This window comes from Hibiscus syriacus, unplaced genomic scaffold, assembly GCF_006381635.1.
Source record: "Hibiscus syriacus cultivar Baekdansim isolate YM2019G1 unplaced genomic scaffold, ASM638163v2 tig00111392_pilon, whole genome shotgun sequence".
NCBI classification, from domain to species: Eukaryota; Viridiplantae; Streptophyta; class Magnoliopsida; order Malvales; family Malvaceae; genus Hibiscus; species Hibiscus syriacus.
In genome coordinates this window covers 2,667,812-2,726,881 of record NW_024063078.1, presented here as the reverse complement: position 1 = coordinate 2,726,881, position 59,070 = coordinate 2,667,812, and the positions used below count along the sequence as shown (strand labels likewise).

At 32.9% G+C, this 59,070-nt stretch overlaps 6 protein-coding genes and 1 pseudogene across 6 annotated transcripts in view; 3 read left to right on the top strand and 4 right to left on the bottom strand.

The window, feature by feature from the left end:
* The window catches only part of LOC120160448, a 1,224-nt gene extending 430 nt beyond the window's left edge, over window positions 1–794 (bottom strand). Inside the window, exon 1 of the mRNA XM_039170862.1 lies at window positions 1–794. This exon is cut by the window's left edge and continues 430 nt beyond it. Coding sequence (XP_039026793.1) covers window positions 1–707 — 707 coding nt within the window. The 5' untranslated portion in view covers window positions 708–794.
* Window positions 795–3,035: 2,241 nt separating this feature from the next.
* On the top strand, window positions 3,036–5,075 carry LOC120160202 (sm-like protein LSM8). The gene is made up of 6 exons (XM_039170618.1): window positions 3,036–3,185; window positions 4,012–4,102; window positions 4,301–4,341; window positions 4,456–4,530; window positions 4,698–4,750; window positions 4,864–5,075. Exons 2-6 carry the CDS (start codon window positions 4,066–4,068, stop codon window positions 4,952–4,954), a joined length of 297 nt encoding a protein of 98 aa, XP_039026549.1. The 5' UTR covers window positions 3,036–3,185; window positions 4,012–4,065; the 3' UTR covers window positions 4,955–5,075.
* Window positions 5,076–19,421: 14,346 nt separating this feature from the next.
* On the top strand, window positions 19,422–20,300 carry LOC120160385 (vascular-related unknown protein 4-like). Its single transcript, XM_039170802.1, has 3 exons — window positions 19,422–19,779; window positions 19,880–19,945; window positions 20,090–20,300. Exons 1-3 carry the CDS (start codon window positions 19,477–19,479, stop codon window positions 20,168–20,170), a joined length of 450 nt encoding a protein of 149 aa, XP_039026733.1. The 5' UTR covers window positions 19,422–19,476; the 3' UTR covers window positions 20,171–20,300.
* Window positions 20,301–26,385: 6,085 nt separating this feature from the next.
* Window positions 26,386–29,702, bottom strand: LOC120160639 (electron transfer flavoprotein subunit alpha, mitochondrial-like). The gene is made up of 5 exons (XM_039171003.1): window positions 29,611–29,702; window positions 27,796–27,934; window positions 27,593–27,687; window positions 26,632–26,803; window positions 26,386–26,463 (listed from the first exon to the last, which is right to left on the bottom strand). Exons 1-5 carry the CDS (start codon window positions 29,700–29,702, stop codon window positions 26,386–26,388), a joined length of 576 nt encoding a protein of 191 aa, XP_039026934.1.
* On the top strand, window positions 29,703–32,647 carry LOC120160386 (TBC1 domain family member 15-like). The gene is made up of 12 exons (XM_039170803.1): window positions 29,703–29,855; window positions 30,171–30,266; window positions 30,369–30,472; window positions 30,568–30,695; window positions 30,787–30,876; window positions 30,980–31,102; window positions 31,182–31,270; window positions 31,354–31,459; window positions 31,534–31,631; window positions 31,857–32,111; window positions 32,327–32,410; window positions 32,548–32,647. Exons 1-12 carry the CDS (start codon window positions 29,766–29,768, stop codon window positions 32,563–32,565), a joined length of 1,281 nt encoding a protein of 426 aa, XP_039026734.1. The 5' UTR covers window positions 29,703–29,765; the 3' UTR covers window positions 32,566–32,647.
* A 2,018-nt stretch (window positions 32,648–34,665) lies between these two features.
* On the bottom strand, window positions 34,666–37,325 carry LOC120160384 (annotated as a pseudogene).
* A 3,956-nt stretch (window positions 37,326–41,281) lies between these two features.
* Window positions 41,282–42,851, bottom strand: LOC120160341 (thiamine thiazole synthase, chloroplastic-like). Its single transcript, XM_039170766.1, has 3 exons — window positions 42,378–42,851; window positions 41,788–42,276; window positions 41,282–41,635 (listed from the first exon to the last, which is right to left on the bottom strand). The coding sequence occupies exons 1-3, from the start codon at window positions 42,795–42,797 to the stop codon at window positions 41,474–41,476; spliced, it is 1,071 nt and encodes a 356-aa protein (XP_039026697.1). The 5' UTR covers window positions 42,798–42,851; the 3' UTR covers window positions 41,282–41,473.
* Window positions 42,852–59,070: the final 16,219 nt, after the last annotated feature.

The following is a 59,070-nucleotide window of genomic DNA, read 5'->3' as shown; positions in this document are numbered from 1 at the left end:
GATTCGATTCCATTAGTTTCTGACGTCTCCTCCTCATTCCCTTGAATTGCTGCTGCAGCAGCAGCAGCAGCAGCAGTACCTTCCGGTTCACACGACTCAGGCACGCGTTCAGCGTCATTGGTTGTTTCCTCGAGATTCTCTGACTCCAGAGATTGAATGCAATTATCAGAAGAATCGATAATATGCTGCCTTTGGTCCACAGCCTCGGCATTGCTGGAATTCACGGGCTGATCACCAGAAACAATGGCGTCAACAAGCTGTTGCAACGCAATCGCCTTCTTAATAACGGATTTCCTTAAATCCCTAACACGCGAATCCACTCCACTTACGGAATCCAATTTGAAAAGCAAGCTCATCAGAATCTCGTTCGCTTTCAATTTCTCCTTTGAATCATTCCGAATCAATTCCACTGTCTCTTTCTGGAGAACCCTGCGCTCCATTTCATTAACTTCCTCTCTAATTGCCATGATCTTCTTCACGTTTTTTCGCACCAGAAATCCCCTAAACACCTTCTGGATCTTGATTGCCGAGTCGGATCTGCCGCGTTCCGAACAAACAAAGCGGACGGGGATGGATACCGTGTTGGGCTTCAAAGACTGAACCGACGAGGCTTCGGGCATGACCTGAACCGGGATCCCTCTAAAGCTTCTACCGTGGCGAGGACGAGACGATGCATCCCATGGATATTGGGGAAAAGGGAAGTCCATAAGTCGGCTTTTGATTTAAGTAACAGAAATTTATTGATAAGCTTTCTTGTTTAACTCTGTGATATGAGAAAGTTCAAGGGAATTTTGCACTTGCTGGGCTGAAATTACGAAGGCAGAACGGAAATATATAGGGCAACATGCAGATTTTTTTAGTATCCAGTCCCAGACCTAGAAAGGTGGGGTCTGGAAGTTGCTGGAACATTCTGGGCAGAATGTTTCTATTTCATTTTAGCCATAAACCGGCGAGATATTTTCTTGTTCACCAGTATACGTGGTTTTGGATCCTTCTGGTTAATTATCGATTCTTCTATTCTCGAGCTCAACTTTTGTTTGGATCGGGTTAAAATACTTATTTATCATTCACCTCTCAAAAATTATAAATAATTATTAAATTATTTAATATAAAACTAAGTGTTAAAACTATATATTCAAGTGTTTAATTTTTTATGGTATTTTGAGATTTTAAAATTAAGATTAACTCTGTTATGATTATTTTAAAAATTATTAAATTTTAGTTAATCAATTAATATTCGATATATGATTAAGTTAATTTTTTATTTTTAAATATTTTTTTACAATAGGAGAATTAAAATATATTTTTAGATTTGGTAGAAAGAATTTAATTTGTCATTGTAGAATTGTTTGTATGTATATATAAACACGTTAATTTAATACATTCATGATCAAATGGCAAATGCAAGATCAAATATTTACTACCCAATAACAGCAAGATCAAATGCCACGCCCATTGCTTAAAAAGTAACCTACGACAAAGATTACGCCACGTCATTACCTTTCAAACAGAAATCAACGCGTTCTTATCGAAAAATCACCCTAACAAGTTTTATTTACGTGTTAGATATACTTTCAAAAAATTTCATCGATCTAATACCCTTTGTAAAAAGACACGGATCATCATTTACGTTTTACGCTGACATTACGTCAATTCAAATAAAACGTAAATGATGATCCGCGTATTTCTAGAATAGATGCTAGATTTGTAAAATTTTATGAAACTATATCTGACAGGTAATTAATTTTTACTAGGGTGATATTTATGTAAAAAAACCACAAAATATTAAAGAATTAATTATGTTTTATTTTTTTATAAAAATAAATAAAATTTAATTAAACAATCATTTAAGTTCATATTTTAAAATTAAGTACTATGACCATAAAAAATCACGTGATTTTTACACTTATCATTTTCTTCAAATATTTTTTTTCTTTTTTAATGAAATTTTTCATTAAATCCTCGAAATAAGGTAATAAAATATTTTCTCTTCAATAATAATAATAATAATGAAAAATAATGTTAATAAACTTTGTCTTGTCTCTTATTTTGTCATTATTTAACCAATAAATTAATAATGTTTACCCTAGACAAGACCGACGTTAACTTTAATAATCTAGTTTTTATCATTGATTTTTTAAAAAATTATTTTTTATTATTATATTTTAAATTTATTTTATTTTGATAATTTAGTCATTCATTTGTATTCTTTTTTTATTATTATATTTTAAATTTATTTTATTTTGATAATTTAGTCATTCATTTGTATTCTTTTATTGGCATCACACATTAATAAAAAATTAATGAGTTGATACTAGTGAACCTTTAAATGTGCGTTATCCCCTTAAGCAACATATTCCCTTAAACTAACAGTGATTTATAAGAATTCAGTAATTATCCATTCAATCAGCATATCAGAAACATATTAAAATATAAATTTATAATAATTTTATACTCGATATATATATATATATATATTCTCTCAACGTATCTAATAATAACCTTGAAGCTCAATTAAATTTAAAAATATATTCAACACAAAAAGGTTGGTTAAATAATGACAAAATCAAGAGACGAGACAAAATTTATTGACAGTATTTATTATTATTATTATTATTATTATTGAAGAAAAAAGTATTTTATTATCTTATTTCCAGGATTTAATAAAGATTTCATTAAAAAAATTTAATTATTTGAAGAAAATGATAAGTGTGAAAGGTACGTGATTTTTTTTATGATTATATGATTTAATTTTATAAAAGATAAGAAATAAAAATTATTGTATTAAATTTTATTTTTTTCAAAAAAAAATAAAGTTACTTCCTTAATATTTTATGGCGTTTTTACACAAAAATCACTCTAATAAAAATTAATTACTTGTCAGACATAATTTCAAAAAAATTTATGAATCTAATACTCATCTCACAAAGACGCAAATCATCGTCTGCGTTTCATCCAAGCATCGGCACCTTTCTAGAAATAGTACTAAATCAATAAAATTTTGTTAAAGAGTATCTGACATGTAAATAAAATATGACCAACACTCCAATAAACTATTTTCAAGCTCTCAATTGCTTCATTCTTCTTGTTCCCCTTGTCTCTACCCTAACTCAGCCGGCATAATTTGGAACCGACCCGACTAATATTCGGGTTCCTAACTGACCCCTTAAGCTGCTCCGCGTTAGGTTTGGGCTCCTCTCCTTTAAAATCTCTTTTTTTTTATTAACGCTTATGTAATGATTTCTTATTGGTTCTTAACTGTTACTATAAATTTTATAGTTTTGAGTTGTTAATCTGATCAAATATGGGAATCTGAGACTTGGGTTTGTTAAAATGAGTGATTTTGAAATCTGGGTTGATGCTGAAAGCACTTGATTCCTTTTGTTTTGTTTGTAATTTGTTTGTGTGTGACAGTGGGTCTTTTCTTGTTTAGTATAGTAGGTTGGCTTCTGAATTGGACTCCTTTTAGATAAGACGTTCAAGAGTTGTGAAACTTTCTATCTGAAACAAAAAGGATTACTGGATTGTTCATGGCTCACCAGTTTCATTTTACTTTCAACTTTTTGAGACAACCGATAAAATATTGAGTTGCAGTCATAGTACTCAATTGCGGTCGCTGTTGCATACATTACGGCGTGATTCATTTCCTAAAAATAATTTTTGTACTGCGAATGGGGTTGTGGTGTCGCTGCGACCTTGAAAAATGTTTTGATGCGGCACTATTTAGTACTATCGTTGCAGTTGTATAGGGCTCTAATAATGGATTTGTCTCCATGATACTAAAAGGAATTTTTGAAGAATTACAATGCATTTGAGTCATGAAACATTGGTCCCCGTGTTATTTTCAATGATATTTTTGTATGCTCACCTTTGGTTCTCCAAATGACATTTTGAATCAATAGTACTTTCCATGGATCTTATTCTTGTGTTCTTGTAGTATATCTCGTCTACTTGATATTGTGCATGAATTTGTTGCACTCAGGATCTTATATCTTCCCTTTCCTCGTGCAGAAAATTGTCGTCCCGTCTTGCTAATCACATTTACTGTTGTTTCTAAGCTTCAAAATGGCAACTGGCCCTGGACTTGAGTCTCTTGTAGATCGTAAGCAAACTGAAATAACCCCTCCGTTTCTTGAAATCTTTTAGCATAGCATCTAAAGGAAAAATGAACAGCGGGGCTGAATCCGCATCAACTTTCAAACTGTTTATCTATTTCGTATAATCTTGATTGGCATTTTTGGTCAAAGTTAATTAGGCTCTCTCCATCTCTCTCTCTCTAAATCATTTCCTTTATGTGCAGAGACAATCTCAGTCATTACCAATGATGGGCGCAACATTGTGGTATGTCAAGGCATTCTATACGATCATTTTATTTGCATATTTCTAAACTATTTTTAGTTTCAATTAAATCCTATTTTGCGGCATTTACTCTATTTTTTCTTCCTGAAAACAAAGGGAGTTTTAAAAGGCTTCGACCAGGCCACAAATATCATTCTCGACGAATCTCATGAACGTGTGTATTCCACCAAGGTTTGTGTCCCTATTCAACAAGCTATGTCTTTATTACTATTTATTCATTTTATCTTTGACACTTAGTTTATTGAAGAAGCAAGAGGTTTTTCTTTATCCTAAATATAATATAATTCGACCCTTGGATAATTTCCTTCGTCATTATTATTACGAGTTGAAATTTGCAGGAAGGTGTTCAGCAACTTGTGCTGGGTTTGTACATAATAAGAGGCGACAACATGTATGTCGCTTTTCCTCTTCGTTATTAGGGATTTTCCGTTGTTAGCTTTGTTGACTTATTGTATATGTTTTCTATAAGATGTTCCTTAGCATTTTATCCTTTAATTATTGCAGAAGTGTCGTTGGTGAACTAGATGAAGAGCTCGATTCTGCTCTCGACTTGTCAAATGTTAGAGCACATCCTCTGAAGCCTGTTATCCATTGATTGAAAGGGGAAAGTTTTGTAGAGTTGCTAAGGACGGCATGCTGTATTAAGTTCTTAAGAAAACATGTTAAAGATCATAAATAGGATGATGAGAAACCAAATGCGTATTAATTTTTGGATGCATTTCTATGACATATTTTAGGGGTATTAAGTTTTTTAACTGCGTTCATATTGAGCTTGTATGGAAAGCAAAAAAATGAAATGCAATTTCTATTCAGGACCCCATGTGGTGTTGCCAGTTCAACTGAAAATATATGAATGACATGTTGTAACGATAGATCATCGGAAGAGACTCATTGAGGTTTCCACGGATGAGAAAGCTATAGAATGCATCTGTCGTGTCACCTGCATCGCTTTCCTTCTCCTTTGAAGGAAGAAACCGAGAATCCATTCATGTATGAAAGCCATGTTAGAGCAAGCGACATGAAGCAGGAATGAGAGTGCAGACTTGAATAGTTATTTGGACACTAAAGTTATTGTTTTCTGAAATACATAATATTCGAATATTTAAAATTTCTTTAGATTGTTATATTGACAAGAGTCTGATCAAAGTTCAGAACTAGTCATTGAGAGTTAAAATCAACAATTTTAGTCACGAGATTCCTTGATTCAGTTTGAACTTGTATAATATTTCTCTCATTTTTAATTATTTTTATTTAACATTGAGTCAAGTGAAAAAGGTTAACCCAACAAATGGGTCGTTTCCAAGTCACGTTAGTGGATTCACATGCACTCTGTTTTAGCACCCATACGGCTTGTCATTGTCAACCACTAACCACCCCTTTGAAAGCACAACACTAGTTTGTTACCTTCTTGGCATTTTTGTTTGGATGCTATCAACATGAAATTATAATGTTTCGAAAGAAGCATTACCTATTGTTGTAGGTCGATTAGGCTTGGACGGATCATCATATTGAATATTGTAGATACATTCATTATTATAACAAAAGAACCGACTTTTTCTTGTCTTACTAAGTTCATGACTACATGGATGCTTGTGGTAGGTGGTGGAAGTTTTATAATTGTAGTAGCCATTGCAAAGCTTACATTACAAGCCAACTTCATAGGGTAACGTTGATGATGGATATAGAAAGTGGTCTAATTTAGACGTAATGTAAGCTTTGCAATGGCTACTACGATTCTAAAACTTCCACCACCTACCACAAGCATCTATGTAGTCACGAATTTAGTCAGACAGTAAAAAGTCGGTTCTTTTGTCATAATAATGAATGTATCTACAATATTCAATATGATGATCCGTCCAAGCCTAATCGCTACAACAATAAGTAATGCTTCTTTCGAGACATTCTAATTTCATGTTGATGGCATCAAAACAAAAATCATCTTGAAGGTCGCCTAAAACTTCCTTTTTCTTGAAGGTCGGATTTCAGGAGTATTAAGATTGAGTCCGGCCTCATATTCACTAGCAAACCAACTAGCCGAAAAAATGATCATTCAAAATCAGTTCTCCAACTGCTTAGTCCCTTTCACTAATAAATCCAATGTATCATTTTTCATGGGGTTCAGGGATGCTATCCCCCAACCGTCAAACTATTGCATCAACGGATTTCATTAAACATACCAATGACAACCATTACTACGTCGAGCTGATACATATCAGTGTCAGGTTGCACAAGATGGGGTTCGAGTCAAATCCTGGAATATTCAACCTTAGTGAAGATGGTTCGGGTGGGACAATCGTCGACTCAAGGACTCTTATCACCGTCATTGTTAAAAATATCATAGTGCCGCGTAAATCATATAAGTATAGAATCATTTGAAGCCTATTATGCCAAAAATAGCTTGAAAAAACTTGTGTTTTTTATTTATGTTACTTTATCAAAATTGGCTTTAAGACTTTGTCCCCATGACTCTACATTTCAAAGGTGAGAATTATCTCATAGATGGAAAATACATGCACCGCTTCTGCTAGTATAAAGGGTATTTTTGTGTGGCGATGTTGAATTCATCAAGAACTATACTAAGATCATGGCAGCAACAAAACATGCATGTCATTTATGACATAGACGACATCTGATTCCAATGTGTTACGGGAAAATGTGCTAATGATCATTCTAGTTGAAATGGACATGTCATTTCAATGTGTCATTAACAGCTGACATAACTAAAATTATCACCAACACATTTTTCCTTAATCCATTGGAATCTGAAACTGTACATATTATAAATGACACGCGTCTTATTACTGTCATGCTCCTAATACAGTTCTTAATGATTAATCGCCGTCACACAAAAGCACCATTTATTCTCGCGGAAATGGTGCACACATTTTCTATTTATAAGATAGTCATGGTTACGTGCTAAAAAACACAAGTTTTTAGGGTTTTTTTTGTCAAGTCTTTCTTGTTATAGTAGGTTTTAAACACCGTAAACACTTCATAGTATGCTTTACGCGGCTATATAATGTTCTCATTAATGGTTCTAAGAATATTTTGAATCAACAATTGTAAAATCCGAACCATCTTCCCTAAGATTGAAGATTCACGAATCTGACTCAAGGTTCATCTTGTGTAACCCTACATTGATATCTATCAAACCGACATAATAATGGTCGCCACTAGTATGTTTTATGAAATCTGTTGATGCAGTACTTCTGTTAATAGGGGATTTCGTCCCCGGACCTCAAAAGGGATGCTCACTTGAATTTATCAGCTAAAGCTTTAGCTGAAGGTTGCAACATTCTTGTAATTCTCTGGGCTGTGCTGAGGTTTCCGGGGAACAGCAAGTCCCTTCGGATGAGTTTCATCGTTAGACCAGCAGTAATGGACGCAGCAGAAGAGCCTTGAAACAAGGCCATGAAGCATGAAAACGGTATAGCAGTGGGAAAAACTGAGATTTGAGCCATTTCTAGAGTTGAATATGAGAGTGTGAGTGATACTTTCGGGCCATGCAAATTTATAGCAGTTTGCTTTGCTAGTTGGCTTTCACCAGCAGTTTACTCTATTTACTCTATAATTGAAAAGAATAATTTATTTTAAGCTATTTTGACAGTGATATATTGATATTAAACGTGGTTTAAGCCTGGCTTCATGCTTCATCTGGTCTGCTAACATGCTTTCATGATTCAAGTTTCTTGCTTGAACCCATTTTCAACTTGATAAAATAAGTATGAAAGTTGAATTTGAGCATTTGGCTAACATGTTGATTCATGAATTTCTAAATAAGAGAATTTGTTTTGTTTTTCTGAAAGGATTCTTTATATATAAACAGATTGAAGATGAGTGGAGAGAATCATTCCACTTGCGTTTCAAGCAACTCAAAGGAGATGGGCATTCTGTTATAACAATAAAATAATGGGTAAATTATCTATTTAGTCATCTATTTTTATCATATTTTTGTTTTGACCACTCAACTATTTTTTTTTCAAATTCATACTTCATGTTTTTTTGGGAAGGTAACCAATTCATACTTAATGTTATGTTTCGTTTTTATTTTAATCGCCCACTATTAGTTTGATTAGGGGCGAGTATTCGATCGAGTCGAATTATTCTAATTTATGAGTCTTATTTTATAACTCAAATTATATTTGAAAAGATTTCAAGTTGAGTCAAGTTTATGAAATTCTACTCGAGTTGAGTTGTTCAAGTTATTGTTTAAATTTAAGTGTAAATATTTATAATGTTATGGTACTATTTGATTATAATTTAAACAATTTTCTATAATCATATACGATATACACATATTTTTTCATATGCAATATACATGTAAAATTGAGGGATTTGACATGAATTTAAAAATCAATCTATTAATTACTAAAAGTCAATCCATTAAGTTATTTGAGTTCTATTTTATAACTTAACTAAAATTTAAAATATTTTCGATTTAAGTCGATTTTTTTTTGCATCGAGTCAAGTCGAAAAAATTGATTTTTTCAAGTCGAGTCGAGTTTTACTTACTCCTAAATTTGATCATTGACTTAACGGAAGAAATGGTGACATGGTATTGGTCTAATAATAATTTTAATCCATAAAACTTATTGATTCTATCAAATTGATCCAAATTCAAAATAGTTCAAAAAATTCTTAATACTTAATTTTTCTTATCAATTTGGTTAGATGTCGGACATTAATATGCTCAAGTTCCTCTGTTTCTACATGCATGCATAGTTTCATATGGTTAAATATATCTGCAGTGGGATTTGCTTTCAAATGAAGAAATTGTCCGAGAACTTGCCAAGTAAATATATTTGTATTGGAATTGAGTTATCGCTTTAGCCCCAGTTTGAAAGGAAATTAAAAAAAATGAAAATAAAAAAAGAATTTTTATTAAACAAAAGAAAGAAATTAATAATTTTAATCCATAAAACTTATTGATTCTATCAAATTGATCCAAATTCAAAATAGTTCAAAAAATTCTTAATACTTAATTTTTCTTATCAATTTGGTTAGATGTCGGACATTAATATGCTCAAGTTCCTCTGTTTCTACATGCATGCATAGTTTCATATGGTTAAATATATCTGCAGTGGGATTTGCTTTCAAATGAAGAAATTGTCCGAGAACTTGCCTGCGTGATGAATGGTGAAGATACTCACAATCGAGTTTCCATTATGCAAGTAAATATATTTGTATTGGAATTGAGTTATCGCTTTAGCCCCAGTTTGAAAGGAAATTAAAAAAAAATGAAAATAAAAAAAAGAATTTTTATTAAACAAAAGAAAGAAATAAAAAAGATTATTCTATTAGGTTTACCCCAAATGGTATTTTTAGTCTTCTAAAAACCCTAAAAATAAGTTGAATAATAAAAGATAATTATTTAAATTTAAATCCTAAAAATAAAAAGATAAATCCTAAAAACTTGAATTTTAAATTACTTGAAATGATCCGGCTGCAAATCCATATTTTAGAAGCTACTGACTGGGCCTTTTAGAAGTTATTCACTGGGTGCCATGTCACCTGGCACGTCAGCTACCATGTCATTACCATATCATTTACCACGTCAATGATGACTAGATGTCACGTTCCAAGTCGTGCCCATTAATCTGGTCATGAATCCAAAAAAATAAAAAAAGTACACAATTTCGTTGTTCTTAGCATAATTTCTGGAATTCAATGTCCTGTATTGAAAATGAATGAAAATGCCCAAGTTAACAACTAAAATTATCTAATTAATGAGTAATTAATCATAAAATAATGTATAATTTAAACACTAATAAAGGATGAAAGAGAATAAAAGTTACTCCCTTGACTCTGAAAGCTTTATATCCTTTGTCGACAAACTGTTGTTTTTCAACAATAAGGGAACTATCGATAAATTCCGCCTCAAAAGTGAGATTAGGAGGATGAAGAGAATGAAAAAGGTTGATTCTAACTGTGTTTACCGGTGGATATCTGCTGCAGCTGGGCGAGGTGTTAAACATCTTGATTTAAGCATCTGGCATGACGAGTCTACTACATTTCCATGTGTTGTGTACTTGTGTTTACTTGCAGGACATTGGTAACTTTGAAGCTGGATATCCGTTCTCTTGATTTGGATGTTCCGAAGAGTGTTCATCTTCCAAATCTAAAGATTCTTCATCTCTCGAAAATTTACTTTTCAAATGATGATTCATTTAAATGTCTCTTATCCGGCTGCATTAGTCTTGAAGATATAGTCATACGAAACTGCTTCTTCAATTTCAGTCTCACATCATTTGCTCAAGAGATTGACCATAGACGCGTTTTGTTTTTACAGTTCTAAGATAATGATTGATACCCCAAATCTAGCCTACTTTAAATGCTCCGACCTTAATGGAACCAGGTTATCACTAGAGAACATGCAAACCCTTGTCGAAGCAGATATCGATATAGACCCATATGACGTTCTTCAAGTTGATGCAATGGCAGTTTTTACAGGGATCTCTAATGTTCATTCACTTCTTCTGTCAACTAGATCTCTGAAGGTTTTTTTTTTTTAGCATATCCTTAATCTTATTTCTGTTATCAAAAGTCATCATATCAATGGTTAAAAAAATCATATTATACAATTTCTTGCTTCTTGCAATGGTGGGCCATGACTAGATTTCTCACTATTTTAGGTTCTGTTAATCTGTGAACCGCGTCCTATTTGTTCTAACTTGGTCGAACTGGAGAGAGGTTATTGTCCTGATCATAAGGAATGGTCGATTTCAACGAATAAAGGACTCGAAACACTATTGACAAGTTCACCCGAGCTAGAAAAACTTAGCTTTTATCAGGTATTATTCTAAGTTTAAGCTTTGATTGAAGATGCAAACTCTTTACTGGTTCCTTTTGTATGTTGTGATTATAGGAATTTCTCTGTTCTCTGCCTGGGGAAGTGCCTCCTTGTTTGTTGTTTAAACTCAAAGGCGATGGAAGTTTCAGGGTTTAACAACAATGAAAATTTTACTGAGAAGGCAAAATTTATCCCAAAGAACGGTGGAGCTCTAGAGAAGTTGACAATACGGACATCACCAAACGTTTCTGAAGCAGAAAGATTGAAGATGAAGAAGAAGATGCAATTGCACTTGGAAATTGGATGTGGGGTTATCATAGCATCGTTTATGTTTACATTAAGTCACAGATGAAATTATGTAAATTATTTTTGTCTCTAATTAAAGCCTGAAATCGAATTAGGTGAAAAATGGAATTAATTTAGTTTATGACTACATCATTTAAATTCCATTATGTATTTTTTATTGAATCAAATTGAATATATTTATTTGAATATCTATTTAAAATTTAATATAATTATTTAAGATGTTATGGTATTGTTTGGTTTTAATTTAAACAAGTTTCTCTGTATGTGTTTATAATATTAACTTTGAGATTAAAAATATTGAAAGAGTTAAAGAATCAAGAAATTAATGAAAAGAAAAAATTTAGAAAAATTATGATTGAAGAACCAAATTAAATAAAATACAAAATTGATAGACCAAAATTAAATAAAATATTATAAAAAAATTAAAATTATTTTTGGTGATGAAAAACTTCAATTGAAGGGGAAACAAATAAATTAGAGATAAAATAAAAATAATAAATTGTTTAATTGACTATTAAGACGACTTCAATTTAATTTTTAATTATTTAAAATTTATAAATTTAAATTTAACTGAACCTTAAAATTTAAATTAAAAATTTAATTTGACTCGAACAATTCATATTGAATAACTTAAAATTAAAATAATATTTTTATTTTAGGGAAAAAATTGAAAATAAACGGCGTCGTGGGGAAATTAAGGAAAAATAAAACGCACCGTTTCAAACGCCCTCTCATCGTCGTCTGGAGGGGAAAAAAAGCCATCACGGAAACTTTGCATGCGTAAAACAACATAAGAGAAAAGAAAAGAAAGGAAAATGAACGATGGAGAAAGAGATTGGGATTTCTATCTGCTAACCGTGTCGAACAGCGCAAGAGACTCAACCTTCGCCAACGATCCAGCCTCCGATCCTTCTCTTCTTCACGCTTTGAAGAAACTCTGCGATTTCTGTCGACAAGAAGAGAAATACTGTAACCCCTAGATCCGGTCTATGCGTTTCGACTAAGACTAGTGAATCACATTCATGATTCTTAAAGATATTGTTCTAAAACCATTATTCAAACATAGTAAAATCACATTATAATATAAATGACGTTTATGAAACTATAATAATTTATACTATAAAAATACATCTCATAAATATAATGAAGAAAAACAAATTAATTTAAACATGTCTTAAAAATCCAAATTTACGATAACCCAAATATAAATAGCAAAGGAGAAATCATTATAAAATCTAATACTTTAAAATAAGAGTCATGTTACTAAAATAGTGTCAACTTAAAAGATAAAACATTACAATATGATATACTTCAAGAGATATGTTGATCCTCCAAGTGCTCAATCAGGTGTATCTAACCAACAGTATCTGAAAGGGAAAAACATTTTCGAAAAGTGAGCTAGGCTCAATGTGTCCCAATAGTACAATAAAATCATAGTAGATACAGTAAATGAGTAATAGTTCAGAATTTCATTATCAAATCATAAGGAAGTTTAACCTTTGAAACTCGTAATTTAAAACCCTTCTCCTATACACCATCCACAATTCCCCAGAACTGCGTCCATAGGGCTTACCTTAAGCACTCAACAAAAAGGTAGCCAACCTAAGAATAGGCTTTCAGGCCTGTATCCTTAAGTCCGTAAGTTCGTAGGGCTTACCCTAAACAGACAGCAAAGGAAGTCAACCTAATGAAACATCTTGAGGCCCGTAGGCCTACCAAGAGTCACATTAGGTCCATAAAGTTTACCAGCTTGATCAAAGCTGTACCTCCGTAATGCAATCCAACCCAAAATCAGTATTTCAAAAATACTATTTATGCAGTAAGCATAATTTCCATAATTTCATATTTAATATTATCATATACCAATGAAAACCAATAATCATATATATCAGTCATATTCCATAAACCATGACCAGTAAATAGGTGGATTAATAAAGCATTAAACCATAGCTTTCAATTTACCATATTTCAAAACATATAAAACAATCAAGTAGTACACAGGGAACACACATCGACAATAGGTTCAAATAGTAGATCTAGTGATTGCTGGTCTCGTCATGCCCTGCTACTGTTTTCGAACCTAATCTATAATAACACTATATTACTAATGGGTAACAAAATTAATTTCTGAAATCATAAAATTTACGGGTCTTACGGGTGAATATTGACATACGTGGTTTAACTGATCTAGAAGAGCTGGGTCGAGCTGTCGAACGATCCGGAGAGTCTCTTGTACCTTTAAACAATAATAATTTATTAACTCCAAGACTTATTTAATTGATAAAGGCTAAAATTCTTAAGTATATAAGCATTTTTCGGGTTTAACTATCAATTTGGAGGATTTCGAGTCTGAATTTGACCATACGGATTGCGGAATCGGAATCAGGACGTCGAAAAACATAAAGTATGACTTTTCAAAATTCAAATTCTTGGTCAAAATCAAAGTCAACGGGTTTGACTGATGATTTGGAGGCCTTCGGGTTCGAATTTAGCGAAACGGACTTCGGAAACGGATTCGTCACGTCAAAATATATTAGAATAGGTAAACTCGAACAAAATCAAATGTCGTGGCCGATTAAAGCAGTCAAAGTTTTGGTGATTCTTAAAAGTTCACAGTCAATTATTACGAAAATAACACATTTTTTAAAATAATTTCTAAAATAATATTTTTTCGAAATAATTCTCAAAATATCACTTTTCGAAATAATTCCCAAAATATCACATTTTTTGAAATAATTCCTAAAATATCACATTGTTCGTAATAATTCCCAAAATATCACTTTTCGAAATAATTCCCAAAATATCACCTTTTTCGAAATAATTCTCAAAATATCACCGTCTTCGAAATAATTTCCAAAATATCACCGAGTCGGGTCGGGTTAACGGGTCGAATCGGGTCAAACCAGTTCAAATACGTAGTTAATAATAAACCATTTTTTTCATAAAAATAAATATCATTAAAAAGTATTAAAATCATAAAATTCTTAGTAAAACATTTAATTAACCAAGCATATACGTATAACTCTAATAGAAATTTAGTAAGCATTTTTGTCTATACATATTAATTAAATATAATATATCAACCCAAGAAGCCAACACCATCACATGGCCTCGTCAGTTTAATTTATTGTCTCCATAAACAAATTACTTCGAATGGGGTACCGCCAATTCGTTTATATGACACTGGATTTTAACAATTAACACACGGTCTTGCACTTTTATGACATTAATTTCATAACAATGTTTGCTAGAATTCACGTATGAAATATAGACCATGGATAGAACTTACTAATATCTAAAATTATTTAATGGGATTTTGAGATACTTATCAAGCTCGGTTCAAAATTTTGAACGGCAGAGAGATTGATTCCGAAACGTCAGAAACTTTAAATCAAAATTCACGACGTTCGACAGTGTTTCGCTATAATTGATTTATTGGATTTTGTTCACGGGTCGAAGATGAACACGATGGTTCAATTTGACGATCAGAGAATGGACGGACGTCATAATCGAGTTTGAAAGTAGGGGTGCGGGAGGAGGTATATTTTAGCAAATGGATTTCTTGTTTTGAAATTAGAAATGCAATGTAATTATTTAAGAACATGTTCTGCCGACACTCCTTGGAGGAATTCAAGGTTTGGTCTCTGAATTTTCTTCAATTTCTGAAATGGCTTACAAGTTTTCAAAACTTTTAATTTAGTCACCAAATTACACCAATACACCTATATAATATTTTTTTTCGGGTTCTTACAAATACTCCGAGGATTTGGTCGCTAGGGTTTATCCTCTCATATCAACAAGCTCTTCCAACGAGCCACTGCTTCCAAAACTCAATCTACTTCTCCCAACGGAATTCTCTTGCTGGTTCGATTTTTTTTACTTATATTTCCCTGATTTTTATTTGAATTATAGAAAATTTCAGAACTAGTTGAATATTGTGTGTGGAATTTTTACTAAACTCATTTTAGGTGGAATTAATTTTTTAATCGGCTCTTCTTTACGGTTTTAACCAGGTACTGAATTTCGATCTGTTAGTGATTTAATTTATACCGATGTATGAATTGATTTCCCGTTTGAAGTAAATGGCATAAAGAAAAGTGTTTAATTGATCGAAAATGGGAAAAAATTAAATATTCTCCCTTTCTCTAAGTTAAATTTTCGATGGGGAAGTAAATTGATGAAGTTTGGTTGAAAATGGCTACGGTTTTTAGTGTTTAAGTATTCCAAAAGGACTCTTTTGGTTAGCAAAAGAGACAACAAAACATACACTATTTTGGGATACCATGGCAAAGATGGTATGTCTCAAAATTCAAATATTTCTGTTGTTGATTAGATGGACCCAGTCAAGGTTTTTTATATTACAATATTGTAGTTATTCTATTTTTTTCATGTAGTCTTTAATATTTTTACTAATTATATTAAGTTAGAGTTTTTTATTTTTATTATTTAAATATAAATTAGAGTTTATATTTAAAATTTTAAAAAAATTATATGTTAAAATATTTAAATATTTATTTGTTAATTTTGAGTTAAATTTTGTTAAGAAATGTTTTGATGAGATTATATGAATTAAAATTAAAATTAATTAATTATTAAATATATTTTATAATATATTTATAAAGCATTGTCAAATTCAATTTATTAGGAAAAAAATTGATATAATTCATAGTTGTTGATGTTTACATCGAATGCATTTGAAGAAACTAATTTATATACTTCATTTACAATTGCAAATATGTCAACTGTTTTTAATCTCTATAAATCTCAACATTAACATCTATAGATTAAAAAATATTGATTAACAAGGATCGTATACAAAGTGACATTCTCGCATTTGACAAGTAGCAAAACAAAAAACAAAGTTAACTTTTTCCTTTGTCTGAGGCTTACTACCAAGGTTCTTCAAAACAATGGAGATAGGATTATGGTGTGCAGATTAGTCTAGGAAAAAATATAGAGCAAATAAATATTATTAATTAAACGAGTTTAGTTCATCAACCGATGTAAACATCAACAACTCCGAATTATATCAAAATTTTCTCAATAAACTGAATTTGACGATGCTTTATAAAAATATTATAAAAAATATATATTTATTTAATTAGTTTTAATTTTAATTCAAACATTCTCATCAAAATATTTCTTAACAAAATTTAAATCATAATTAAAAAATAAATATTTAAATATTTTAACATATAAAAATATTTAATTTTACATATAAACTCTAATTTATATTTAATTAATAAAAATAAAAAACTCTAACTTAATAGATTAAATAAAAATATTAAAGACTACATAAGAAAAAAGTAGAACTCTATTTTATTTTTATCCTATGGTCTTAGAAAACATGGCATAACCACTTTACTATGTCTATATAAACTAACATCATTAATTTTTTAACTCATAAAATTAATATGTATTAATTTACATGTTTGTTCTTATAGTTTTATTTTGACTTAAATACATAGTTATCCCCTAAAATATATAATTTTTACTGAGTTATCTCAAGTATTTTTCGGGAAGTTTTACCGCCTAAAGTTTAAACTGTTATTTCGTTTACTACAAACGTTAACTCTGTTAAAAATTATTTTGGGGCCAATCACAACACTCCACGTCACCGTTCAATTTCAAATTTGTTTTATTTGAATAAATAAAAATTAATTATAAAATTAAATAAAAAGTATCCCAATACTGCTCCTCTTCCTCCTCCCTTCCTTCACCGTAACATCACCATACTTTCCCTGACCCAACACCTCTGTTTTCCCCTTCTCTATTCTGCACTCCAATTGTTTTCCATCTCTTGTTATTTTTATCATTTTGGCTTTGGTTTTTTATTGTAGTTTTTTATTTTGATAAAGAGTGTGAGCGATTCTTCAGTATTTTATTGAAGTATTTATCAATGGTTGCTGAAAAATAGTGACGAATCCAAGAAACGTGTTGGTGATGAAACAAAGAAGATGGAGAGCGGGCAAGATTGGGAAATTGATAAGGGAACGAGCTTGATTTTGGGTTCGAAAAAGAAAAACAACAATGCAAACCAGTTTTTGGTGAAGCTTCCATGTCACAAAAGCTTCACAAGAAGATTCATAGCCCTCAACGACGCCAAGTCGCCAAGTACATATTCGATCATTTGCTTCAATGGCAACCAATCATCTTCTAGTTCCTCTTTTCTAATGCTTTTTTTATTGTTTCCTTCTTCGATAAATATTTCTTTGGCATCTTCAAGACAGGTTTTCTCTTCCACTTTCGATGCATCCTAGTAGTCGAATTACTTCCCTCCGGCAATGCTCTACCCGTCACTGCAAAACCAAAAATAAATGATTTCATTTAGTCCTCTGCAGCTGCAACATGGGTTCGTGAATATGTGGAAAAGCTTATGAAGTTACTAATCAGAGATATGGTGATGGAAGCAACGAAATTCAACACCTTTCAGCCCTTGTTTTGGGTTTCTTTGTTGCAAATCGAAACAAATCGGCTGCTGGAAGTGGTGGTGGTGATGAGAATGGTGGTGACAAAGCTTATGAAGTTACTAACAACGGATATGGTGATGGAAGCAACGAAATTCAACACCTTTCAGCCCTTGTTTTGGGTTTCTTTGTTGCAAATCGAAACAAATCGGCTGCTGGAAGTGGTGGTGGTGATGAGAATGGTGGTGACAAAGCTTATGAAGTTACTAACAAGGGATATGGTGATGGAAGCTGTTATTGTCGACGGGTGTTGGTTGGGAAAAGAGGATAGTGCTGACGGTGGTGGGAAAAGAGGGACATTTGTGACATATTCTTTATTTTATTTTTTAATTAATTTTTATTTACTCAAATAAAATAAATTTAAAATTTAAGGTGACGTGATGTATTTTGATTAACTATTAGAATATTTTTTAAACGGAGTTAACCATTTGAGGTAAATAGAGTAATGATTTATACTTTAAGGAACGTGTCTTTCTACTGAGATATTGAGTCAGCAAAAATCCTTAGAAGTTGCGCATCTTGAAACGTACCTTCGATCAATTCGATGAGAAATAGTGTTAGAATAGGAAATATTGGACAATGGGTGTTAGAATGGAAATATTATGTTTTTAAGGGTTTTTTTTTTGGTAAAATCGCCTACGTTACATGATGAACATGTTGTCTAATCCAATTACAATAATAATAATAATTTGTCGGCCAAAGCTAAAGTCATAATGATATATTATAATATATATTTGGTTATTGCCGAAGTCAATATTCTCCAAATAATTTCTCAAATGTACGTTGATATATTCCCTTCCAATGATGGAAGGATGTATGCATTTCAACGAATCAAAAATTAAAATTTAAAATTATTCATACAATAAGTACCCAACAAATCATGATTTTGGTTTGATTTTCGGTCATTACTAGATTTTTAACCATAATTAATCAAAAATAATAATCTTTAGATTATTTAATTGATGGAAAAATAATATAATTATATTATTTTTTAAATATTATGGAGTAATTACAATATTATATATATTTAAAAGTTTTCTTAGTCATTAACAATACGTACAATGCAAACATAAATGTTTGAATTCAAAATTTCTAAAGAAAATATTATTTCCTTCTACTACTGAGATTACTTAAATAATTTAGTTATATCATGTACTTAAAATTAATTATTTAAGCATTTAAAAAGTCTATCCAACAAGGATGAGTTTGTAAGAAGAAAACTTCCATTGATCATTTGGTCTACCTACGTAACTTAAGAGAGAGATTCAACGAATTTATTAGTAGGAAAGGTTCAAGTCCACCCATTAACCAAATACATTTTGGTATAATAAATCTCTGTTGGTGCACACATTCTTCCCCCCTAACACTAATTTCTATTTGGTCCACACATCCCACATAGATCCTAAATTATTCTCAACTCTTCTCTTGTTTCCTCTATCTCTCTATATATTAACATATACACACTATATGTATACTTATTATATAGTTGTGCAGCAAGGGTTTTATCAGGTCTTTCTTTTGTTATATCTAACGTTAAGGAATTCCCAGTTTCCCATGGATTCCATGAGCAGATCAACGCTAGTTCCTCCTTGCTATGACGATGAAACGCCTGAGGAAAGTAGTTGGACTATGTATTTTAAAGAGTTCTCGAATGGCAACGATGATGGTGTTGAGATGAATGGAAACGACAGCTGTTGTTCCTGCGACATCAATCACCAGGCACCATCTCTGGTTTCATTGGAACATAATAAAAGCAGTAAGAAGAAGAGGTTGAGTTTCAAGAAAAGGAAGACTAATGGATCATTTGTTGATGATGATTTGGAAGACACTGCTAGCTCTCCTGTCAATAGCCCCAAGGTCAGTTCTTTCATTTCTTTAATGTAAACATTTATATTTATGGGATTTTAGAAAATAATAATAATTAAAATGTCGACTTTTTTTTTGTGTGTGTTTATAGATGTGTGACATGGAGAACCAATTTGGTAAGAACATGAAGATGAAAGATGTCATGGACATATCAAAGGTAAGTAATCAATTACTCACTATTCATCATCTTCTTCTTCGATATATGATTTGTGATACTTAAGTCCTTGTTTACATTAAGTTCGGGTTTGAACCTAAGACTTCGCTCGAAAAACTGATTTGTGGTAAAATTTTGTTGCTGTAGGAGGACAAAGGAAGTGGATCAACAAGAGAGGAGATGAGTTGGGTTTCATCAATGGTGGAGGAAATGAAGAAACTCAACTAAAGAAAAGGGGTCTTTGTTTAGTTCCTTTGTCAATGGTAGTACAATATCTAAGTTGATTTTCACATTTTATTACATACCCTATGTGTATCTCTTTCTCTACATCAATTCAACCCTACATCAATGCGACCAATAACGTTGCTTTGCATGATCATATATATATATATGTGTGTAATGCTTTTTTTTCCTTACATTTTACCATATGCGAGAGACTAGTGATGATGATAGTATTAAAATTTAAACCGCGTTAGTGTTAACGAGGTATATCTATGTGTATATGTATTAAATAAGTAGTTCTTAGAAGTCCACAAGGAACTATAATATCAGTAATATTATGGGAATAATACATATTTTATTTTTTATCGATTTGGCACTCAAACAATATTATTTAGTAAAATGACATTATTTTGACAATGACACATTATATGAGAAGCGTTTATCAAAAGGTATGATTTGTAGGGCGTATCTTGGCCGACGTGGCAGGTATTTCGAATGGGCTCTCCAACATTGGCGATATCTATGACCAAAATAAAAGAAATGAGAATAATTGGCCTTAAACGTAAAAACTATACAAATTTAATTCAAAAAGAAGTAATGCACGTAGTACGTGTCGATGATATGTACTTGCACAAACACACTAGTATGTTGAACGGTGACAACAACGTGTGTGTATAAACTTTATCTTCAAATATTTAATGAGTGCATCTTTAGAAGTCTATAAACATTTGGAAAAAACTCATAAACATGAGATTTCTCATTATAACAACTTATTGATTTTGAGTTGTCAGAGACAGTTCTTAAACTTGATCAGACTCATATTAGTACGATAATCAAATATAATTTTGGATACTGAGATCCTGAGTATTTGTAACACCACACTCATATACGTCTCGAAATACTAGTTAAAGATGTTATCTTAACTATACACACATGAGTTGAACATAAATACTATAAAATTTATTTCATTATATAATCTTCCTACTACAACTTTAAAACTATTTTATTTATTGCATGAAATTATAAAATAATATTTAATCATTAAAAATAAATTTGATTTTAGGCAGCAATTAAACATTTTAGTATTGTTTCAAAAACGATGGAAATTGTCTCAACACTACTTCATTTGAAAACCTTTTTTATAAAGCATAAATATAATATGCATGCAATAATATGAATATAAATATATAGGCCCAAACTAAATGGTTCAAGTTTACTATTACATACCGTTTAAAGTAAATCGGCAAAACAAACTAACATAAATATACATGTCACTAAAAGTCGAATGTAACATCAGAGATGTCTTACTGATACAGGTAATAAGTATGATTTTCAAAATGATGCTCATGAGGCTCCTCACTACGCGACCTTATCCCCATCAAACCCTATACATGAAAATCATCACATGCTAAGTATAACTTAGTGATACAGTAATAAACTCAGGTAAGATAAACCTAAAATATCATAAATATAGTAAAACATTGAAATAAATGTAAATAAATTATTAAAATTTTCAAACCGACTTAATCAAGTCCATTTCCGCATCATAACCTAAAATCTACTTATTTTGCGATCTTATAAAAATCACAACAAATAATATCAGATAAAATTAAAATATCATATTTCATGCCAACTTGACATGTTCATAACTTCCATATTTCATTATATTTATAGCCCAATGCATATTTGAAAGAATATAAAGTACATGAGTAGAACATAAGGTGTGCACTACGCACAACACGGTGCCGATCATAACTTATTATAAAATTGCACTCCAAGTGCAAATCATAACATATACTCCAACGGTGCATAACATAATGTACACAAATGTACTATAACTTGAATTTACTCAACTTAATGGCATGTCAATGAATCTATAACTCTTAATGCAACATACAATGAGCTTTTAGATCATATCATAATCGTTTAATGATAAACATTTAAAAATCAGAATCATTTTTAATTCATCGTTGCAGGAACGTAAACTTGGACAGTTCATACCCTAAATCTTCATAAAGCTTAATATGAACATTATAGAAATATTCCATAATTAAGATTGAAAGGATACTTTAAAATAATAATATGAAATGTAAATAAATTATTAAATAAATAAATTGCACTTACCTTCGCCTCACTATCGAACCTTTATACGATACTTCTTTACTCGCGTGCTTTATCCTTTCCTTTCGGATCGATCGATTCACTAGGTTTATCGTAATATGACAACGTCATATCATAGTATAAAATATTCAAACTATATATTAGTATCGAACTAACATAATCCAAACTTAATAATATAGAAGTCTAAATAAAAATCGATACTTAATTGATATAAAAATAATTCGTCCTTCCATCATAATTTCAATCTTCTTAAAATACTCATTCAATTCCACCACAAAACTTTATAAAATTTAAACTTTGGGTCTAAATCATTATTTTAACTTAAAATTCAACATTCCACGACTAATATCCAATATTGAATACCCCAATTTACACTTTAATACATCAATATCCCACAATTCTTAGAACTTGCAACATAGCCCTTTCCCTATTCCAAGCTTCCAAATTGATCCAATTCAATATTCAAAGCATTTAGAATACATCTAATATCAATTTTAGACCATAAGAAAATTTTCAACATTTTCCCCTAATTTTCTCCCCTATGGTTGAATGCCCTTAGTACCTTAGGACTTGATTTCCATTTAACTTCAAGCATGGATTCAACCTTCTAATATTAAATTCATGTTATTCCAACCATCACAACATCAAATTGAATCCAAATTCATCTAACCTCAATAAACCCTAATATAGTCAAATTCCATAAATACTTATACACTTGATTTTAATCATAACAAATACTTGAAAATTTAATCCCCGACATAAAAAACATAATAACACTTCATTAAACCTTCAAAATCATTAAATCCTTCGTAAACTCTAATCATGAACTTCATTATTCAAGCATGTTTTCAATGAATTTTTTTTACCAAATGATAGAGAATTTCAAGTAGATTAATTCTCTATCTAATAGCTTAACCCAAAAAAATCAATCAAATAAGCCAAAAAATCAAATTGAAAATTCTTACCTCGTTAGGAATGGTGGTTCACGGTTTTGAAGAAGCTACTGGTTCTTCTCTTTATTTCTTTTTTACACCATTTCACTAATCCACATGTCTTATAATTATTTAAATGAATTTAAAATTTATTTAATATGAAAATCCAACTTTATCCTTTAAAACTCCTAATAATTTTCACCATGCCACCCTAATATCTTCCAACTCAATATTCAAAAACAAATATGAACAAACAAAATTTAACTTCTCACTTTTAACTTGGCAATTTTCAAAAATTTCAATTTAGTCACCAAATTTCATAATTTTGGCTTAACATGGAAAAATCGACCTTAATTCCACTAATTCATGTTAAATTCAATTTTTCTAAGCTATGAAATAATATTTCCAACTTTTATCTAGCATCTTTCAAATTTTTGTGAAATTCTGGTTCGATTCGATTACCCGATTCTACACCGGACTTTACAACTTTATAGCTTTTAACCAAATTCCTATACCAAAAACACTAAAATATAAATTTTCAAAATTATATTTAGTCCCTCAACTTCTTTTACAAAATTATACTTTAGCCATCAAACTTCCCAAAATTTACATTTTAGTCACTAACAAAAATTTTGGGGTATTTCAATATTTCATAATAATACAACAACTGTCTTTGACTACCTTATGAAATACTCGAATCCTAATATCCAAAACTAACTATCAAACTGATATGAGTCTAATTAAGTTTAGGAATTATCTTTGATAGTTTAAACTCAACAAATTTTTATAATGAAATTCTCAAATTTCATATTCTTTATATATAGTTTTTTAAAATATTTAAATATAGACTTCTAAACGTAGATTCATTGAATTATCAAAGATAATGCTTATATACACTTGTGAGGTGTCTAACTCAAAAGGGTGTCATTTTGCCACATAATGTTGTTTGAGTGTCATTTCAATAAATAAATATAAAATATGTATTATTCTCATAAACTAGTCTATAATATCATTGCAAGATTTTTTTAACCGATCAAAAAATTTAGGTTAGATACACATCTGGTACTTGAATTAAACACTTTCTCTTAAGTGGTACTTAAATATTTTTTAGCCCAAATTAGTATTCAAACTTTAATTTCATTCATAGTTTTTGCATTTTTATTAACAATGTGAACTTATGATTTATCACCATAAAATTATATTACGTGTCAATGAAGATATCATCATATATATTATATCAAAATTGAATCATTTACTTAAGTTATTTTTCGAGTTAAATCTTATCTTTTAAGTTCAGATTGGATAAATGTAAACAAATAACTTTTAGTGATTAAATCAAATTAATTTTAATTCTAATTTGAATTAATTATGCCGTATTTTAATATTCAAAGTAAGCAGCACAAAGGAGCCGCCCCGCTGTTCATGTTTTGATCACCCTCCAAAGAAAGATTCCAAAAAGATGTGCTTTCGCATCTCACATATTTTAATCATTTCTTATCTGTTCAACTGTAATGCGAATGCCGGCTGTCCTATTATTATCGAGAGAGTTCTATCATAATACTAATTCCTTCAAACATTATTACTTTTAAATTATAAAATAAATAAAAAATATTTGTTATTTTAATCAATCGATAAGGAGTATGATACCATTAAAACACGTTTTAATGGAGAAGATGGAAAGTGTGGGTGGTTGCAGGGAGGTTACTGTTTTGGTTTTGTGTCAAGCAAGGTGGTACATTCAAGCAAATGAAGTTGGGTTCATGAACCGAACCCATAAAACCATTAACCAACAAAGTAGAAGCCAAACCGTGAGGGACAAGTACCTGCTAAAAGGAGAAACAAGCAAACACATAAAATTAAGTATTGCTGGTATTAGCAACGAGAGGCGAGGCAACAATAGCCTCCGTATTTGTCGTTTCTTGGTCATGAAAGGATGTCAGAAGGGCCAAAAAATGATTTATATAGAAACTGCGCATCCGGAGAACCGAACCCCGGTCAGTACCGTGGGAGGGTACTATGATACCACACACTAGATGTGCTTTAATGATACACGGTGCTGAAAATATTAATTATTTATACTTTTATTTTTCTTTTGCTTTTATTCACTCTTCCGGCAAATATTTGAGATTGAAGTCCAATTATATGGTTATTCTTGTAATCGGTTTTATATAAATCACACGAATAAAAAGCTTTGTTCCTTTGTATAGTTTTGGGTGCTTCACAAACTTAGTTTTAAAAAGCGCACATATGAGAGTATAAAAAAGGTCTCCAACGACAGACAAAGTGAGGAACTAAAAGTCCACTTAAACGCATACTTTTGTAGTTTTTTTAAGAGGCACCTCACTTCTAGGCCTGGAAGATAAATGCTTTCATTTTTTATTTAGTGGTGTGAACATGTTGTTCCACGATAGGTGCAAGGTCTGGCGGTCTGCCATATGTCCATGATCTTTGCTACTTGTCTAGTTGTGCATAAGCAACCAGTTATTGCTTAAAAATCTAAGTTTATACCTGCATTAGTTCTGCATCAGTTTTATACCAACTGGCTCCTACTAGCACCGGACGCATATGGGTAAGCATCAATCACTAGTCAGAGGAAACTCGACTTACATAATCTGATATATAATTGTCTATGCAATAAAGAGTTTCTGGTTTATTGAATAACCAAGCATTTCGATTAACTGACGATGCAGAAAAGGTGAGGTAAGCCAAAACTCTTTGCATATATAATTGTGTTGGATGTCTATTTGACCCTTATGTGATACTAATATATGGTGATGACAAAGTTTTAAAAGTATAGGTCTTGACTCTTGAGGAGGGGATAAGCAATGGTGAAGGAATAGAGTATGAGAAGGAGATTAAGTGCTTCAAGAATGAACCAATAGGTAATGGGTCTCAATATGCTCTAGAATTTATCTACAGTTTTTTTTTTTTTTTTTTGCATATAAATGCGCCTTGCCTACGAAAGGTATGCGCCTTTGCCCTGAGCTTTGTAGTTAGACTCTAAGGACTCTTTGCACCTCGATGACTCTTATATCTTTTAAAACTAGGTTCACAAATGAAGAGTTCTTTAATGTGACAAAATATCACATTCTGTTTTATTGCTATTCAATTGGTATCTTTGTTTAAACAGCATTCAACAATTTTTGCAACTTTGGGAAGTATACGTGACTACTTTTTCTCAGGAAGCTTTTCTAACAACTCCAGTATCACTTCAAAAAGATCGCCCACGACTCCATAATCAGCTACCTGCACCGTATAAGAATACAGAACGGCAGCGAGAATAAATCAGTATCTGACATCTATGAATTTGGGTCATATATGCACCCTATTGTGTATGTATCCATGCATTCACATCTCTCAAGGACATATATGCATCTCTGGATGGGAAATGAAGGTCACATAGAAAATGGGTACATGTGCATCGGCATCTTTGTAAACCGCAACGATAACCTTAGAATCCTTCATGCCAGCTAAGTGTTGAATGGCTCCTGAAACACCGAATGCCATATGTATAGTTCCGGGGCTACAATTTTTCCAGTTTGGCAGTTCCAGCATAAATAGGCCCGTGACAAAGAAAGTAGCACATCTTACATCAAAACCAGTTTAACAAGAGGCATAATGATGATTCATTATTCACATGTAGGATCATGCATAATACAAGATAAGCAATGAGTTGCTTTCCTATGTCCTCCTGTCATCTGACTCAGTTTCTTAATGAACACAAACACAGTAAAAGCAAAAACTAAGCTTTAAAGCTTCTTATCGATCATAAACATACGTGAACCAAGTCAACCATAATGTAAATATGGCCATACAAGTGGCTATATGTATTAGACAACCAAATAATTTCAGTACAATCCAAAATCAAGACCCCATAGCCCTTGACCAGCAACCAACTAGTAGACATGGAACAAACCTCGAAACACCGATGTTGGATAGACCCTTCATTACCCCAGTACTGTCTGATACGTGTTTCTGATATATATATATATGAAAGAACTGAAAATAAATAAGCATACCATTGACAAATACAAATCGTATCTGATCCTAAGCCCCTAAGCCCGTATAACATAGCAAAACATATTTCCTCCTACACTTCAATCTACTTTCCATTCTAGCAGAAGTCGATTGTTTAAAAGCTCAAGTGTACCAGCACAACTCGATTAACTTAATTAACTTGCGCGACAAGCAACAACTATTCACATGCAAATAGTATCCACCACAGTGCATGCCGTTACAATGAACAAACATAAAGTTACCTGATAAATTGATGAGGGCCACTAATTTCAACAACATCGGTAAGTGGAGAAACACCTAAAAGGGAAGCAGCACGAGGTAATGTGTTCTTCCCAAATGAACCTGAAGTAGCAATTACATGAGAGTAGCTTCTTTTAGCTGATCCAATTGGATTAACTTAGCCCACGGCTCAGCCAAAGGACAAGCAAACTTATCAGAAGCAGCCACAAGAACCTACAAATAAAAAATATTTACTTATGAAATAATTTGCTTTCTTTATTAAAATTACTAATATGAAGTATTAAAAAAATGGTATAACGTAAAAATTACAATCAAATTTACCCGAGAAATAGAAGGGCGACACGTGGCAGTCTTCTCGGCCGATTGTTTAAGGGAATCACCCGAGCCAGCCAATAGCAAGGAAACGGAAGTGTCTTGGCAGATGGAGTTGGCGGCCACCACCGCGCCTTGATAGAGCCGCCTTCATGCAGAATTATTGGTCAGAGCAGAATTATTTTAAGTATTATTTTGAGCTATCGTCACTTTTAAATAATTTTCATTTATACTATAATACAAATATATTCAAATTTATTACTAGAATTTATTAGTTATCAATTGAATTTAGAAGTGTATGATCCATTTATCTTTTATAAAACTCATCGTTTCTACTTAAACACGGAATTGTTTGATAAATTTAAATAAACGATTGAGATTAACATTTTACTATTTTTCCATAATTTTTTTAAAAATAATACTAATCAACAAAGTTTTAATCTGAGTCGCTACCTAGAATCATCTCATATATTTCATGTAAAATTAATAAAGTGTGTACATCGTAAATAGATTTTATCTCAATTTCAAATAATTTAATTAAATGATGTGTTTTATTTTCAGATATAAATATATAAAATACAAAAATAATTAAATTATCAATTTTAATTTAAGCTAATATATAATTTTTTTTTTTCATTCACACAAATTTTATCAGAAAATTGGTTTCAAGTCTTCAATTATTTCTTACGTAAATCAAACATCAGTTCAAACATCCTTGGACCGATTGAAAATTATTCTTTATGCAATTAAAAGTGCATTGCAATAAAATTCCTTTTGCATGTCTCCGATATAGCTAACTTGTTAGGAATTTAAAAGTGAAAAGGTAAACAATGTTAGATCAACATACAATAAATTACACATAAGAGACAAGATTTTATGTGGTTTATCCTTACTTATCTCCACATATGAGAAAAACAAATAATCTACTATAAACGTAAAAATAACAAAGAGCATGCATCCATAGAATTATATGTATCTTATATATCCTAAAAACTTAATGTATCTCAAAATACTCTCCATGCATCCTCATAAAATTATCTCTACGATAAAAATCCTAGAAATTATAAATCACAAAAAATATTATCTCTCCCTAATTTTAAACGTTAAGACTTATCTTATATTTATATAAGAAAAAAAAGTTAAATTTGATAGCTGAGAATCTTCATTCTATAACACTCTCAACAATTAAAATAGACGTTAAATGAAAATGACAATTGTATAAAATAAAAGAGAAAATAAACATTTTAATTTCTGAGTTTATAGTAAGGGTATGAAAGAAGAGAGATAAAATAACAAAAAAGAAATTAAATAGAAAGATTAAATGTATTGTTCTATAAATTTTGTAAACTACCATGGGTTAATCATTTATCGAAAAACTGCTGTATAATTGTTAAAAACTCTAATAATTAGTTTATAATTAATGATTAAATTCAAAAATATCCTATATTTGGAGTACTATCCACGTAGTTTAACCTAAAATTAGACATAAAGGCTTAAAATTTTAGTGGTATTTAATTTATAGTACATTGAAAAATGAAAAAATGAAAAATGGCGGATAAGTTTAGATAAAGTACAGAAACACACGAGGGAGACGGTCAAAATTAACGTATACAACGGCCAACTGTTTTTCTAATTTATTTTTAATATCCTTTATGGTTGTGAGATGGCAGCTTTCTTTGCGACATCCATGGCTGCCACCATCTACCTTATAAAGATAATAAACCGAGGTTTTTTTGGGTTCAATTTCGTATCGAAAACAAAAAAGAGCTTTTAGTTTCTTTTCCTTTTTGTTTCTTTGAAGAACTTGACTTGGCTGAGCCCTACATTTCTCGACCTTCCATTGAATTTCTTTTGATTTTTCTTTCTGGGTATTTCTTCTTACAGTCAAAGGTTTCAGCTTTCTGGGTATATCCCATTCTTTGGGTACAAAAAGGAATAAGAAGAAGAAGCTCTTTTTTTTGTAATTTTTTTCTTGATAAATGTGGGGGGCTCATTCAGAACCAGCCGATTCTTATTATCAGGTCAAGCCTGAATGCAATGACGTTCCAGCAACCAGATTTAAGATTAGGGTTTGTTTTTTTTATTAATTGGACAAAACTGAAATTCTATCCATGTTTAAGAATTTATGGAAAGATAGCATATTTGATGTGACGGGGTTGCATTGGTTTTTATTTTTGTTTAGATTTATGGGATAATTTTGTTTTCCTATAATGCTATATTAGTGGCTCTAATTTGATTGGATTTAGCTTTAGTGAACTTATCCATTAGAGGGCACTTGATATGTGAATTTGATGGAATGATCGTTTCAGATTTGGTATTGAATTTATACATTAGTAAGAAGGGTGTTATGATTCAATGAAGATCTTCTTTTTTTGCTTATGCAGCCTGGTAAAACTCTAAGTGTAAGAAAATGGCTAGCTGCATTTTCTCCAAATGGCCAATTGGATATAGGAAAAACTCTACATCGAATCCTTCGTGGGGTAAGTTCATATTCTGGAGTTCAATGCATGTACATAGTTATGCTTTTCTGTTTCGGTCTCTGTCTATCAAGTTTGTTTATTTATTTTTGTTGGTGAACATAGGGGATTCATCCATCGATCAGAGGAGAAGTTTGGGAGTTTCTACTTGGATGTTATGATCCTACGAGCACATTCGATGAAAGGAAGCAGATACGACAGCAACGAAGGTAGTCCACTTATCCTGTTTAATGATTTTGTACAATTCGGATATTGAATCTTGAGGGAATTGTTCCCAAGATGTTTCCTCGCTTCTATATATCAGGGAGCAATATATCAGATGGAAGAAGGAATGTAGTCAAATGTTTCCCATCATTGGAAGTGGCAATTATATTACAGTACCTGTAATCACCAAAGATGGTCGACCCATTCGAGACCCTGCTGTATGTTTAGGTAAGTAACTGGCACTTTACCTGTTTAGATAATTGTTTTCGGAAAACCTTAAGTTAATAAACCAGGTATTGATATGTCATGAATGATTCAGATACTAATGCTAAGAGCACCGAAATGGTAATCAGTAATGGTCCTTTGGACATGAAAGTAACCCAGTGGCTGCTTTCACTGCCTCAAATAGGTCGGTTTGTTGTTGTTTCTTATTTTGAATGCATTTCTCTTTTCGGTTTGGGGCTTTCTTCTCTTAATCATGACCACATTCCTTGTATTTATGTTTCATTCAGGTCTCGATGTCAAACGCACCGACAGGGATTTGGTATTTTATGAGAAGCATGAGAATTTATCAAAACTAATGGATATACTCTCTGTTTATGCCTGGATAGATACAGATGTCGGATATTGTCAAGGTACGTAATTACATGAAGTTTTGTATCTGTATTTTTAGTTGGAATTCTGAAAGCTAGATTCGATTACAATGTTGAGCAGGAATGAGTGATCTATGCTCCCCCATGATTATTCTTTTTGAAGATGAAGCTGATGCATTTTGGTGCTTTGAGCGTCTCATGCGCAGATTGGTAGCTACCATCATTTATTTTATATTTCCTCTTTTTCCTTTACCAGTTTCTAACAATATGGTTTCCTCTTTTAAATCTTAAAGCGAGGAAATTTCAGATGCACTGAGACTTCTGTTGGGGTAGTAACACAACTCAGTAATTTGGCTACGGTGACTCAAGTTATCGATCCGAAACTTCACCAGCACTTTGGTACAAAATGAAGATTTTTTCTTTCATTCTCTATTGTTAGCATTTTGATTTCCTTTTTAAGATTGGTTCTACAGAGACACTTGGTGGAGGTCACTATCTCTTTGCTATTCGAATGCTAATGGTTTTGTTTCGTCGAGAGTTCTCATTTTGCGATTCATTGTACTTATGGGAGGTATGTATGTTCAACTGTTATAATATTTTGATTTTATAGAATCAAATTCAAAATGTATGCTAAACTTTTTTGTTAATTACCTGATAAAATTCATTGGAAATAATATTTTCCTAAGCATAAATGTTCGGTTTTGTGACTAATATGAATCAGTTCCGGACTTATGGAACATATACTTGTGTGTACCGGCACACTTCACACAATTCTGGTTACCTTTACTTTTTACAGATGATGTGGGCTCTAGAATATGATCCGGACTTGTTCCTTATGTATGAAGAACTTGAATTAAATATGGAGAAGTCCGAAGTTTCCAAAGGAAAACCGAAATCAACCCGTCAGTGTGGGAAGTACGAGAGAGACAATATGAAAATTAAAAGCTCCGGTGAGCCCCTCCCCATATCGGTTTTCCTTGTTGCCAGTGTCTTAAAAGATAATAGCTCAGTATTACTGCATAAAGCTCGTGGTCTGGACGATGTAGTTCAGGTAAGATTACATTTTCGTAGACTTTGACTCTTTAGGATTACTAAGGACATTCTGAATCCACAAAACGTTTACAAATGGTTTGGTATTGATGAAGCCTTAAATCGATCCACGCTCGTCTTTTAGAATTTCTGCCTTTTTGTGTGACAGTGGAAATTCCGGCTATATTATGTCATCTGAATGCTTTGGTCTGTCTTGCTTTTATACATTTTTTTCAGATTTTGAACGACATGCCCGGAAACTTGGATGCCAAGAAAGCCTGCACTGGGGCATTGAAACTTCATAAGAAATATTTAAAGAAGGTACTGCTACTTTCATTGCAGCAGCTGGATGATTCATTTGTGGCCATGCTTTTTATTTCTAAAGTTTCTCCATGAAAAATACATCTACCGGAAACTCCTTGACATCGAAACTCTTTCATTTCATGTTGTGAATGCAGGCCAAGAAGATATCGTAAAGTTAAAAACCATGTGACGATTTCTGTCCAGTGAAGAGCTTAGGTGACAATGAACTTCCAGATGAATCCAGGCTTTAGAGATCACAGCATTGGAAGCCATGACTCGATCTCAGAAACGATGACGATGAACTTCCGGATGAATCCAGGCTTCAAGATTCCAGCATTCTGCGCTACTGAAGCAATTGTTGTATTATATATAAGTCTTCCACATTTGTACTGAAACATTGGTTTTCCAATCTATAGGCAGCCATTGTCTTATTTTAAACATATCTTGTGTTTCATCATCATTCAAGAAATGCATGAAAATTCATTCTGCTTCCCATTTTTTAATATTACTTGTTGAACGAGTTAAGAATTCAATTAGACCAAAGTTTTGAAGATTCATTCAAAGAAAAAGACAAATCCAATCAACTCTGCAATACTATTCTCCCATGATGAACATGTCAGAAACAGAATAAAGGGGCGAAAATCTTTGATCTCGAACAGGAAAAATTAATCATTTATTGCGACTCATCTGTGTATATCTTCCACTAAACTCTTAATAGAAAGATAAATATTATTTTTTTAGAAATTTCGAATTTGAACAGCTACATTTGTAGGATTTGTCTGTTATCTCTTGCGAAATCAATTCATGACAACACAAATGAGTAAAAGTAACCCTAAAAATTTCAGAATCACCCCAATAAAGCCTTGGTTTCCTATCATAAAAAAACCTTGTAAAACACTTGTATACAGACTCCCTTATCGATTTTAGTAGTAGAGTCTACAAGATTATTCTTATTTTTGTATTTTCTTTTTATCATAAATTGTCAAATTATTATTTCTTAATTAAAGGAATTTTAAAGTTTTGATTCTATATGTTTATGAGACCAAATTGTTTACATTTCTTTATGTTTTCTTTATTTTTTATTGTTTACATTTCTTTATTTTAATTACAAATATTATAGTTTGTTGAGTATGAGTATCATACTACATTGCTTAAAATATTTGCTCCAACATTTAGAACTTAAATTTAGTTTGTCATAGTTTTTGTAACGAATAACATTAATTGTGTATATTGTAGTGCAATTTGCCATGAGGATTTGTGATTTAATTTAAATAAAGTTTGTTTGTGTTTGTATACTTCAATAAAGATTAATTGCTTAATGTTTGTTGGTGATTATAACTCATCATTAAACATTAAAAATATTTGGGTAAAATACGCAAGTGGTCCATTAACTATAGGATACTATTTTATTGAGTCCTTAAACTATTAAAAGTTACAAAGTTGTCACTCGACTATCCATTATGTTCTAAACTCGTCCTTTTCCGTTAAAAAATTAACGACGGTCTGAACTGGACGTTAACCTGCTGACTGAGATGTGATAAAATATGATCTTATAATGTCAAATGACTATCATATATTGCTTAACATGTTAACGTTCAACTCATACGACTGTTTAATTTTTTAACGAAAAATGATGAGTTTGGAACATAATGAATAATCGAATGACCATTTTATAACCTTTAATACTCGAGGGGCTCAACAAAGCAACTATCTATAATCGATTGATCATTTTATAATTTTTAATAGTTTGAGACTCAACAAAACAATATTACAGTCTAGAGACCACTTACGTGCTTTACCCAAAATATTTTTACATCAACGATTAAACTCATGAATCAAGAAGGGTATTTATCTTTAATTATAATATCATTATATTAAATTTCTATTATTTTACTTGGATCTTTCCTTTATAATCTTAGTTTTGATTTTAATTTTTAATCTAAAATTCTTAATTTGTTTGTTTGAAAAATAAATTATTCTCAATTCATGTGAAAACTACTCTAGGCACTATATATATATATATATATATATACACGGATATGATCTTGTTACACAAAGTAAAACTCTTTTTTCCCAGTAAATATCTTCTCATTTCCTATGGTTAATCTCAACCATCTATTTTCACTCATCCAACAATCCTAAATATATGTAAAACTAAAAGAGTTTTACATTATGTAAGAATATTCTACCCATATATTTATATTTTCCCCAAAGATAAGAAATCAACTCAAATTATGGTCAACAAAAGATCAATGATTTCTATATTTGGGGAAATTATTCAAAAACCAAAGATAACAAACATATAAATATCTCCAAAATCCAATATACTACAAGCCAACAAAAGGGGGGGGGGCACAGAGCCAAATATCATCAATGGAATCGGTTTAGCAAGAAAGTGGTGATGGCTATGAAGATGAAAGTAGTAATGGAAAGACGAGGGGCATGCCCTGAACTCGGGAAGCTACTGGGAAGTGCACATTCTTCGCCATTGAAATACACCTTGGAAGGGAACCCATCGCCTTTTTCAACGTTAATATTGGGTGTGTATTTCTTCGTGAACGAAATCACCGATTGTTGTTTTCCGGGGATTCTCGGATCACTTGCTTTTGACCCATTTTTCTCTTGCATCAAGTACTCCAATCCCTTCAATGCTTGGAAGAAGATTGTGTTCTTAACGTTGTTCAGCTTTTTGGTTCCGTTAAACGAATACACGTCGTCGAAACATTTGTACGCTTTCCTCATTTCGACGGCGACGAACCAGTCGACAAACGGAAGGTCTCCCCAATTGAACAGCGTCATCCTCGCTGTCCATCCGCTCTTGTGATCGGAGTTGAGATGCCAGTTTATGCTGACGCCGCAGTTGTCTGGACAAGGTAACTTACGAGGGACCTCTTTGTGTTTGAGTGTTGCGTATGCTCTAGCTTTCTTCGTCCTGTTTTCCGCCGAACAAGGAGAGCTTCGGGTGGTATAAGCATCGCCTTCTTGTCGGGATTGCATTTACTGGTGTCGATACTGTCACATCCACAAGCACACGTGGGGCAGGGAACGGCGTGGTCGCTGTAATAAGCCATGAAGGAAACGCAACACCTCGATTTCTTCTTCTCCGGTGTCGTAAAATTGCAGACGACTTGCCAACTCGCGATGGCATATGTTTTAGCATTTAGACCGGTCGATTCGGGGAACTCCGTCGGGTCTATTCTAATCGGCGGTCCACATTTGTAACGAGCGTTAAGATAGCCCGTGATGTTCCATTTTTGTGGCGGATACAACACTTTCTGAGAGACATCCGGAGGGATTTTATAGACCCTTAATTGAAACATAGCTCGAGCTTTGCTCGGGTCCATCAATGGCGGCAACAAAGTCCCGTTTTTACAACAATAAGGGACCTTACCGACCTTGGTATCGTTTGCTTTTACGAGTGGCAAATCGGTGATCGTTGGTCTTTTGTCGCAGTTCAAGACTTGAGTGAAATCCAAGTCTTTGAGGTATTTGCCGGCTAAACCGTAAACGCATCCGGAGTAATCCATTTGGGGAAGTGTAGGCTCCTCTCATTGAGTAGATGAACTCGCCTCTCATTCATTCCCATGTCAGGTTCCACCGATCCAGTTTTCCGATCGGACTGTTGTTGTCCATCGTCACTTGTGCCTCGTAGCTACCTTCATATGATTTCAAAACATCGTACGTGAAGGTCAGGTCTCCGTTTTGCTTAGGCATGTACTGGCTATTGATGCTCTTGGCTTTGTATTTCGGATCCCTTTTGCAACATACATGCATGTAGGTTTCTATAGTAAAAAAAAGGTTAAAATAATAAGAAAAAAAACAAAGATATTTAGCCAGGAGAATCCGGGCAAATTACTTGGATATTGCAGGTTCACCAAAAATTATTTTATCATTTATAGCGATTGTTACACTAATCCAAAGGATTTGTCAAGATTTTATAATAATTTTAAGAAAACGTGTTGATTTCATGATCTCATCATACGTGCATGAAGACTTCCTTGCCTCTCTTGTGTGTTCGGATTGCATCACTATCACAACAATTTCAAGAAAATATATTGATTGCAGGATACTTTCATTTGATTTCATGATATCGCAATACGTGCAATCAATTCGCTTTCTTAAAATTACTGCGATAATTATCTTAGATTATGAAATAGTACTACTTATTCAAACAATTTAATTTTTACTATAATATTCAAGCAATTTTGCGGAGAGAATCCTCCCAAGTTTCCCAAAATTTAAATTATAATGAATTTACCCTTAAAAGCATATATATAAATACATATATTATGAAAATGACCATTATTGGATTCATCGAAACGAGATAAACTTACTATATTTAGTGTTCTTGGGGCATTTCCAGCCAATGTTTGTGAGAGAGATGTTCTTGGGCATGGGAGTGGCCTTCTCGCTCAACCCGAACATGGAACCCTTGATCAGAATCTGCACGGCAATCTGAGTATAATCCCCGGCGGTGTCAATGGATGTCTTGAGATCTGTACTGGGGGAACCTGAAATGGTCGTTCCGTTCCCGACCGCCACCGGGAAATCCCCGGTAGCGCCGATGATGACGGCGTTGGTGAGGGACACCAATATCTCTTTATGTTGAAACCCAATGAACATCTTCCATCCTTTTACCTCTTCTGTCCCAGCATTGACAATGGTGGCCATGGAATTAAACGTCCACGGCTGAGCCGATACGTTCTTCAAGAGGGGTACCGCTTTAGTCCTGGAGGTGAAAGAATAGCTCAAGAACACACCGTTACAATTGTCCATCTCCGGCGGGGGTGCCGGAGCCTTTGTCTCCTCATCGGCATAGTCGTCGACGAGCGTAGCGCCATCACATACCTGAATTCTAATGTGGATCAAGATTAATGCAAGAAATAAGAGTTTCACCCCAGACACTTTCATGCCCTGCTTTTCTCTTCTTTTATTTTTTTGGCTGGCCGATGCAGGGGACTTAGAGAACGGCGGAGGAAAAGAAAGGGGGGGAGAAGCTAGCCGCGCGGCCACCACGCGGTGGAGGGAGGAGGGAGAAGAGAAGTGGTGAAAGAATTCTGAGTGAAACCCTGTGAAGTTTAGAGATAAAAGGAGGAACATGAGGTATATGAAGTGTAGCTAAATTCTCTGCCTCTATTTTTGTGCGGCTGCTTCGGACATGGAAAATTAGTTATTTTAGTTTTGTCGATTAACAAATGTTTTTCATGTTTTCTGTTTTTAGATTTGTGGTCAAAGGATTCGTAGTGGTTTGTGTTTTTCAGTGGTTAAATGGCTTTAGATTTCCTTTTTAATCTGTGGATGTTTGTGATGGCAATGAAACTAGACACATGTACATAGTTCTCGTTTGATTTTGTACCGTCATTATCAACGTGTTTCTCAAAACTTAAAGGGTAAATAATCTTCGGTGAATTTAAAGATTAGCATCAATTTTATCACTAAATTTTGAATCAATTAGGTTTTAATATTAAATTTTAATTAAATTATTAAAACATTAATAATTAAATGACGTTATAGTTTGGTGATAATATATGTTACGTAGAAATAAAAAATATTTTATTTCATACTATCATTTTATATTAAAATTTAGATTTTTTTCACCTACTTTTATATTATTGTCAAATACCACTATTTTCAAACACATTTTATCGCAACCTTAAATATTTAAAAATTTATCTCATCATCCTTTATCACTTTATTAATTTAAATTTTCTCAAAACCTTTTTAAAATAAAACCCATAAAGTTAAACATAAAAAAAATCTTTTCGAGGTTTTGAGGAATTTGAATTATTTGTTCAAAAATTTATACGGTGAGAAATATTCTTTTACAAAGACAAACATCATACTTAAAATTAGTCTGATTGGACGACCGTAGAAGGAGATTGAAGAATTAGAACATCATACTTTTAGATGAATTTTTGTTATTTTTTTGTGGATTTTATGGAAAATCAATCCGAGTATAAGAAAGATAAGTGAAATACAAACATTTTGATATTGATCTTGTCATAAATGACGATAAGTTATTGTCGATAAATGAACAACATTGGTAGGAGAAGTTGACAATCTTACGTATAGACCAAATTGATGCAAACTACAGTCTGATGCCCAAAATTAATATGTTATAAAGTTTATTAACTAAATCGATACACAAATTAAAGCTCATGGAACAAAATAATAATGTTATCTCGTGTTAACATTTTAATAACTCGGTGACTTAACTGAACTCAAAACTTAAGTTTAGTGTTAAAATTAAAAACAATTAAAATAAAAAATAATTTTAATCTTAAAGCCGTGAAATGAGGATAATTTTAAATTTCATACCCAAAATAGATAATGAGACATAGATACAAATAAAAATTCTTGATAAAATGAATATGAAAGAAGTATTACATACCAGCCCAGTTCACATCCCTAATAAGAACTTAACCTTTTCTTTTCACCTTGTTCTAGTATTTCGCTTTGATTAATCCGGATCGACTTATATCATACATTTGATTTTGGTGAGTAAATCTCCCAACGAGGATTTTCTGCATGCACAAGTATTCAAACTCAATACCTTATTTAAGTGATATCAAATTATTTATCACTTGAACCAAACAACGTTGATAAGAACCCAACCGATTTTATTTACCACATTAGAAGAACCATATGATGATAAATAAAATATTAAAGAAGCTGGTCAAGAATAGTACGTAGTTAAAAAATTTCTGTTGACATTTTTATTTTCTTTATGTTACTAGTTTAATATCCATTGAAAATAAAATTCTCCTTCCTCTCTCATAGGTAGAATTTTTTTTAAAACATTAAAGAAAGGTAAACTATATTCTTAGTTATTGAACTTTTAAAATACTTTAATTTGATTATAAAAATTAATTTTCTTTTGTTGAAGTCATTGTCATTAAGTGATACTTTCATTTTGAAAATTAGTCCGTATAACTACTAGGGGTGTTTAGTTCACAGAAATTATCATTACTAAGGGGAATAATCTTTTCTGGAATTGTATTTTCACATTTGATTCACGGAAAAAATAATTATCATATTATAACTTATTACTAATAGTAACATTTTTTTGGTTAAAAATGTGTAGGTATTACATAATTCTTACCACTTTGGACAAAAATACCATTGGACTAATAAAATCTTTTCATATGAATCTTTCTCAATTTTTATTTTTCGTGTTTTACTCAAAATTATAGACATAATAATAATATACAAAGAGTTTAATTTAGTAAATATTAATAAATTTGAGTAGTCAAAAATATTTTATATTTTTAATATTTAATATATTAATTATTTATAATTTTAAGGGTGACATGATATTATTGTAAAAAATGTAATTATTTAAAATAATATTAATTTTGAGTTATTAAAAAATGGATCTTATACATTGTAAAACAATATCTTTATCCACTAGAAACCATAATATTTTATCATATTATATTATATATAAGTAAATGTGATACTTATGAACATTATTTAAAAATATTAGTATTGTATACTAATTCTATTAATTATATGTTAAATGTATTTTACTTCATAAGTTAGATTTTATAACGATTGAAATATTTCTATAAATTTTCATTCAAATATTTATAATCTAATATTGAAGTTTAACTTGTTGAAATATATATATAGCAAGGATAATTTGATAAAATATTCATAAAAGTAATCTTATATTCTTCCAACCAAACATTGTAATCTTACCTTCCTGTTGAACAAACCAAACAAGGTAATACAACATTTCCAGAGTAATATTGCATTTCAATAATGTTATTCTCAAATGTAATCTTACATTCCGTGAACCAAACGACCTTTAATAGCAGTCGACTTAACATGATTATATAATGGCGACAATTGAATTAATAGGGATGGATAATACAATGGCGAACTTTAATAGCAATCGTGTTTTAAGAATTTCAAATTATCATATTTTAATTTTTTTATATTTTATATTGATAATATATTTTTATTACTTAAAATTTTATAAATTTGTCGTCCCCTAAAATATTTAGAAATTTTCTCTTATAATAAAATCGTGCACTTATCACTATCAATACTACATTTTATTTTTATAAACATTTTATTTTTTTATAAATTAACATTATCAAATAAAATAGTAATATATATTATAATATGTCATCTTATTAGTAAGAAAATAAAAAATATGAATATTTAGTAAAATTCAAAAATAAAACCCTTATAAAGAGGTATGTAGCTTAACCACTGAGCAAATTAAGAATTTGATATATATTTTTTTAAAATATTATTTAACTTATACCGTAATTAAAATTAATTATATTTATTTATAAAATCTATTTATAAAAAGCATTATAAAAAACAAGAAAAGACACTAAAAAAAGAAAAGACATCTACCATTTAATAATCTTTATTCAATCGAACATAAATCGATATCTCAGGTCCAATCGTAACAACGGAACAAACAACAATAATAATAATAAAAAAAAGACATCTATTACGAGTGGTGGCTATTTTTATTGCCTTCTTTGTATAAAATATAAATGTAAAATTCATATAAAAAATGATTCCTTTCCATTTTAAGAACTGAAAAACAATTTCTTCATTTAACCAAAGAGGGCCCATTTAAGAACTGCTCATATAGTTTGTGCATTTAACCAATAGCTCTGCTTTTACTGTAAAGGTTAAATGCCACGCTTTTACTGTCTGACTGTTTGTTATATACGATCTTGCCTTGCTCAACCTTATTATTTTGCGTGCAGTAAATTAAAAGAATTTAATCTTAAATTTCGAGTTTGTACCGACATTCTACAGTACTTGTGAGAACTCCATGGTATTCTTGCAGCAATGGTGGCTTAACTAGGCAGATTGAGCAATGGTTTATCCACGGAGTTTGTAAATATAGAGAAGACAAAGTAGAGGAGAAAACAAGCATTACTTGATTACATGCTAATATCACGGACTAGAGTTTCACCTAACCATCGGTGAGACTAAGCTTTTGCTATCAAGTTACAGGAGATTATTTCGAATCCTACCAACGACTTTGCACATTATTCAAATTCCTCATATCCATAGCAACTTGGAAACTACCATTGCAGCCATCGACGCTTAGGCATCCGCGGTCTCGGCGGAATCCGCAGCAGCGAAGATCAGCTCCGGGCGAATGCTTCCCGTATATGTTCCATCAAGTGCATTAGGCAACTCTAATGCTTTCAGTGCAAGATGAGCTGCCTTTTGCCCAGATATCATCATTGCTCCAAATGTTGGCCCCTGTATTTGTTAAAAATCGTTAAAAATCACAGTTACGAAAATTTTAAATTTTCTTATATTTTAAATATTTTTTTGTTGATAATCTATTTTTACTGTCTCTAAAATATTATATGTTCGCCGCCAACAATTTAGCAAGTGAAAAGAAATTTTACCATTCTCGGAGATCCATCAATTTCTGCAACTTCCATCCCAGTTACAATCATTCCAGGCACAATTTCCCTAGTCAGCCTCACGATAGCATCCTCGGCCGTATTCATGTCGAGTGCCTTCATCCCCGGCACGCTGTCGATCATCCCGATGCTCTTCAACCTCTTCACCCCGGTGGCACCGAACGGTCCATCGTGACCACACGAGCTCACCACCACCTTGGCCTCCATCACGTTAGGGTCCATGCAGGACTGTGTGTCGTGGTTCATCGACACCAGGGCCCAGTTCGTCACAACGCCGCCGACTCTGCCTTCCTTCACTATCAAATCTTCCGCCGCAACGGCGTTGAATAGCTTCACGTTGGGGCGGGCCAAGAGCTTGCTCATGATTGTGGATGTGAAAAGGGCTGCATGTTTGATCACTACATAGTTGTCTTGTTCATCGTATTCGATGCCGAGTTCATCGAGGAAGCGATGGGCTGGTTTCCTCACAACCTAAAAAAAAAAGACAATTTTAAAGTCTTAAAAATCGAATCTTTGATTTAAGTACTGCAGATTTAAGTTCAAAACAAAAGATTCTTTTTTTTCTGGATTACCATGGCAGAGAAAAGCTGTCCACCGAGCCAGGCGCCGCCACCGGGGCTAACAGATTGCTCGATAATAGCGACCTGAACGGACGGATTCTTACTGAGCTCATATGCACAAGAGAGTCCGGCGGAGCCAGCACCGACGACCACCACGTCGGTATCGGCATAGGTGATCATATCCATCATATACCTACGTGTCATCTCACGAGACACGATGGACTCCTTGATGGGGTCGAACCTGAAATTGTTCAGATCGTACGGCGGAGGCGATGTCGCGGACATTGAAACCGATGCGTTGCATGCGGAAGATTTTGCTTTGGAGTGAAAAGAAACTGGTTTAATGGGAACACCATGGAAGGAAGAGTCGAACCTGGGAAGTTTAGAAGATGAAATTGGGGAAGTGAGAGTTGTAGCAATGGAGGACGCCATTGATAGAGAAAAGGGCACTGGTTCTTTGAAACTCAGGAGAGATCAGATTGCAGAGAAGAAGAGAGGGAGTGACAAAAATATATAAGAGTGGAAGAAGAGGAGTGAAGAAATATTTGAGAGGACACGTGGGAAGAGGATAGGGTTTGAAGGGTCTAGAATCGTTAGGGCTTGAAGCAGTTGAACCAAATCAGTGTGACGCAGGTTTTCAAGCTTGCTGTAAAAGTCAATCAAATTGAATTGAGAGGATGATTTTGTTTTTGTAATATTTTATTTAAATTAATTGATTGAATATTAATAATTATAATTATGTAAAAAATATTTTTTTAGGTGAATTTAACCGTTTACCGTCCTATACTAATGGCACTCTCACCCCCACTTTCTCTTCCACGTCATTGTCAAATGACTCAAGTGGTGGGATTTATATGGAGAGGCTCTTGGTGATATCTTGTCATAAAAAAGCTCAACTTTTGGTATGTCTGCCACCTTGTGACTCTAGCCAATATTTCATCTTTTATTATAAAATATCTTGGATTTTTCATGGAAAATTGTACCTTTTTCCTTTGAATTTAGTGAAATATTTTGGATTTCAAATTATCAAAATGATTTGGCAAGAGGCTGGTGTATATATATAGCTACTGAAGATACTAACTTTTTTACCCTTTTTTATTTATTATTATTATTATAATTATTATTATTATAATTATTATTATAATTATTATTATTATTATTATTAAAAAATAATAGTTACAAGCCCAAATCCCAGGCCCAACCAGAACCGGCCCAAACCCAAAAGGAAACCCTAAATATTTGTGGTTTCAGCTAGGGTTTCTAAACCCTAGCTCTAGCCGCCGCCTCAATCTCAGCCGTTGGATCTCTCAGATCCAACGACCCACACTCCTCCAGATGCAAACCCTAGGGCCACGCGGCCGCCACAGCTGCTCCCACCATCTCCACCGTTGCCACGTCTCTTCGAAGGCTTCCAGAAGAACCACTCCAGCCGTACACGTCTCCCCCAAACGGTGAGTCACCACTGGAAGTCTAGTGACTCACCGAAGAACCCCTTTTGGACCGGTCCAAAGCTATCACCGGTGGTGGCTATAAAAGCCACCGAGCCCCTTGCCAACAAAAGAGAGAGAGGAAGAACGGAGAACAAAAAAAAACCCCAACAGAAAAAGAGCAACCAACAACAAACCCAAAGCAGAGCAAACCCACAACACAGCAACCAAAAACAAAAGAAAAGAAAGGAGAGAAGCTTACCGAGGAAGCCACGACCACTAGACCTCTTCAAACGTCACCAAAACCTTCGAAAATCGAAGGTACTTTCTTAGATTTGCTCCGATCGGGAGCTATTTAAGAGAAAAGAACACCGGAACCGTCATTAGGACGGTCCGATCTACGTTTTAGAATAAAAAAAAATTTCCGGCCACCGGAGGCGGTGGCCGGCGGCGGGGTCAACGCCGGCGAACGGCTGCCGGCCGGTGTGCTTCTCTCTGTTTTAGAGAGAAGCGAGAGAATTTTGAATTCTCTCAGAGAAGAGAGAGAGGGAAGAAAGGAAATGAGAGCTGGCCCTTCGGGCCAGCCGGTTTTGGGCTTTAAATAGCCCTTCCCGAATGACGTCGTTTCGGGGAGGGCTATTTGTGTAATTAACTAAGGGCTAAATCCCATCCACAGTCCTTTAACTTGTAATTCTTACATTTTAGTCACTAAATTAAATTTATAATCCTTTTAATTTGGTCTCTAAATTTTATTTATTTATATTTTAGCCCTTAACCGTAATTATAAATATTTTAGATAAATTTACTGATTTAATCCTTTAATTTTAATAAATAATATTTTAATCCTGAGTATATATTTTTAATTTATTTTAATCTGATATTCGAATTTTATATAATTACATTTTAGTCACCAAATTAATAAATAAGGAAAATGGCATGTTTAATCCCTATAATTTTAAATAATTAATTATGAATTATGAATTAGGTATTTAATTTTAATTTTATTATAATTTAGTCACTAATTTTAAATAGTTTCATTTATTTTACTGCTTTTAAATATATAGTTCTAATTGTATTTTTATTGTTTTAATTTTACTTGTTTATATATTTAAATATTATTTTTATTATTATTATATAGTCATATAAATATATATATAATAAATAATAATTTATATTTTTTTACATAAATTATTTTTATCATATTTTAATATTTATTTTTTAATATCGAAGAAAAGGGCAGTCTTAATACAACTGGATGTCCTATTCTGTTATTTTAAAATTAAATATTATAAAAAATTATAATTTAATTTTATTTAAATTACTATATTAATATTTATTAATATTGAAGAAAAGAGTTGTCTTAAGGCACCTAGAAGTCATTTTCTGATATTTCTAAATAAATAAATATTTTATTTATAAATATATATAAATTATTTTTTCTTTTTTCTCATAATTATAATTTTGAAATAATAGGATTATAAATTAAATATATTTTGAATTTTTAAATTTCTAATAATAGAGACAATTTATAATTAAAAAGTACCAATTTTGGGCGTTGTAGGGGTGCTAATCCTTCCCTAAATGTAACCGACCACGAATCCCTTTTTATCATTAAAAAGAATGATTTTTTGGTTAAAACGCAGATCAGTTTATCTTTTAATTGATGGTTTCTTAAAAAACTCTTTTAAAAGATTTTTTTTTAGGTATTCGACCTACCTGACCCAAAAGGCCGATGGCGACTCCCAAATTATTTTCAAAACCATTTATTCACATCACTTTTCCCGCCAAATAAATATTTCGTGCCCGGACGAAAACCGGTTACGACAGCTTGGCGACTCCGCTGGGGACCGTCAAACTTTTAAAATCAATTATAAATATTCTCTATTAATTATAAATTAAAAATTCATATATTTGATTTATAATTCATTCTTTTCAAATTTTTTATACTTATTATTTTCATAGCATTTATATATTTTCTTATTTATATTTCATTTTATTTACAAGTATTTTATTTCATTATTTATTTTTTCTGTCAGAGGTTTGAACATTTCTCCTCACACACAACACTTGCATTGCATAATATAAAGCTCTATAATTGAGTTTGTCCCTTTTAAGTGGGAGTGAAAGCGACGTCTTCGTGAGAATTTATTCTCCGTGTCAGACCTAGCAAGTAACTTTCGGGGTTCATATGCTCTATGTCTTCGTGAGAATTTATTCTCCGTGTCAGACATAGAGAAGTGTATCCCCTCGAATTGAACTCAATCCACTTTAGTTTGTGATGGACTAGGATTGAGGGTTAACAGCCCAAGGGGGCACTAACAAGGACAATTCGGGTACCTTTATTCTTAGATCTGAAACCCTGCATATAATAAACCCTAGAAACTCTTCCGATATGAAGCCATGCCAAAATTTTGTCCAAAATAGGTGTACACACAAGAGAAATGAATTCTAACTTTCTTTTTAATTTATTTATTTTCTTACTGATTAAATTACATGTGAATTTAAATTATGAAAAAAACATGTTTAAATAAGGATATTTAGGTAGATATTATTATTAAATTTCTTTATTATGTAAACTAATTCATTTCTTTTTGTGTGTTCTTTATTTCTTCTGTTTGCATAGCATCATACAAGATAAAAGGCATTGATCCTCGTGTTAATTGTCTCATTGGAAAGCCTTCATTCATGGATAAAAAGTGTTCAAATCAAATAATTCTAAACTCAGAAGTAAGACAGTGGGATGAGGACTTACAAAGACAAGGAGGAGACAGTCTGCAAGATGACTATGTATCGGACTTGGTCAGTTATGCTCCAGTTTCGCTAAAAAGAAATGACATGCAAGATTTGCGAAGCATATGGGAAAGTTGGGACTCAAACAAAAAATTACAGTTTTATCAGACTTACGGAGACATCCCATATTTGCTCTATGTCGAAGTTGATGATGACTTACTTCGAGCCCTAATTCAATTCTGGAATCCATGGTACAATTGCTTCACTCTCAATAAGGAGGACTTGGTCCCTACTATTGAAGAGTACACAACTTTGCTACATATAGAAGGGGCTTTGGAGAATCGAAATTATTCAAAGTCAATTAAAACTCAACCCTTTCGAGTTAAATTAGCAAAGATTACCGGGGTACGAGAAGAATAGGTGGCATCCCGTACAAAACAAAAGGGCGAAAGCGAAGGCATTGCTTGGACCAACATTAAAGAACTTATTCAGAGTCATCCAGACACTAAAGTACGATTAGATCTATTTGCTCTGGGTATGTATGGTGTGGTCATCTTCCCAAAAGTATTGGGATATATTGAAGCTGCAGTAGTAGATTTGTTTGAGCAGCTACCAAAAAAGATTAATCTTGCTTCTGCAATTCTAGCAGAGACTTTCAGATCGTTAAATGCTTGTAGAAAGCTAGGAGGTGGACGATTCTCAGGGTGTACCCAATTGTTATATGTTTGGATCCGTAGCCATTTCTGGAGGACAGAAAAGGTTTCATACCGACGCTTTAATACGGATTACTCACCATTAAAAGAATTTCTGGAGCAAGAATGGCCGAAAGAAATTAAGAAAGATATGTGGATTAATGCCTTTCGAAATCTGCAAAGCAATGACATTGTTTGACGAGCCCCATGGCAAATCCAAAGAGAATTCTTTTACAAATGTGGTGATTACAATTGGATAATGCTGCTCGGATTGTGGGGAGGAATTGGATATGCACCACTTCTGGTCATAAGACAGTACGAAGGTCGTCAATTTGTACCTGTCACTGCTGGATTACATTCATCTGAGTTCGCATTCCACAGCAAAAATTATAAAATAAATATCATGGAAGCCTTTACAGCTTGGAAAAAAACTTTTTGTATCCGAGCTAAAGCAGCAAAAGAAATGCTAACTCCTGATTATGAGGAATGGAGATCTGTCAGGAAAAATGAAAATATTCCTCTATGAGATCAAAATAAGGATATCTCTATGAAAGATCGCATTAAGGTGGTTCCATCAGAGATTGAAATCCTGAGAGCTGAGTTTGAAGCAGAAAGAGAAGGTTGGTCGAGAGAATTAGAGCAAATGAGACGAGATAAAGCTGTGTTGGGTGTTGACATTGACTTTCATTCATCACAATGTACAATGTTAAGAGAAAACAAAGAAAAAGTTGATGGTGAATTTAGAGCATTAAAGAAAAATTACCAGGAGTTATATAAATCCCGGAAAGCATCAGGACCAAGCCAATCAACAGTACAAATGACCAGAGAATTGAACATCGAGAAAAGTCGAGTTGAAGATCTGAAAGGAAAGAATAGCCGTTTACTCAAAAGCCTTGAGAAAGGAAAGCAAAAAATGGAAGATTTTGAGGTTGACAGAAGAGAGCGAATTATAAAACACAAAGCTGAACGTCGCGAGATCATGAATGAAATGCAAAGAGAAAGGGATCGAGCCAAAGATTTAGAAGAGATGAAGAGTGTTATTCTTGATAAATTTGAGGGTGAGAAAAATATCATGTTCAAGGGATTTGAATCTGAAATGAACCAGCTGATTGTCGAACTTGAAGTCAGAAGCCAAAAGATTGAAGAGTTCAATATTGAAAAAGAAAAATGGGAGCTGGAAAGAAAGAATTTCAACACCAAACTTGAGGTAGAGCAAGAAATGGCTAGCAATTGGATGCAAAGATGCAGAAACAAGAATATTCAAATCCAGAAGCTTAATCAAAGAACGCAAGAAGCACGAACAAAACTTGAAGAAGATCTGGATCAGTCTAGAAACAAAAACTTACATTTTGCAACTTGAAGAGTCATTATTTCAAGAAAATGTTCGTCTAGGACCTAATGATCTCAAAGAAAGTAATGAGGAAAGTGCTTCACTGCGAAGACGCATTAGAGATCTTGAAAAAACTCTGCACAATTGTCAAGTCAGAATCACTGAGTTAGAGCAAACTCTTGAAGGAACTAATGAACAATGGTAAAAGTCAACTGATTTCTATATAGAAAGAAGTGAAGAAAGAAGTAATATGGTATTCGAGGCCATGGTACAAATGAGCGAAGTTGCTAGATATGTTGGGGAACTAGCTGTTGAAGCTAAAATAATTGAGCATCACGTTAATCCAGTTTCTAAGTTTGAAAAGAATGTGTCATGGTTAATGAAAGAAATTATAGAGCTTAATAGGAAAGCTACGCCTTATCTATAGTTATGAACTATTATAAAGAAACTTTTGTATGCCGATGAAAGTTGTTCTATGACAGTTAACTTTTTGGGATCAATACCTTTTTGCATACATACATTTTGCATACATTCATTATTCATTTCATGATTTTCTTTATGTATAATTTTTATTATTAAGATAAAATTCATTAATTAAAATTTGAAAAAAATATAATAATATCATAAGATTTTTCAATCGCAGTTATTCTGGCCAAAAGAAAAATACAACATCACTACGGTACTAGACAAGCTACTAAGAGAATTATGGAGGATAAAATACAACGTATTGAGGAACAACATAATAAAGAACAAGCAGAAATGAGAATGAAGCTAGAGAAAATTGAAGCCAGTATTGCAAATTCACAAGACAGTATGATGCAGAAAATAGAAGACATGTTTAAAAGGCAGGCTATCATTGGAAAAATGCATGAAAATCCTGTATCTTTCGACCAAGAACCTATGTATCCTTTAGGTTTTCCACCAGAACCAATTTATCACTCTGGTACTACACCTATACAAATCAATGCTCGCACATCAGCATTTCAAGAAGCCAAACCACATGAAAATTGACAAGTAGATCCTACATCTTCAAGCAAAAATCCACTTATATCAGATGTGAAAATAGGGGATTTTAATACTGAGCATTTAATCCCAGATTTGAATGAGCTGAATGAAAAAGAAAAAGTAAATGAAGAATTGACCAGACAGATCAAGAGCTTAGAAGAACGAATGAAATCCGTGGAAATAACTGAATCATTCTATGGGTTTGACGCTAGTGAGTTGAGTTTGGTTCCAGACCTAATCCTCCCCATCAAGTTCAAAGCTCTCGAATTTGATAGATATGACGGTACCACATGCCCTTTATCCCACATTACTATGTTTTGTCGCAGAATGGCATGATATGTGAAAGAAGAGAAATTGTTAATTCACTGCTTTCAGGATAGTTTGACAGGACCAGCCTTAAAATGGTATACTCAATTAACCAAAGCCAACATTAGATCTTGGAAAGATCTGGCTAAAGCATTCCTAGAGCAATACCGCCACGTAATAAACATGGTCCCTGATAGATGGACTCTTCAAAATTTGGAGAAAAAGAATAACGAAACGTTCATACAGTATGCTCAAAGATGGCGTGACACGGCAGCCCAGGTTCAACCACCTTTGTCAAAAAAAGAGGCCACAGTAATATTTGTCCATACATTGAAAGCTCCTTATTTAAATCATCTAATGGGGAATGCAACCAGAAATTTTGCAGATTTGGTCATTTCTGGAGAACTCATTGAAAATGTCTTGAAAAGTGGCAAAATTGAATCAAATGAAGGGTCTAGTTCCAAAAGACCTATGTACCGGAAAAAAGAGAATGAAATCAACAATGCAAACTCTTACAACAAGGATTCATCGAAAAGTGTTACAATAACCCAGCCAAGGGTTAAGAAAGAGGAAACAAACACTAATCGAGCAAAGTCCAGAGGATCTCGAAAGGAAAATGAAAGGTTGTCTTTTAGACCTTTACCAGTACCCTATGTAGAGATCTATGATTCGCTAATAAAAGCAGATGTCATACGGCCTTATCCTTTGGTTCCCATGCAACCACCATTCCCTCAATGGTATGATGTAAAGGCACATTGTGTTTACCATGAAGGAATTACGGGTCATTCTATTGAAAACTGTTTGGCATTCAAAAGGGTGGTTCAAAATTTGATCAACACTGGAAAGTTGGAATTCAATTCACCATCTACATCAAATCATCCATTGCCAAATCATGGAGATAAAAACGTGAATGCAATTCAGAAAGAAAACATAAAGAAAGCAAAAACTGACATTTCTGAAATTAAATCTCCTTTTGTTTGGATATTTCAACAACTTTCTTTAGCCGGTATAATTCCACAACAATTCAGGCCAAAGCATAATGAAGGCAAGAATTATTGTGAATATCATCAAGAGAAGGGGCATAAAATTTAACTATGTCCCGAGTTTAGGGATTTGGTGCAAAAATTGATGAATAGCAGAGAGATAGAATTCTTTGAAGAAGAACCAGGAAAAAAAAGAAGATGATGTTTGCTCATCAGAGGATTCTAAACCTAGTCAAAGAACAAATGATCGTGTGATCATTAATGTGAAATCATCTACAGTAATTCATGTACCAACAAAGCCGAAAGTAGTTATCACAACTCCTTTACCATTTCCATACAAGGATACCCGCATGGTACCTTGGAATTATACTACCAATGTTTCAATGGTAGGAGGGTCTGTTTCTCTAGAAAAAACAAAAGAAAAAATACAGAGTCTGGGTTCGACATCTAAAGCAGTGAGTGAAGTCGGATTCTTTACAAGAAGTGGGAGATGTTACTCTCCCGAAACATCCAATGCCTCGGAACAAGTAAAAACAAAAGGAAAAACCATGGTAATACCCCAAAAGGTATTTGATGATGAATCCCCTCCAGCATTCAATGAGCCTGTAACAGAAAAACAAGCGCAAGAATTTTTGAAATTCCTGAAACATAGTGAGTATAGTGTGGTTGAACAACTACACAAACAACAAGTGAGAATTTCTATTCTTGATCTATTGATGAATTCAGAAGCACATAGAAATGCTTTGATGAGAATGCTTAATCAAACATTTATCCCTGAAGATATATCCCTCAATAAACTTGACAGAATTGTGGGACATATAGCTGTTGACAATTACATAACGTTCACGGATGATAAAATACCTGAAGGCGGAATGGGGTCAGTAAAAGCTTTGAATATCACTACACATTGTCATGGTCATGTTTTGCCAGGAGTATTGATTGACAATGGATCTGCTCTCAACTTGATGCCTCTAGTCACACTTCAAAGAATGTCTGTGGATAAATCACACATGAAGAGTTATCAGAATGTAGTACGAGCCTTTGATGGTACTCAAAAAGAGGTGCTTGGGAAAATGGAAATACTGTTGTTAATCGGACCAGTCGTGTACAATATTGACTTTGTGGTGATGGACATCCACCCTACATATAATTGTTTATTAGGGAGGCCATGGATTCATTCAGCAGGAGCCGTTCCTTCTTCATTACATCAGAAATTGAAATTTATTGTTGATGGACAACTAATATGTGTAGGAGCTGAAGAAGAAATCATTGCGTCTATAACAAGTGATGTTCCATATATTGAAACCAATGATGATGCTCTTGAATGCTCTTTTCGAGCTCTTGAATTTGTCAATGCAACCTTTATTGCAGAAGGAAGCAAAATTCCATATCCCAGATTATCTGATTGTACCAAGATGACGGTACGACAAACTTTAGGCATCAGAGCTAAAGCTTGGAAAGGTTTAGGAAAGAATCTTCAAGGGATTTCAGTTCCTGTAAGTATAAAGATGAAGAAAGATCGTTTTGGGCTTGGATTTAAGCCCAACTTTCAGCAAAAGAACAAAGAGATGAAAAGAAGGTGTGAAGACAGAAAGGCAAGGTTGAAAGGAAAAGAAATCCTTTGGGAACACATGTTTTTCCCACAGTTGAAGACCACATTCAGATCAGGAGGAACAATTAATGTAGAACAACAACTTGTTGAGGCCTTTAAAGAAGAAAAGTTGATGAAAGATCAAAGCATAGTTGAAGAAGCTATGAATGGATTATTTATCAACATGATCATGAATGACAACAAGACTGGCAAATACTTGGATAGGATTCGCCCATGTTTTCCTGGAGAAACACTCAACAATTGGACCACTGAAGACCTTCCTATAGTTTTTAATATTAACACAGAGTAATATTCAGAACTAATCTTTATGTTTAGCCCAAAAGTATGAAAACTTTTTGTTATCTTGTAAAGGAAATTATGTTAAGTTCACCTAATATTAAATATAGGAAATTTTCTTTAAAATTTTCAGATGGCAATCATTCTTTACATTTTCTTACATTTTTATATTTATTTATTTCATAAATTTACTATATTCTTTCGGAAATATGTCCGACTTAAATTTGCAGGTGTCACCATGTTAATAGCATGTTTATTCCTAAATTTAATCAAGAGATAAATTTAGAGCAGCCCATATGTCTGGAAGAAATCAATGGGTGTGAGGATGAACTAGAATGTGATGTTCCTACTGAATTATTAAGACTGGTAGAAAAAGAAGATAAACAAATTCTACCTCACAAATAAGAGATTGAAACTGTAAATCTGGGAACATATGAAGAAATGAAAGAGGTGAAAATGGGTACTACTCTGACAATCCAGATAAAACAAGAATTGATAAATCTTCTTCAAGAGTTCAAAGATATCTTCGCCTGGTCTTATCAAGATATGCCTGGTTTGAGTACAGATATAGTAATGCACAAGCTTCCAATTAATCCAGAATATAAACCGGTCCAACAAAAGCTCAGGCGAATGAGGCCAGAAATGTTGTTACAGATCAAAGAGGAAGTAATGAAACAGATTAATGCAGGTTTCCTACAGGCAGCCAAATACCCAGAATGGGTAGCCAACATTGTTCCCGTACCAAAGAAAAATGGGAAAGTTCGAATGTGTGTGGATTACAGAGATCTCAACAAAGCTAGTCCGAAAGATAGCTTTCCATTACCCCACATAGACACCTTGGTAGACAATACTGCAGGACACGCATGGTTTTCATTCATGGATGGCCTTTCAGGATATAATCAGATAAAAATGAATCCTGAAGACATGGAAAAAAACAACATTTGTAACCATGTGGGCACATTCTGCTATAAAGTGATGCCATTTGGATTGAAAAATGCAGGGGTAACGTATCAAAGAGCCATGGTAACTTTGTTTCATGACATGATGCACAAAGAGATTGAAGTATATGTAGATAACATGATTGCCAAATCCCGAACTGAAGAAGAACATATTCAAAATCTGATAAAGCTTTTCCAGAGATTGAGGAAGTATCAATTAAAGCTCAACCCCGCTAAATGCACTTTTGGGGTAACTTCTAGGAAACTTTTGGGATTTGTGGTCAGCAAAAAAGGAATCGAGATTGATCCAGATAAAGTAAAAGCAATTCAAGATCTTCCACCACCCAATACAAAAAAAGAAGTTCGAGGCTTTTTGAGAAGATTAAATTATATATCTCGGTTCATTTCTCAATTAACTGACAAATGTGATCCAGTGTTCAAATTACTTCGAAAGAACAATCCTGAAGTCTGGAATGATGAATGTCAAGAAACTTTGGATATTATTAAGAAATATTTATCCAATGCCCCCATTTTAGTATCACCAATGCCTGATAGACCGTTAATTCTCTACTTGACGGTCTTTGAAAATTCGATGGGATGTGTACTAGGACAGCATGATGAATCTGGAAGAAAAGAAAAAGCTATTTATTATCTGAGCAAGAAATTTACTGATTGTGAAATTCGATATCCACCAATACAAAAATTATGTTGTGCCTTGGTGTGGGCTACTCGAAGACTCAGACAATATATGTTATACCATACTACTTGGTTGATATCCAAACTTGATCCTTTGAAATTATTAATGGAATCACCATCTTTGACAGGCAGAATGGCTAGATGGCAAATGTTATTATCTGAGTTTGATATTGTATATGTCAACCAAAAAGCGATAAAAGGAAGTGTCATAGCTGATTTTCTGGCCAGTCGTGTATCAAATGATTATCAGCCTTTGAGTTTCAATTTTCCAGATGAAGATTTGTTGTGCATATCCATGAATGAAGAAGTCAGAACAAATGATGCATCTGCATCTTGGAAGCTTTACTTTGACGGAGCATCCAACGCCTTGGGACGAGGAATCGGGGCAGTGTTAATTTCTCCAGAAAATATTTATTATCCCTTTACAAGTAGACTGGAGTTCTTTTGCACCAATAACATGGCGGAATACGAAGCTTGTGTCATGGGATTGAAAGCAGCTATAGAAAGAAAAATCAAATGTCTCAAAATATATGGAGATTCATCGTTAGTGGTGTATCAATTACGAGGAGAATGGGAAACAAAAGATCCCAAATTGTTGGAATACCGAAATTTTACTCTCAAATTAGTGAAAGAATTTGAGAAAGTCACCTTCAATTATCTCCCTCGAGAAGAAAATCAAATGGCAGATGCTTTGGCTACATTAGCCGCTATGTTTCAGGCAACTAAGAAAGTTGATATGATGCCAATCAAAATGCAAGTATATGAAATTCCTGCACATTGTTATAATGTGGAGGAAGAGGTAGATGGTAAACCATGGTATCATGATATCCTGCAATATATCAAAAATCAAAGTTATCCACAAAATGCATCTGAAATTGATAAAAGAACCTTGAGAAGAATGGTTGCTGGATATTTTCTTGATGGCGAGATTATGTATAGAAGAAGCAATGATCAAATGCTATTGAGATGTTTAAATACCAGCGAAGCCAGAAGCATCATTGAAGAAGTACACAGTGGAATATGTGGAACACATGCAAATGGTTTTTCCATGGCCAGAAAAATAATGAGATATGGATACTATTGGGCTACCATGCACACAGATTGCATTGATTATGCAAGGAAATGTCATAAATGCCAGATATATGCAGACAAGATTCATGTACCCCCATCTCTTTTACACGTAATGACAGCACCCTGACCATTTTCTATGTGGGGAATAGATGTCATTGGTGCAATCACACCAAAAGCATCGAATGGACATTGCTTCATCCTTGTGGCAATTGATTATTTTACCAAATGGGTTGAAGCTGCTTCATATGCCAATATTAAGAGGTTCACAGTTTAAAAATTCATAAAGAAAGAGATAGTTTGCCGGTATGGCCTACCAGAAAGGATCATTACAGATAATGCTCTGAACCTGAACAACAAAATGATGACCGAACTTTGTGCACAGTTTAAGATCAAACATGCAAACTCAGTGGCATATCGTCCAAATATGAATGGGGCAGTTGAAGCAGCAAATAAGAACATCAAGATAATCATTACAAAGACTACTGAAACTTACAAAGATTGGCATGAGAAGTTACCTTTTGCTTTATATGCATACCGAACTACTGTTCGAACATCTACTGGGGCAACACCTTTTTCATTAGTCTACGGGATGGAAGCAGTCTTACCAATTGAAGTTGAGATTCCATCGCTTCGAATGTTGAGAGGAACAAAATTGGATGAATCCGAATGGATCCAAGCTAGATTTGATCAATTGAACCTTATTGAGGAGAAAAGATTGAAAGCTATTTGCCATGGACAGATATATCAGAAACGGATGATGAAGTCTCATGACAAAAAAGTACATCCACGAGAATTCCAAGAGGGTGATCTAGTACTAAAAAAGATCTTGCCTATACATAAAGATTTCCGTGGGAAATGGATGCCTAATTGGGAAGGGTCATACGTTGTAAAAAAGGCCTTTTCAGGAGGACCGTTGATCTTGGCAGAAATGGATGGAAAAATTCTGAGAAATCCAATAAACTCAGATTCTGTCAAGAAATATTATGCTTGAAGAAAAAAGAAAAAAAGAAAAAAGGGGGTCAAGATGAAAACCCGCAAAGGGCATCTTGTAACCAAAAGAAGGATTTGAGTTGAAAACCTGAATGGGCGGCTCAAATGCATATTGATATTAGGCATCTGTCAATTGAACCCTCTTAAGATTTTGACAGTTTGGGAGAAACTTCACATCTACAAGCATTTTGACAACGTTTGAGATCTTCCAGACAAAAGCTTACATCATTACTCTAAATTGTGTCAATTTGATTAATTTAGAAATACTTATGCTAATAATTTGTTGAGTCATTTGAATTTTTATCATTCTTGTGCTTGCCATAACTTTGAATACAATTCTATCTATTTATTAATAAATTCCAAGTTCAATTTATTTGAGATTCAATTTATTTTCGAAAATTCAATTTATTCTTTTATGGATTAACATAATTTTGAAATAAGTTAAAGATTTCTGAATATCACTTAATGTTAATACTTTTAAAGGTATGGAATACAAAGTAAGCAAATTATCACCATCATAAAGCCATGAACAAGTCATTATCTGCACTCTGGTTATATAGGGTAACATTGGTTACAGTATTCCAAAAGTTGAAGATGACAAGTTTTACTGTCAACTAAACCGTTCCATGATTCGAAAAGAGTGGGATATATTGGAGCAGCAGAAGAGACAGTTCGTTGTAGTAATCATTGCAAGAAAATACACCAACAAAAATCTTCAAGCCCATGAATGATATTTATTTCTTCCAGTAAGGTTGTTACGCTAGATGCCACCGACAACAAGGTCGAGTCTGTTAAAACTACTCATTAATTGCTCCAACTGATCATCATTCAGTTCTTGCACATCTGTTTTCAAAAGTATGCCAAGACAGTAAAAGGCAACCTCTGTATCATTGATCCCAGAGAAAAGAGACAGGACATTGATACCACCATGGAACATGTCTCTATACAGATCCTTGTATATGGTTTTTAGGGAAACCTAGAAGCATTTCCACCTCATCAGATTCAAGTGGAACAATTTTATTTTTTTTCAACCCATACCAGATTCCATTTTCAGCACTCATCAAGAACATACTTTTGGACACTCGAAGGAAGGCCATCATTTCTTTGTCAATGGAAAAACATCAGCACATAGAGGAAGCAGAATAAGAGAAAATCTGTTCTCAATTGGCAGAATTATGAATATAGCCCTTTTTCAGTGTAGTAGCATGAAAATACTTCGAATCTACAAATTCTAGCTCTACATCGAATAAAGTACTATGATATTCCAGTCCAAACATTAATTGGAGCAAGTGCCATGTGCTCATAGTAGAAATAAGAAGACCCAATAGCATCTTCTGGAAGTGTTCTTTGAGTTATCTGATCTGGTTTGGTATGAACCCTAAAAACTAATCATTGGATTTGAAAGATGAATGTGCTCATAGTAGAAATAAGAAGACTCAATAGCATCTTCTGGAAGTGTTCTTTGAGTTGTCTGATCTGGTTCGGTAAGAACCACAGAACCAATCATTGGAATTAAAAGATGAACTGCATGATCGTCTTCATTGAGAAGCTTCTTTTCAAGCTTCTTCTGCTTATTCCTTTCCCAAAAATCATAGCCCAAGTTTCGCCTTTTCTTGTAATTGGGATCATTGCATAATGGCTTTCTATCTTTTACCGGAAGAAGTATGTCAACAGCCTTAGCCATATGAGCAACACATATAAAATCTGTCAATTTTGTAATTGATGAATCTGAACCACATCTCTTTATGGCTATTGAAGCCTCAGCCTCTGAGAATCCCATTTCTTTTTAAGTATAACAGTTTACTCTCCTCATCAGAATCAGAATTCAAGATTTTCTCGGTATTAAAAGAACTATCGATATCTGCGAAATCATCTTGAAAGATCACTTCATAATCAGATGAGTTGTTATCAGAATCAACATGTTGCATGAGTGCGAGCTTTTCAAGAATCTATACTATTGAGTTTTATCCTCAAGTGGTTTGGTGACATTATGCAAAAATTCAGGAATATCTATATCTACATTTATCAAAGATGATAGATTCTCTGATTTGAAGAAGAAAGATTTATTGGGTTTCTACAACTGAAGAAATACTCAATTCACCAATCTGAAATCAAATAACTTAACATTCATGCATCATATTTAGGCATTTGCAAAAATATGGCCATTTTCATTTATTCTCATCCATGTTGAATTTTGAAAGGAATTTTAAAGATTTTAGCAAAGATTCAAATCCATCATTTGATGGATCAGCTTTTCCAGAAAAAGTTCATAATAAGAAGAATTCATCTGAAGAAGGCAGAAAAAGTTCATAATGAGAAAAACTTGTTCAACTTTTTGCTTAAATCCATCATTCGGTGGATCAACATTTCCAGTTCGAGTTCAAAATGAAAAGAACTCATCTGAAGAATGAAGAAGAAGTTCATAATGAGAAGAACTTGTTCAACTTTTTGCTTAAATTCATCATTCGGTGGATCAACATTTCCAGTTCGAGTTCATAATAAGAAGAACTCATCTGAAGAAGGAAGAAGAAGTTCATAATGAGAAGAACTTACTCAACTTTTTGCTTGAATTCATGATTCAATGGATCAACATTACCAGTTAGAGTTCATAATGAGAAGAAATCATCTAAAGAAGGAAGAAGAAGTTCA

Excerpts from the sequence above, each read along its gene's own strand:
- LOC120160202 (XM_039170618.1), top strand. The coding sequence starts at position 4,066 with ATGGCAACTGGCCCTGGACTTGAGTCTCTTGTAGATC. Across the intron at positions 4,531-4,697 it reads AACGTGTGTATTCCACCAAG|GAAGGTGTTCAGCAACTTGT; the intron begins GTTTGTGTCCCT and ends TGAAATTTGCAG. Across the intron at positions 4,751-4,863 it reads ATAATAAGAGGCGACAACAT|AAGTGTCGTTGGTGAACTAG; the intron begins GTATGTCGCTTT and ends TAATTATTGCAG.
- LOC120160385 (XM_039170802.1), top strand. The coding sequence starts at position 19,477 with ATGGATTCCATGAGCAGATCAACGCTAGTTCCTCCTTGCTATGACGAT. Across the intron at positions 19,780-19,879 it reads CTCCTGTCAATAGCCCCAAG|ATGTGTGACATGGAGAACCA; the intron begins GTCAGTTCTTTC and ends GTGTGTTTATAG. Across the intron at positions 19,946-20,089 it reads ATGTCATGGACATATCAAAG|GAGGACAAAGGAAGTGGATC; the intron begins GTAAGTAATCAA and ends TTGTTGCTGTAG.
- LOC120160639 (XM_039171003.1), bottom strand. The coding sequence starts at position 29,702 with ATGGGATATACCCAGAAAGCTGAAACCTTTGACTGTAAGAAGAAATAC. Across the intron at positions 27,935-29,610 it reads TCAATGGAAGGTCGAGAAAT|GCGGCTCTATCAAGGCGCGG; the intron begins GTAGGGCTCAGC and ends TTCTGCATGAAG. Across the intron at positions 26,464-26,631 it reads ACAAAGATGCCGATGCACAT|GTAGCTGATTATGGAGTCGT; the intron begins GTACCCATTTTC and ends TATACGGTGCAG.
- LOC120160386 (XM_039170803.1), top strand. The coding sequence starts at position 29,766 with ATGTGGGGGGCTCATTCAGAACCAGCCGATTCTTATTATCAGGTCAAG. Across the intron at positions 30,473-30,567 it reads CAGATACGACAGCAACGAAG|GGAGCAATATATCAGATGGA; the intron begins GTAGTCCACTTA and ends TCTATATATCAG. Across the intron at positions 31,632-31,856 it reads ATTCATTGTACTTATGGGAG|ATGATGTGGGCTCTAGAATA; the intron begins GTATGTATGTTC and ends TACTTTTTACAG.
- LOC120160341 (XM_039170766.1), bottom strand. The coding sequence starts at position 42,797 with ATGGCGTCCTCCATTGCTACAACTCTCACTTCCCCAATTTCATCTTCT. Across the intron at positions 42,277-42,377 it reads GACAGCTTTTCTCTGCCATG|GTTGTGAGGAAACCAGCCCA; the intron begins GTAATCCAGAAA and ends TTTTTTTTTTAG. Across the intron at positions 41,636-41,787 it reads TTGATGGATCTCCGAGAATG|GGGCCAACATTTGGAGCAAT; the intron begins GTAAAATTTCTT and ends TAACAAATACAG.